The sequence below is a fragment of the Cornus florida genome, unplaced genomic scaffold (genome assembly GCF_030987335.1).
Source record: "Cornus florida cultivar Cherokee Brave unplaced genomic scaffold, ASM3098733v1 CherokeeBrave_3.0.0_Hap2_Chr04, whole genome shotgun sequence".
Taxonomy (NCBI): domain Eukaryota; kingdom Viridiplantae; phylum Streptophyta; class Magnoliopsida; order Cornales; family Cornaceae; genus Cornus; species Cornus florida.
Window position 1 is genome coordinate 82,896,778 of NW_026775574.1, and position 72,089 is coordinate 82,968,866.

Below are 72,089 nucleotides of genomic sequence, written 5' to 3' on the forward strand. Positions count from 1 at the left end.
ATAAAGGAAAGGCCTCTGTCAGTGGTGAGAGTTTCTGGAATTCCAAACCTATGTATAATATGCTTTTTGATAAAATCAATCACTGTTGACTGCTCACAGGTCTTTAATGGAATAGCCTCTACCCACTTTGTAAAGTAATCCATCACCACCACAATGTGAGTATGGTTATCTGAAGATGGTGGCCTTAACTTTCCAACAAAATCCAAAGCCTACCCTCTGAATGGCCATATTTTCACTATCGGCTACATATTGATAGCTGGAACTTTTTGGACTGGGCCATGTTCTTGACATGCAATACAAGTCTTTACAAACTCTATACAGTCTTTTAATATACCTTTCCAATAATAACCGTACCTTCTAAGTAGCCACCTCATCTTGATTCCAGCTTGATGTGCTTTGCATATTCCAAGGTGTGATTCTGCCATCACTCTCATGGACTTGTCCCTGCCAAGGCACTTTAACAAGAGTCCGTCTTCTTTATTCTTTTTGTAGAGATCTCCATCAATCAAAATATAATGAGGTGCCAAAAGCTGAACTCTCTTGTCTACATTGGCACTAGGCTCCTGCAAGAAATGGATAATTGGTGTTCTCCAATCTTTTAAGTCTAATCCATTTATATAAACATTGAAAATCTCCCATGCCTTCTAGGTAGGTTTGATTCTTTCTGGCCTGTTAGCTTGGAAATGATCTGCCATCTCATGCCGTAACTCTACAGAAGGGAGAGTCCTTCTTCTGATTGTGATCAAGGTCTCTTCTACACGTAGTGGGACTTTCATTCGAGAGGCTAGTTATGCTAGATCATCAGCCTCCATGTTTAAATGCCTTGGCCAATATTTGAGTTGGAAATCATCAAGCTGACATAGTAATTCCAGGGCCACAGAATGGAAATGCCTCAAATGCCAGTTGAGACATTTATATTATTCCGAAAGTTGGCTAAGTATCAAGTTAGAATCACCAATAATATAGAACTTATTCACCTTTAGCTCTAGTAGGATTTCCAGCCGAATAATTAGTGCCTCATACTCAGCTTGGTTATTTGTACACTTGAAATACAAGAAAAAAAAAATGTGGTTTTTCTTCCCTTTGGTGAAATGACGACTGTTCCAGCTCCACCTCCATCATGAGTGCTTGATCCATCAAACATAAGAGTCCAAGGTGTATAGTCGAGATAAAGATTATCCACCTCATCACATACTTCTGAATTAATCTTAGTGGAAGGATGATCTACCAGAAATTCTGCCACTGCCTTTCCTTTGACTGCCTTTTGTGGAATATATTTTAAAGAAAACTCCATTAAGGCGAATGACCACTTTCCAATACGTCCAGTGATTAAAGGCCTCAAAAGCATATACTTAATCAAATCTATTTGTGAAATTATACACACGGCTACTGGCAACATATAGGTTCTCAACATCATAGCTGCATAATATAAGGAAAAACACAACTTTTTAATGGAAGTGTACCTACATTCCATTGGGGTGAGCACCCTACTTAGATAATAGATGGCTTGCTCCTTTCCCCATTCATTAGTCTGGGCTAGAAGGGTTCCAATTGATTCATCAGCGATCGATAAGTATAATCTTAAAGGCCATTTCTTAATTAGAGGCATCATCATTGGAGGATTGGTCAGGTAACTTTTCAAACCTTCAAAAGCTTGCTGGTGCTGTTCTATCCACTTAAATTCTTTAGGACCTTTCAACTTCGGCAATGGGGAGAAAGCATGACTCTTTCAATGAACCTCCTTAAATATCCAACCTGGCCAAGAAATCTTTGTAGTTCTTTTTTAGTGGCCGGTGGCTTCGCTTCAATAATTGCCTTTGCTTTATTTTAGTTTACCTCAATACCTCTTTGATGGACCAGGAAACCTAAGAAGTTTCTAGCTGAAACCCCAAAAGCACACTTCAAAGGATTCATCTTCAACTTATGCTGCCTCATCTTTTTAAAAGCCATCTTCAAATTCTGGAGATGTTGAACCTTATCTGAGGACTTGACGACTACCTCATCAATGCATACTTCCATGAAATGGCCAATAATGTCATGAAAAATGGCATTCATGGCCCTTTGATATGTTACTCTGGCATTTTTCAACCCAAATGGCATGACAACCCATTTAAAGGTTCCAATGGACCCTAGACATTTAAAGGTTGTCTTAGCAATATCTTCCTCTGTAATGTAAATCTGATTGTACCCAAAATATCCATCCATGAATGAAAGAATTTCATTCTTGGCAGCAGAATCTACCAACTGGTCAGCAATAGGCATAGGGTATTCATCTTTTGGAGTTACAAGATTGATATTCCAGAAATCTACACCTACCCTTAGCTTGCCATTCTTCTTAATAACTGGAACTATGTTAGAAATCCAGTCAACATACCTAGTGGTTCTTATAAAACCAGCCTTGTGTAGCCTTTCTATTCTTCTTTGACCTTTAGAATAACTTCTTGGGACATCCTTTTTGGAGGATGCTTGAAAGGCTTGAAACTTTCCTTGATTGGCAGTTTATGCTCTACCAGTTCTTTGAAAAGTCCTAGCATTTCCTCATATGTCCATGCAAAGCAACCTTTGTACTCATGAAGTAAGCAAATCAATTCTTCTCTAAAGGTTGGTTCCAGAAGCTTACTGATGTAGGTAGGCCGAGAGTCTTACTCAGTTCCAAGATTAACTTCCAAAAGTGGATCTTGCACTTCGGCCTTGAGATCATCTAACTTCATTGGCGCTTCCTTTAAGTCTGTTAGTTAGATAACATCAAAATTATCTTCAGTATCTTCCATAATCTCTAAAACATTGGTTGAAAATGAGGTACTGGCAGTTGCAGTCCTTTCCAGCAGTAGTTCGGCTAGATATGTTTTCAACCTGACAAGGCCGCAATTAACCGCCTGGCTAAGTATTCTATCTTCTTTAGGTTTCTCTTCCATAAAAACTTTTGTTTGAGATGTATTGCTGAGCACCAGCCTTGGGTAGAATTATTGGTCTTGGTGTTTCTTGGAAAAGCTCTCTTACGTCCTCTTCGGTGAGAGTTCTCTTCATGGTGGCTTTCCTTGGATGGCCCTTGTTATCATTTCTAATAAATCTGATTGGAACAAACTCTTCACTATAAAGCTCGGCATCTATATGGTAAACCCTTGCCATAAATGGCCGGTTATCAGCCTCCACCAGTTTTACCTCATCTCCATCCCAAAATATTAGCATTTAATGGAGTGAAGATGGAATGCAAAAGTTTGGGTAAATCCATTCACGGCCTAAAAGCAAGTTATAGGCCGCTGTAGACTCAATGACAAAGAAGGCTGTGATGGAAGTCCTATCTCCCACCGTTAATTCCAAAGGTAAAATGCCTTGTGTCTTCACTATTCCTCCCGTGAATCCACTTATGGATACATCAATTAGAATGATGTTTTCAGGTGACTTTCCAAGCATGTGCATGACATTGACTAAACAATGTTCAATATTGAACCGTTATCAACAAGAACTCATGCCAAGGGCCTTCCTTCCACCAGTACCTTGATATATAAAGGTTTGAGCTGCTGAGTCATGCCATATGGTAGCTTTTTCAACACAATTTTCTTTGGTTTTGTGGGGCTGTTTTCTTTAATTATAACCCCTTTTGACTTCTGGAGATGCTCAGCTTCTTCCTCAAAGATTTCTTCTATCTGGATATTATTATCAGGTTCTATTATAAATAGCCTAGAACTAGAATGTCCAGGACTTTCTAGAGGAGGACTTGTATCTATCACATCTCCTTCCATCGAAGTTGGCTGATTTGGCTGTGGCTCAAAAAATAAAGGGAAAACCATTACCATATTGCAAGTATATTCCCTGGAAGGCTCCCAAAACAAATCTTTTTGCTACTGCTAGAACTGTTGGAGATTTTTAAGTCTGTTCCATTTTTTGTTGGAGGACCATTTGCCAATAAGGAATTTCCAACTTTTGAATCAAAATCTAGCAAATCATCAGGATCTCTAACTCCCCCTTTAGATAGAAGTTATAATAAGTTTGATGGCTTAGCTATCTTCTTTAGCCAGTTGGACCAACCATGGTCTTTCTCCCATAGTTTCTTTCTATCTGCCCTCTTCTTTTGCTGCCTTCACTTTTATGTACGGGTCAAATAAGAATCATTATGGACTGGAAACTTGGGATGATTAAGCCTCTTTCACCTGTCACTTTAAGAGGTGGGAGACTTAACCATTCTAGGATGGAGATGCTCATTCCCCTTTCTGACCCATACTTCCGAGGCCATTTTTGGCATAGAATATCTATCACCTTCAAAGGTTTTGCCATGCTAACTGCTACTTTTAAACTTTCTGCTAAGACGGGAACTTGCCTTATAAGGAACTCTACTCCTTTCTATACTCTTTAGAAGGAATTCTGGTTTCCTTGCTATTGACTTTCTTTCTATATGGACCTGGCCTTCCTTCTCTGGAATGGTCATAGTAACTAAGTTTTCCACTTTTTGGAAAGTTAGCCGGTTTTGGACCTTTCATTTCTGACTTCGATCACTATTGGAAAGCCTTTCCTTCTGCGCCTCTTTTGGAAAGTGCCCATAGCATTCTTCACTCTGAATTTTACATTTAGGACAAGAACCTTACTAGATTAAGGCTATCTGAGCTTTTCGGAGCTGCCTTTCTAACTTGGCCACTATTTTCACCATAGATGTTGCAACTTCAGGAATTTCCACTTTTCCACTGGCCCTTGGATCTGCCAAGTCCACATTTTTCTTAGGGTTTTCTGAGCCAAGAGAAGTAATATTTGTGGCAACCACCTTAGGGAAAGGATTTCCATCAACACCGATAACTTTTGTCTTTTCTGGAAACTTCAACCTGTTATCTTCAATTGCCTTCTGCACAATATTGCGGAAAATTACACAATTATTAGTGGAATACCTCCATAAATTGTGGAATTTACAATAATCCTTTTCGGCTATTTCAAAGGACGTTGTCATCTTGTGCCCTATTGTGAAAATTAGTTGCTTATCAGCCATAAGCAAATAAAAGATTTGCTCAGTTTTAGAAATGTTAAAGGAGTAACTTTTGGAAGGGTCTACCGCTTTCCACTTGGAACCAGAGGAAGCCTGCAAGTTGGCCGTGGCTGATTTTGGTTTTGCCAAAGCCTCACAAGTATAGGCCTTCTTTATGTTGAGCTCAGCCACATTCACCTCAAACTCTTCTTCAACTTCAGTGGTGTACACCTTATAATTAGGATCGAGATAGTAGGTGCCCTTGGAGGAGCTCTTCCGGTCTTGCTCTTCGTGAAGGAGCTCTTCATACTTAGCCATTCTGCCGGCTAAGTTAAACAAGTTATGAAATTGTACTCCTTCAAACTTCTTACGAAGTTTAAATTCTAGGCTGCTCACAGCCATCTTCAGATATTCTTCCGGCGGTAAAGACAAATTATATTTGTACTTGGCCAGCCTAAATCCGAAAATGAAGCTCATCACTGATTCTTTAGGTAATTGATGAAGTTTGGAAAGGTCTGCTATGGACACTTCAGGCTCAGCTCTATAGAACTGAGTATGGAATGAATCCTCAAACTACTACCAATTTTGGATAGAGTTGGTTGGCAAGTTGGAATACCACCTGAAAGCATAGCCCGTCAGTGTGTTTAGAAACAAGCGCTCCTTCAGCCATGGATTGGCTGCTGCTTCTCCACACTGGACAATGAAACTGCTGATATATTCCAATGTGGACTGTTTGCCCTCTCTATTGAATGTTGCAAACTCTGGAATTCTAAAATTCCTTAGAAATTCAAATTCATCAATGAACTCTGGATAGGGTTTTCTGTAAGTTGGCCTTCTACCTTTTCAAGTTAGGCCAAATTCTTATTGAAAGAATTCTGCAAATTGGCCTCTATCAAGTGCTATAGGCTGTGGAGGGTTGTTGTCTGGCCAACCTTGAGGTTGATTAGCCACTTGATGCCTTCCACCTGCCATTAGCAATGGGTTGGCATTTACATAGTTGTTCCTGCCACGATTCCTTCCTCTTTGGTTAGGAAGTGGCTCCCTTGGAAAAGGTTGCCCCCCAACCGCCATTAGAATGACCATGGGTAGCCTTGGAGGAGCAGGTGCGGCTGGCTGAATGTTCACAGGTGGAACGTTCTATTATGCTTGAGGGATATGGTATGGCCATGGTTGGCTGGGCTGATCATGCTAAGTCTGTTGTGGAAATGTCACAGGTGGAGGATTCTGAACTTACTGAATGACTGGCATGGGCACCGCTTATGGAATAGTCATCTGTGCCACTGGAGCAGTCACACGTGCAGCTGGGATGTAAGTTTGTACCATTGGAAAGGACTGCATCTACTGCTGAGTTGGAGGGAACGGCCCTACATGTTGTTGAGAGGAACTACCTTCAACAAATATGGCTGGCCTACTGGCTTGGAAGGCCGACTGTTGAGACCCTTCAGAGTTGTTTGGCTGAGGAGCCAAACCTTGGTTTATGTTTCCAAGGGTTCGTTCTAACATAGACTCGAACCTTTGAGAGATTTGGTCTACCATTTCTTCTAACTTCTGCTCGTTAGCAAGAGCGGCTTTTGCATGGTCTTAACTAGCCTTAGATTGGTCTTGCGCAACTCTGGCTAAGTCTTGGGCGACTTTTACTTGGTCTTTCACAAACCTATCTTATTGCATATCCATCATACGGATGTTGTCCATGATTTGTCCATTTGCCATTGTTTGAGCAAATTTTTCCACCATATCATTTTCATCAGGTGCAAATCATGAACTTTCCACTGGAAGTTCACTGGCTTACATCTCTTCTAGTTCGGCAGGGTCTTGGATAGACTTGCCTTGCCTTCTTCCACCGACCATTGAACAATCTATTAAGATATCTTACTGGGCGTGCCAAGAATGTTCAGCTCCTGAAAACCGTAGTTCCACTTTCCAGGTGAATGGAAAGTAGGAGTGGATGTTGGGCGTGCTAGGAACAATTATCCAGTAGGAGATTGCAGGGATTAGAAAATTGTATGAAGGATTGGAATTACCACCTTTGAGGGTTCTTTTTGCCTTAAAAAAAGGACTTCTGAACTATTCTATGGCTAGTGAAAAGGAAAGCAGTATTGAAAGTGCAGAACTTTACAGTAAGGTGCTGGAAAGTAAAAAAGATAAGTGCAGGACTTGAATTAAACATATTGAAGGTGCATTACATGAATGTAAAGATATATGAATGTAAAGATATTGAAGTGCTATTTTACTATGTGATTTGAACAGGATTTGCAAACTAGCTCTAAGTGTTCTATTTATAAAGCTCCTCCACACATGTAAACTGATGTGTGGCAGCCTTAGCAGCTCCCGCTTGGCCAGACTTCGGACTGCCATGTGTCCCATGATCTTCTAGCCTTCTCTTGATGTTGACAAGTGTAAAATCATATTCTCGCACGATTTATAACTGATAAATAATGGTCTTGGTGGTTGAATGCATGCTTGCAAGCCTTTACCCACGTTTTAAAACTGGTCAGATGGAAAGGCGACGGTTTCTAGCAGTAGTTACAGCAACAGTTAAGAACTTCTACCTGAAAGGTCCGAATCTTGCTATGTGTCCCATGTATTCCTTAGTCTTCTCTCTCATGCATGGTCTTCCCTTTTATTTCAGACTATAATTATACTAATTTGGCCCTGTCATCCATTATCTTCAAACACTCCCTTAGTTAGTGGAAGTTACTCTATGAAGTACCACCACTTTCAACTGAAGTGTTTATATTTGGCCAAGTGTCCCACGTTCTCCCTCCTTATTTGATGGCGTTATGGTCCCATCCATTTCCCGTGTCCATAACTGGTTGGACGTTCTGAAAGAAAGGTTCAGGTATTCTGAACCAAAGGGTTCATCACTCTGAAGGAAAGCTCAGGCGTTCTAAAGGAAAACTCAGGGCTTTTTAAAGGAAAGCTCGGGTGCTTTGAAGGAATGGCTCGGGCGTTCTGAACCAAAGGGTTCGGCGCTCTGAAGGAAAGCTCGAGCGTTCTAAACCAAAGAGTTCAGCGCTCTGAACCAAAGCTTGGGCATTATAAAGGAATGGCCTGGGCATTTTGAACCAAAAGGTTGAATGCTCTGAGGGTGTTTCAGATGTTCTGAAGGAAAGCTTAGGCATTCTGAAGGAATGGCTTGGGCATTCTGAAGGAATGGCTCGGGCGTTCTGAACCAAAGGGTTGAATGCTGTGAAGGAAGTTTTGGGTGTTTTGAAGGAAAACTCTGGCATTTTGAAGGAATGGCTCAGGCGCTCTGAACCAAATGGTTCGGCGCTCTAAACCAAAGCTTGGGTGTTCTGAAGGAATGGCTCGGGCGTTCTGAACCAAAGGTTCAGCCGTTTGTAAGGAAGGTCGGGCATTCTAAAGGAAACTCGGGCATTCTAAACAAAAAAGGTTTAGCCGTTCTAAAGGGCTTGGGCATTCTGAAGGAAACTAGGGCTTTCTGAACCAAAGGTTCAGCCTTTCTGAAGGAAGCTCGGGCGTTCTGAAGGAAACTCAGCATTCTAAACCAAAGGTTCAGCTGTTCTGAAGGAAGCTCGGGTGTTCTGAAGGAATGGCTCAGGCATTCTGAACCAAAGGGTTTAGCACTCTGAAGGAAAGCTTCAGCCATTCTTAAGGAAAGGTTCAGCCGTTCTGACGTTCTGAACCAAACGCTCGACCCTTCTGAATAAAAGGTTTAGCCGTTATGCACTAAAGGCTCAGCCCTTCTGAAGGAAGGTGTTCAGCCATTCTGAACCAAAATATTCGGCACTCTGAACCAAAGGGTTTGGTGCTCTGAAGGAAAGGTTCAGCCATTCGGAAGGAAAGGTTCAACCATTCTGTCATTTTGAACTAAAGGCTTGACCCTTTTGAAGGAATGGTTCAGCTGTTCTGCACTAAAGCTTGGGCGTTTTGAAGGAATGGCTAGGGCGTTCTGAACCAAAGGATTCAGCGTTCTGAAGGAAAGCTCAGGTGTTCTGAATCAAAGGTTTAGCCGTTTTGAAGGAAAGGCATTAAGCCATTAACAAAAATCATCCCACACCCTTTTCTTCCATGGACCACGCCTCTTTCATTTTAGGCTGACCTTCACTATGTCGTGGTTAGCTTCCATTCCCTTATTGATTTGATATCGTGGGTCGTGGTTGAAGTACACTTCCTTAATTTTAGCAATTTCTCTTCAGCCTTGCATCATTTGGATTTTAGGATTTATGGTGTCATGGATTCCTTCTTCAAAGTGGTAACTTCATCATGGGTTAAGGCTAATAAATGTATATATTTGCATATATATATTTATATAAACTAATTAAATTCCCACGTCTCCTTCCTTTCAGTAATATTGTCTGACTTGGCTAAACTGTCGTTGAATTCTCCTAAAAATAAGAAAAAAATCAACCCCATGTTCTCCTTCATCTGGCTGAATTAACCTTAATCTTACTAAACTTGGTAAGTTTCCATTTTATTGAAACCACAATAATCAATCTTAAAAAGAATTGATATACCATGGTCAGAACTATGGTAAGCTTAGTGGAACTCGTCAGGTGTTGTAATATCCATTCCAAATAGGAATTTGTAAGCCATCACTTTAAAGATGGCAAGTCCTAATAGGACTCACCTCTTTTCTTTTAGGATAGAAAACTCTATATGGTAGGATTGTACTGGCCCACTTGTCTTTGATTGTTATGTAAAATTAAATAGCTTTAATACTCCAATAATAACTTATTAGAGTTATAATCCAGCGTGGTAAGTGCCATTGGAACTTGCCATATGTTGCCTTCCCATTGGACAAAAAATAATGGAGTAAACAATAGGTAACCCAATGTGATATAACCATGAAAAAATTCATATAAAATAATAGTTTTATAAAAATCATCAAAAAAACTAGTAGACCTCTAAACAATACAAAATCAAAGAATCAAACCAAATTTTCACTAGTTAAAGTAAATTTATCTAGATAGGAAACACAAACCCTCACTAGTACAACATGTTTTTATTTTTGAAACCCTAATTTTAGAATGCTCTACAAGATATTAAAGAAAGAAAGAGAAAAGTGTCCTCTCTTCCCATAGTTTGCAAAATATAAATGGGATACCGTTGGAATTTTATTAATTTTTTCACTCACCTAAATTTAGGATAGGAAAGGAATTACAAAAGTATTATTAAAGGGAAATTGATTTCCCTTGTTTTCTAGGAAGAAGGAAACTAGTCCCCTCCAGCTTCCTATAAATAAAGGCTCTTCCAGAAGGCCAAAGCTCTTTGTCATTTTATTTTTTTTTGGTTAAAGGGTAAGCTTGTATAAAAGAGAGAAAGAATGTGCATGGAGCCCTAAGATGGGGAAATACTGAGGTGAACAATCAACCAAAGGCAGCCTAAAGTAACCTCGAACCAAAACAAACCACTGTAACCTAATGCAGCCTACTTAACAACAACTACAACCTAGTACAACCAATGAACAATAAACCAGAATAGTAGCTACAATACTGAATATACAAAACAATCCAATATTGCCACTGATATCCTCCAAATAGAACCTTATGAGACTAGCCAAGAGTGCGCATAGGATGTTGAACAGGCCTGCACAAACAAACTATGAAGATCTTGCTCAGATGTGATTAGCCTAAGATCAGCACTCCTCCTTAACTTGATTGTTGCAAGATTTGCTCTGGTATAAGTCTTGATTTGGGAAATAATGTGATGAGGAGGTGTAGAAACATTCTTGAAAGCCCTTCCATTTCTCTCTTGCCAGAGGAAATAAATTGCTGCAGGCAGTAACAATTTATGTGTCAAGAAATCATAAGAAGTCCAATGAGTTGAACACTACTGTATCAAAACCATCCAATAGTTGGGGAGTATATAAAACCCTACAATCTCCTAAATAAACCTTTAAATCTGTGAAATATAGCTACACTTGAAGAACAGGCGGTCCATAGATTCATTCTCAGCAAGACATAGGTAACATCTACTGACATAGTGCTTATAAAGCATTGGCTTAGAGTTTAAAGTGTAGAGCCTACCTCTTACTACTAACCAAGCAATGCTGTTGTGCTTAGGTAAATGATGCTTGAACTAAATTAGTTTATGCCAGACAAAGGTTGGGGATAGTGGGATAAAGTAAGCGGTGGTATAGGAGAATGAGTAGGTACTAGAAGGACTAGGCAACCACACAATGCTATCTTGCTATTAAGAGGGAGGAGGTAAGGAATACAGCTGGGAGAGAAAGTTCAGAGATTGAAAGAACTATGGGAAACTCAGTAATAAAGGAACCATCCAATAATTGCTGCAAATTAGGCCATCAACTGTGGCTAAAGTGTCCAGTTGAAGAATTTCTAAATCATTCAATCCAAGTTGTTTTACAATTGGGCCATTAGGAAGCCAATAATCAATCCACAGCTTTGTGTCCTTCCCATACCCTACCTTATACTTAATGATGCCTCTTTCCATTTCCCATAGCCTTAATAAATTCCTCAAAAAACTAGAATTAAGTGCAGAGGGTCTGATAGTCCAAAAACATCCTTAATAAGGTAATAGCAAGTCCAGGCCACCCAAAGACTCTCATTCCTCAAACAAAACTTTTGAATATGCTTTAGGTTTACAATTATACTTGATAGCTCAAGATCAGGAAACCCCAAGCCAACATACATCTTTGGTGTACAAATAGCAAGCCAAGCAACCTTTGCCCCCCTTTTCTTAAGGTCAACCCCTGACTAATAGAAGCTTCTTAGAATCTTGTTAATTTCATCAAAAACCTTCTTAGGTACATAGAACAAATTCCTGGGACCAATAAGACTGAAGGGAACACATCACTGATTTAGTAAGAATTGCTCTCCCAGCATAGGATAAGAATCTAATAAGAACTGCTCTCCCAGCATAGGATAAGAATCTGGAGGTCCAATTTGTAACTCTTCTAAAACTCTTTGTCTTGAGTAATCCAAATACTCTAAATTTTGGCTTTCGGGGTTTAGAGAGCCAAAAACAGTTTTTAAAGCCAATCCTAACAGGTCTTAATCGTTTAATCTGAATGAGCTTATCAAACAAAACACAACATTCATGTGAAAGTCAACCCATTTAAATAAAGAAATCCTATCAACACCTCCAACCAATCTTAACTATTTTGAAAAAGGTAAAAGTAAAATTTTCCTTTGGGCTATATTAAATAACACAATTTTTGTACCAAATCAACAAAAATAGTTTTACCAACTCAGTTTTGTTTTGGGGTCAGGTTGTCTCTCTAACAATAAAACGCAAATTCTCCCCCGATCAAACTCGCAATCCAATCTCCCAAAAGATGGATCAAGCTAATTAAAGGATATAGATCAAGCTAACTACAATTTATATTTTTTACTCCTTCAAGTATTACAGTATTACATCTCTTAATAGACTTCTATATTATTACTACGTCGAATAATTTCTATTTGATTCCTTTCCTATGATATTGTTGGAAATTAAACTTAATTATATGCTTTTAGGGTTTTTGTAAAGGTTATAAGTCCTTTAATATGGTGTGTTAATTGTGTATTAGTGGGAGTTTGTATTTGTGTAAGTGGAAGAAATGAGAGTTAAGTCTATTAAATACTATGTTAGTGGGATTAGTGGAAGTAATTGGTCATTAAAATGTAATTAGTTACATATGTCTTAGAGTCTATATAAACTCATGTACTATACCTATTTTATATGTGGGTAGAGAATAAGATGAGATAGTATGAGTAGAATATAATATATTTCTAAATGTTCCTTTCCTCAATTCATCTTCCATATTATTGCGTTGTGTGTGTCTCTAGCTAGCCTGTCCACTATTTTCAATAAAGTGGTATCAGAGCTAGATTCCATATCAAAGCCAAATTTCATGTTCAGAGCCTAGACAATCCTGAAGGTCTGACGAAGTTGATCCTAAAAAGTTCAACGTTTTGAGAAAAACATGTTTCTCCTTGATGATGTTGAAGATGAGAAAATGCATTTTCTTAGTGAGAAAATGATGTTCTCTAATTACAAGAGAATGAGAATTATCATGAAATCATACCTCAACGCATGTGATTTGTGGGATGTAGTTGGAGAAGAGCTAAAGAATGGCATGTCCAATAAATTTCTTGAAAAGAAAGAAAAAAAGGCATTGGTAGTGTTGCAAAAAGGCAATACATCAAAAAATTTGGGAGTATTTTGGAGAGTCCAAAACTACAAGTTGTGTTTGGAAGATGCTCGAGGCCATCGTTTCCAATCATAGAGGTGAATCACTACTAATGGAGTATTGGGTACAATGCTTTGAGGATGATGAGTTTACGAAGGCTAATTATGAAAGTATAGAGGACAAATTTGTGGAATGAAGAGGCATACAACACAAATGAAGTTGAACATTTTGAAGATTCAAAACTAGAAGAACTTTAAATGGTGAATGAGGAAGTGGTGAGCAAATGTGTTAAAGAAGAAATTAAAAAAGTTAAGAAAAATGAAGTGGAGAAAGAAATTAAAGAAGAAAAAAGTACTAAAGAAGAGGAAAAAGTTTTTCAAATTGGTGCATTAACATCTTCAGGTATGGTTACAAATTCCACCTTGAAAGAAGTTAGATTCGACTTATTTGATAAAATTATGATTTCTTCATATTCACCTCAATTAAAAAATGAAATCAAATATTATGATAATTGTGTTCATGTTGTGGAAAATGATGAACTTTTTTTTAAAGAAATTTACTCCAAAGAAGTATGAGACTGAAACTCAAGATGATAAGAAATTCTCAAATTACTTTTTTAAAAAATAGTTTGGAGAATTTTGTAATTGACACAGGTTGGATGAATATGGATTTATTTTTTGACTCTAAAGAAGAAGTACGTGTGAAGTGGAAGAGTCATAAAAAATTCAAGAAGAAAAAAGATAGATGGTGTATTTGTATAAAGGGGATGATATATGATTGTGTGAAGACATCAAACAAGCATTTGAAGACTTTTCACAAGCCATACATCAATGGAAATAGGTGGAATTGAATTGTTGAAGTTTCCAAGATCAATAAGAAGTTTATTTGAAAGTTACAAAATCAAGTTTAAAGGGGGTGTTGGAAATTAAACTTGATTATGTGCTTTTTAGGATTTTTGTGAAGGTTACAAGTCCTTTAATATGGTGTGTTAATTGTGTGTTAGTGGGAGTTTGTATTTGTGTTAGTGGAAGACATGAGATTTAAGTCTACTAAATACAATGTTAGTGGGATTAGTGGAAGTAATTAGACATTGAAATGTAATTAGTTACATATGTTTTAGAGCTTATATAAACTCATGTATTATACTTATTTTATTGGTGGGTAGAGAATATGATGAAATAGTATGAATAGAATATAAGAGCATCTCTAATGCTAAAATGCCAAATTCGGATGCCAAATCTATATTTTGACAGTGCTACAGTGTTAAAATGCTACATTTTAGCAATTCTGCTCCAATGATGACAATGCTATTTTTTAACATAACCACTATTCTTTTTCAACTACCATTCCCACCATTCGTATTTGCATCAGTAATGTTAATATTAGGCACATTCCAAGTCAAGTTGTAGACATTAGAAGGAAACTAAAATTAAACTTAATTAAAAAGAATCAAAAATCTAAAATATCTGGTCAAAAAAGGACCCAAATATACACATATATATATATATATATATATATATATATATATAAATTTCCAAAAAAGATATAGATTTATATATATATATATATATATATATATAATCAAATATATAGATTTATATATATGTATATTATATATATTTGATTATATTAATATTAGAAATATATATATATTTAGGGCAAATCATTTTAGCCTCCTAAATATATATAGTTTTAGGGCAAATCATTTCAGCCTCACAAATCGCCTCCATCTCTATTCACTCGTTCACAACTCTGAAATTGCCCCTCTTTCTTTCTCTACCACCGCAAACTTCAAAATCTACAAGAATTAGATGTTCAAAACCCATATATTTAACTTTATCTTATTGTCTTCAAGAATAAAAAATCCAAAACCTATTAGCTATATCAAAACCCATATCGGCCATATCATTCCAGATTGTTCAAAAAATCAAAACCCATATCTTTCAGTTTCCATATCCTGCTGTTCCAGTTCGGGTTCGCGTTCGCAAGCTTCAGCCGCTGTCTCAAGCTTGCTCCCCTCTCTTTCTCTGTAACTGCTAACTTATATGTATGGGTTTTGTTTTAATTTTTTTTTTTTTATATAATTCTATTTTATGATCAAGGTCTGTAACTCTTTTTTTTTTTTTTTTTTTTTTTTTTCTGTAATCAAAGTCTGTAATTCTTGTTTTGCAAACTAAATCCTATTTGGTGAAATTTTTTACGATCTTATATATATATATATATACACACACACACACACACATAATATATATATATATATATATATATATATATATATGAAACCCCCTCTCTCTCACTCTCTCTCTCTCTCTCTAAAATAGCTACGGCTATTTCTTGTGCTACAATTGGCATAAGAAATAGCAAAGTTAAAAAATAAGCATTGCATTTGAAAGTAGTCAAATCTAAAGTTTGTTTTTTATTCATGCTTTGGGAAGTATCAATGTCAAAATATCGACATGTTTAAATACATTTAAACCATTATAAACGCAAGAGAATAAAGGCAAATGGCTTAAAGTGCTTCATAATATCATTACTGCATAATATTGAGATAAATGAAACATAAAGCTAACCCAACACTCGATGTTGCTCTTCTAATTCTTGAGGTCTCTATCATTCAAGCGAAGCTAGGTATAAATAATCAGTGAGAAAACTATTTTAAGTAAGGGCAACTTTAAACGACAGCAAAATAATAATAATAATAATAATAATAAATATTCAAACTACCAAAATAGATGAGTTTTACCAAAAATTCAATTTAGGTATGTATTTAATATAAATATAAAAAATTAGTGGGGGCGGATGACCTTGCTAGACTCGTGTAGCCCCGTACATACTTGCCAGTATCTCGAGTTGTTATCCTTGTTTGGACATGATAGGAAAAGTAAAAATAAGCTTAAGAAAATAATAATAATAAAATAAAATACTAAAGGAGCTAGGGGGAAGGAAAAAAGAGACCACACAAGGAATTTAAAATAAAATTCAAAAGTGTCTCCCACATGAGAATGAGAAGTAATTTCTAGCGTCCATATAGCTATCCAAGCTTGTCATAACTTTACTAATATAACTTGTAAGTTACGAAAATATTAAATGGCAAATAACATTGTCAAATAGAAGGTCAATCACTATCAGCATGGGATATAAACTTTTTTTTTTTTTTTTTCGGTAATTAATGGGATATGAACTTTGTAAAGATTTATGCACTTAGTTAGAAATTTATAATATAAATACAAACAACCATACGTGTATATGCACACACGCATATATAGTTCAGTCTTGTTTCTATTTACCATTGCATTTCTTCATTATCTTCACTAATCCCTAAATTTAACTACAATGCTTTAGGCATGACTCAAGGTAATTGAATCTACTATTGAAAAGAATTATATATATTTCTTTTGACAACTAATATCGATCACAACAATAAAAAAACATAATTAACTTAGAAATTGAACAGAAGCTAGAAAAATAGAGATTTTTTTTTTTTTTTTTTATTTACCTCCTTATAATCCCCTTTTCCTCTTTATTTTTACTGGAGTTGTACAAATGGGCAAAACTAAAGTATCCATATATAAATTTGGATAGGCCGATGCTTGTTTTGATAAGAGTCAAACTAAATTTGTCTCCTTCATTTATACAATTTGGTTGTGGCATCTCCTTGAACTTCTCATCCACAGTATCAAAGCAAACAATCAAATATGTTTGAGTGGGATCTTGCTTATATAGGTGTGTATTGTAACAAAAACACATCTAGAAAAATGGGTATGGTTGAGCGGGAGGCCTTACGTTGGCAACTTTCCTAGGTTTAAGAGCAACCAAGTGCAACACTCCATTTGCAAGGACCATCTCACCGTGAAAATCCAAATAAGGGAATTTCTTAGGCTCTGTCCAAGATTGACCTTTGAAACTAAAAACAATAAAATTATTTTCTGGCTCCTTAGAGAAAAATATGACCTTGTAATCATCCATGGAAGAATCATAGTAAAGTCCATGTGGCATATAGTTGCGAGATATATGAGATGGACATGAGAACCTTTTGTAATCTCTGATGGATGGATTCCAAAGTACACATTGTCACTCTTGTGAGCACGCAACAATTCTAAAACATTACAACAACACAACACTATATGAAGGCACAATGGAAGCATTTAAAATTTTTCAGGATCTAATCCATGTGATTTTTCAACAAATCAATAAATACTGTAAAGGAATCTCATACCTTTGGACGATTGAATAATCGTCTTATTCGAAAACAATATTCTTCTTTAGCCTTGAAAACTAGTGAGTCTTCATCTCCATGACCCCAATGGTAGGTTTGTGGAACCCTTACCTTCTCTCTCACTCTCTGTATTTTGTATTGTGTAACAGAATAATATTTTTATTGCAGCGTTCCCAAATATATGACTTGAGAGAGTCGGTTAAAAGTCTGGGGCTAGGGATGAGGATCCAAGAGGGCTTCCTTATCCTAGCTCCAATTGGCATAACTCTATCCTATCCAATTAATTACAATAAACACCACAATAGAATTGTAATTGCACTCTAGGACTTAGAAATTATGACAAGGCCATGTCTACCAAATAATTACATATAAGCCCCTCCACTACCGAATATCCATAAGTAGCCCCAGTAAAATATATACCGTCCCACCTAAGGTTTACTTATATTTTATATTCCCTGAGTAACCAATTTTATCCTTATGATCACTGAATTAAATTTTTTTATAAAAGGATTTTCAAAATAAATATTTTTCTAAATAAATAATAGAAAAATAATTTAGTAAACATTTTACTAAAATGCCCTAGCCAGGTTCCGGTGATCAAACTTATTAAATTGCATCAAGGGGATATTCTAACTCTTATAAAGAGTGTGGATTCCATGTTGAGCATTTGTGTTCCCAGAGCTCCAACATTAGCCACCCAAGATACCGTGGTATTAATCTTAAAAAGATCTCACACATTGGTAAGTCAAAGTGACTAATACTGAAACTTGAGTTCACTAAATCCCTCAGAATTTAAAGCTTATAAATTTAGTCCATAAGAAACACACCAAAATAATGACAGTACATTGTATGGTGTGATTTTATGGTGATCCAGTTCAGTGTACTCCAAGCGCTAACACACTGCCTTAGAGTCAACTACCCCAATGGTCGAGATAAACCATCCTATCTTATAGAGGTTAAGTGTGTTATAGATTTACAGATAAAAGTGCCCAACTTCTATCACTGAGTGCGAACAATGCCAAGGTGCAAGAAACTGGTGATCCCAAATCTCCTGCAAGTAAATCTCATTTACACACTTAAATCACCTATAATGCAACTTGAGGACTATAATGTATCTCATACAAATATATGTAAAACCCAATGCATGAATATCACATTTATTAATAAAATATCGAATTAATAATAATTAATTGGCTTGTAGGGCATATAATCCCAACACTATAGCCCTCCAATACTTTTGAACAGGAAACTTTAGTTCTTCGTCGAAATCGTCCTCACAACCTATAGAGGGGAAACAGGCGGACATGGTGTCCCGGACAAAGATTCTTTGACGGTTAACCAACTTAATTGATTTAGTGAGATGTGATTTCGAGAATTGGGGTTCGGAGATTACATCACGCCATGATTTACAAACGCATCTCAATTGAAACAGAGATTTGACGGGTAGTTTGGAGAGTATGGTGTATATGACATCACATGGAAGACTTTGTGTGTCACCTTCCATTGCTGGCTATCTTTGTTTTCTCTTTGTTTTCTTCCTATTGCAACTTTATCTGGCTCTTCAATGCGGCAGAAGGGTTTATGGAATAGTGTTTCAGAATATGTGTATATATATATATATATATATATATATATATATATGTTGGACACTTTGTGATTGCAATGGGCTAACTCATAGCCTGTACATATGCTTATATTCTTATTTATAAAAATTGAAATTAATGCAGTGCCTCTCATTTTATAATATCATCCCTTTTGACCGTAAACTTTTTCTTTTATCTTAATTATTTATGTTCTTTACTATTTTTTTTTTTATTTTCACAAAATTCCTAATATTTTAATTTTATTGTCGAAAGAGTTAAAAGAATTTATGTACAAGGTAAACATAAATATTTAAATAAATTCTAAATTAGTTCTTAAAAATCACATTTGGAAAAAAAATCAAACTAAATTTAAAAGCATAAAAAAGAAAAGATTTTTTTATTATTTTAAATATTACCATTCACATCACTATTATTACTGTCAAATGAGTTTAATGAGATCAAGAGATAGCTTACAAAATTACTTGTTTTACCCCCAACCACTTCTATTTACTTTAAATTGACCAGAACTCACTTTATATATGAGATTTCATAGAGGCAGTTAAGTACCCAGGGATTTCTCCCTCTCGATCTTATATTTTATATATATTTTATAATAATATATATGTTTTTTAATAAAAATATGGAAAGTGCCATCCTAAATTTTCTCATTCTTCATAAAATTCTATATATGTTTCATATTTTTTTCTCTTAAATTGTATCCTTAATACTTATATTCTATATTTGTAAATTAATTTAATTCCAAAAATATCACTTATCTCTTTCTATATATATACATACTTATATGCATACCGTCACTGTTTTGGGTCTTGTAAGTTGTGTTTAATTCAAAATTGTCAACTTGAGTCTTGTGTGAAGGTTAGGAAGAAGGAAACTAGTCCCCTCCAGCTTCCTATAAATTAAGGCTTGCCAATCCTAACAAGGTCTTAATCATTTAAGCTAAATAAGGTTGTCAAAACATTCGTGTGAAAGTCATCAATTACCCTTTTAAATGAAGAAATCCTAGCAACACCTCCAACCAGTCTCAACTATTTTGAAAAGGGTAGAAGTAAAAGTTTCTTTTGGGGTATGCTAAAATAACACAATTTTTGTACCAAATCAACAAAGTGAAACAATAGAGCTTTCACCATCTTGTAACTGCAAGTTACTAGTAAAATTTTGCCAATTAAGAAAATGATATTTACTGCAAAGAACAAACAAACACATTTGAAAGTAGTCAAATCTAAAGGTTGTCTCTTATTCATGCTTTGGGAAGTATCAATGTCAAAATATCGACATGTTCAAATAAATTTAAACTATTATAAAAGCAAGAGAATATATGCAAACGGCTTAGAGTGCTTCACAATATCATTACTGCATAATATAGAATTAAATGAAACATAAAGCTAACCCAACTCTCACCGTTGCTCTGCTAATTCTTGAGGTCTCTATCATTCAAGCAAAGCTAGGTATAAATAATCAGTGAGAATACTATTTCAAGGGAGGGCAACTTTAAGTTATGTGGACAATTATATTGGGGTGGAGGGATTAATAAATAAATAATTAATTAATTTTATAATGGTTTAAATTTATTTGAACATGAATGAGATTTAGAGACACCCAAAATGTATTTTTTTAAAAATACGTTTCCATTCAATGCGGCAGAAGGTTTATGGAATAGGGTTTGTGGAGTAGGGTTTTCGAATGTGTCTATATATATATATATATATAATTAAATGCATACGAATTTTGAGAAAATTTTTGTGTATGTCAATCTGAGTTAAAAGATACTGTAAAATATGAATTTTTTTTTTTTTTTCATCATCCCGTAATGCATTTATTCGTTTTGGTTGCTCTGTTTAATTAGTTTTGGTTGCTCCGTTTAATTTGTGTTTATATTTTAGGATAACCTAATTGTGTTTTTTTTCATTCACGTTTCTCAAATACACATTCTTAACACAACCTACCGTATTTTGTTTGGTATAGCCCTTCTCTTTCACATCATCAAAATAATATTATTTGTTGTGCAATCTCGAGAAAGGCTGTGACCACTGTTGTTTTACTATCACTCTACTTTTTTTTTTTTTAATCTCTTATTATTGCCAATCCAATGCTTAATCTTTAATCAAAGTAATGAAACACATATATATACTTTGTGGAACACTATAATTTTGAAGAATCATAGATTTTTATTGATGTTTGTAGACATTTATAAATTTTTTGTTTTGTTTTGAGATCTTTTAAATTTTGTTAGTATATTTATTATTATTATTATTATTTTGAAAGTTTGTAAATCACCGCATTCACTAAATGTTTTAGTAGAATATAAAGTTATTTTCACGAATATCGCACCATATACTTATGCATTTATTATAAATATATATGCTATCAAGGAAAAATGAAAAAAGGGGATGTATTTTGGGATCATGTTGAACAAAACTCTAACGCTGCGTTTGGTTTGCAGGAATGGAATAGAATGAAATGCCCATTCCAACCATTTCATTGTTTGGTATGTAATTTAAAGTGGGAATGACCATTCCATTAGAATGAAAATCCATTCCAAACTTATGAAATGGCCATTCCATTCCCAAGTAATTTTTTAAAAAAAATAAATTTCCTAAAAAACCCTCATGTTCCAAGTCCAAAAAATCACCACTGTCTTCCACCACAACCACCTCCACCTTTCACCACAACCACTGCCTTCCACCACCAGCACCGGCACCGACTTTCACCATCGCCCACCGCTTTCCATCACCACCACGTACCGCCACCACCTTTCAACACCGCTACTGCCACCACCTTCCACCACTACCACTACCATTGCCTTTCACTACCGCCACCACTTCCATCACCACCGCTACCGCCTTCCACCGCTGCCATCGCCTTTCACTTTCGTCACCACCACTGCTACCACCATCTTTCACCACCACCACCACCACTTTCCACTACCACTGCCACCGCCTTTCACCACCACTACCACCTTCCACCACCGCCTTTCACCACCACCACTGCCTTCCATTGCCATTACCTTCCATCGCCACCGCCACTGCCACCGCCTTCCATTGCTGCTACCGCCACCATCTTCCATTGCCGCTACCACCACCACTTTCCACCACCACCACCACTACCGCCATCACCTTCCACCACCATTACCGCCATTGCCTTTCACCACTGCCACCTCCTTCCACCATCACCACTACCGCCACCGGCCTTTCACCACCACTACCACCTTCCACCACCGCCTTTCACCAACGCCTTTCACCACCACCACCGTCTTCCACCACCGCCTTCTACCACCACTATCACCGCCTCCATCGCCTTCCACCACCACCACCCCCATCGCTTTCCTCTACTACCACCGCTACTGCCACCGCCTTCCACCACCGCCGCCTCCACCTTCCACCACCACCATCATCACCACTTTCCACCGCCACCACCACCACCTTCCACCACCGCCACCTTCACTACCTTCCACCACCACCGCCTTCAAACATTGGCTTCCACCACCATTACCTACGCCACTATCTCCTTCCATTGCCGCCACCACCACACTACTATCACTGCTTTCCACCGCCACTACCACCTCATTCTACCATTGCCACCACCGCCTTTAAACACCACCACCACTTTCCTCCACTACCACCATCCACCACCGCCACTACCACCATTTATTTTTAAAAAATTATTAGAGGATGTTATTTTGTTAATTTAATTTATTTGTTACTAAGAGCGATATTTTGGAGAATTCAATTTAAAATTTATTCCATTCTAAATTTTAAATTGGTCCAACCAAACACTAGAATGGTTATTATCATTCCATTCTTACACATTTCATATTTACAACCAAACAATAGAATGAGAATAACCATTCCATTACATTCCCATTCTCATTCCATTCCCACTTCCATTCCATTCCATTCCTGCACACCAAATGTAGCATAACTGTAATGGAGGTTTTTCAACAGTCAAATCACATTTATCCGGGTAAAAGGTAGAGATATTGAAATTTGTTCAAAAGTACCCTAAGAGGTTCAAGCAGCTGCATTTTATTTTTAATTTAGGCAACATAATTGATTAATTAAATTAGAAATTTTTTTCATTAATTTTGTGATAAATTGATCATGGACCTATGGTTATTGATTAATTATATTCAGATAGTTTATTTATGTTATGATTATTGTGATAGTACTGTTAATTGTAAATTTATAATATATTTATTTTTTTATTTGTTACCTATTATTCATTGTCATTACAAATATATGACATATAAGAAAATAATAAGATGTGTATAGCCGAATTTTTTGTCCTAATTTTTTAGTGTATATAATGTATTATATACGTACGCATCCGTATTCATATTTTTACTTTTTTTTAAATGTATTTTTAAAAAATATCGAATTATACTCGTATATTTCCGTACCCGTGTTTTTTTCGTACCGTATTTTACTAACTATGATGACTAAAAGGTCCTTAAACTCATTAATGCAACTTCTCTCATTTTATAATATCATCCCTTTTCACGGTAAACTTTTTCTTTTATCTTATTTATTTTCTATACTATTTTTTTTCTTTCTTTTGTCGAATATTTTAATTTTATTCTCAAAAGAGTTAAAAGAATTTATTTATCAACAAGTACAAGATAAATATAAATATTCAAATAAATTCTAAATTAGTTCTTAAAAATCACATTTGGGAAAAAATCAAACTAAACTCAAAGCATAAAATATAAAAGATTTTTTTTTATTTATTTTAAATATTATCATTCCCATCACCATCCAAATTAATTTTTGAAAATCACATCAGAAAAAAAAAAAGAAAAAAAAAAAAAAATTCCAAACGGTAAACTCAAAGCATAAAATAGAAAAGAAAAGTAAAAGAAACAAATTACTATTCACATCACTATTATTTCTAAGGGTGGCAAATTACGACACAACCCGTTAACACGACTCGAACACAACATGAAATAAGTGGATTTGGGTTGACCTTAAATAGGTTTGGGTCATAAAGTGTTGACACGATTAACCCGTTTACTTAACCGTGTTGGGTTAGAGTTGAGGGAATTCAACACATGTAACCCGTTTATACACGTTTAACTTAACATGTCACAATCATGAATATGACATATGCAATATGTTACCTGTTAAAACTTAATTACTATGGACAGTTAAATCGTTTTAACATAAACCTTGACTACGCCTTATGATTTTTCTTCTTATTTTGAATATTTGGGTTAATTGTGACAAAATTTTTCTAGTAATTATTATTTGATTGAATATCAAATGTCTCATTTTGATAAATAGGTCATTAACCCATTTAATAAACAGGTCGGATTAGTGTTGAGGGTTCCTGACACGATTATTAAATGGGTTGGGCTTGAGTTTACCTATTTAGTAGAATACCTTTACATCGACACGACATGATTACGACCCATGAACACGAATTGACACCCCTAATATTATTACCATCAAAGGAGTTTAATGGTTTATGAAATTTTAATAATTATTCAATATATATACTTTTTTATGGTAACAAAATTAATTACTTAACTATGTTAAGATCAATATCAAACCCTAATGAGAGAAGGATACAAAATAGACAAAAAGTTTAGAAAGGTAGAAAGCAAAACAAAAGGGGGGATTAACAAAAATATAGCACGATACCAATAACGTTGATTGGGAAAGAGGGAAGATACCAAAAACGTTGATTGGAAAAGAGGGGGAGACGGCAAAGCCATAAAGATCTTACCATAACTGAAAAGGATAATTGTGGTATTTAAGAAAAATAATTATTAATTTTTAAAATATGGAATAGAGGTATCATTTCTTTTAAAATTGTAATGCTTTAAATTTTCTATTTCCATTCATAGTAGGAAACAACAAATTTTTTTACTATCAGTCACATTACAAATTTTTGTTCCGTTTTTCACTCACACCCCAACCATTACTTGCACAATTATGAAACAATATAAAATGACTTAAATACCCTTTGACTTTTTTAAAATAACTCTTTAACAGAAAGAATCAGATAAAAAGACTAAAATATCCCTAAAACTATATATACACATGTATCTTTGAACATATACATATATATCTATGCATCGGGACTGACAGACTATTCTACACTTAATGGCTCTGTTAGACTAGCATAGAAGGTTGGGAAATGAAAGAAAGTGTCTGCTTTAGTGAGAAATTTCTCAAGGGTCATCGAGGCGGTTCAAACACATACCCATCTATCCATTTTGATCGGTTAGCTTCTCCAACGTTGCTGGATCAATTTCTGAACAAAAAATTGTCCTTTTTTATAGGCTTGGGAGCCAAGTGAAGAGGTCGATCTAGAGCTCCTTTCAATGTTTAAACTGAATATAGACCACCATGTGATAGTAAAATCAGGTCGTCTACAAAAATGATACTTGGGATAGACATTTTCTTGCATCTCTAGTGAAATTTGAACAAAGGTCCATTCAGAGTGAGGGACTTAGCTATGGATCGTAGAGAAGATTTTGAATACCCAAAACAAAACATAAAATGGAACAATGAGTCCCCCCGTCTAAGGTCATTAACTCTTTTAAGAAACCTTGGAGTTTTCCATATAAAGGTATGGTGCATTAATCTGGGATTAGGAGATAAAAATGGGAAGGAAGCCCGAGAGAGAGAGAGAGAGAGAGGCAATCATGCAAAAAGAGCCATCTTATAGAATCAATATCCTTTCTCAAGTCGAATTTCAAAGCACATCTAAGAGGACATTTGTGGCTATAGTATCTATTGAATAGTTCCTAAGTTAAGATTATGCTGTCGAGATTTGCTTATGGTTGGCAAACTGACATCGGTGGGGAAGGGGAAGGTTGGCTCTAGCTTTTCCATATAAAGGTAAATTTTTATTATTAAAAATGTATTATAAAAAATAAATTAAATATATTTTAAGGTTAATTTCACTTACACCCCCTCAAGTTTGGCCAAATATCACCCTTAAACATCTTTCGAAAATAACTATCACTCAAATTACAAATTTTTTGTTATGTTTTTCACTCACACCCCAATAGTTACTTGCATGGTAATGACACAATGTAAAATAACATAAATACCCTTTGACTTTTTCAAATTAACTCGTTAGCCTAAAGAATTTGATAGAAAACTAAAATATCCCTAAAACTATATATATATACACACATACACACATACCTTTGAACATATACATATATATCCACCACGTCGCCCTGCACCGTAAACAGCTCCACCACCACTTCCAAAAACCTCCACTAACGTCATGCACCGCCGCATGAACAGGATGTACCATTTTTATACCCAGTTTAAGCTGACGTTCATGGAGTTTGATTCAGCTCAGAACGAACCCACTTTGAAACTCTGTTATAGTTCTCACCAGCAAACCCAGTTTCAAGCTATTACTGGTGTTCATGGAGAAAATAAGGCCGGCGTACCCGATTCGAAACTCATTTTCTAACTGCATGTTGCTTCCATCAATTCCAGTGACCCATTTTAGTTCGGCGATGTTAGACAAACCAAAAACGGCAAGCTAGGTTGGTTAAGCTTAGATAGACCAAAAAACGACTGAGATAGACCAAAAAGTCGCCAATTGGTCTGCGTTTGTTAATGCCCTTTAACTCATTTTCTTCTTTATTTGAGTTTCTTTAGAAGTAAATTATCCTTTATATTTTCCTGGTTAATTATTTGACATCTCAGCTTCCCCTCTTTTCTATTTTGTTAAAATACACATGTGACATGAGATTAATTTTCTGTATCGATCTTTCGTTCATTTTAATTTAATGCCTTAACATGTTTTTTTCTTTTCTTTTATTCTAGATAGTGTTTGTAAGGAACCATTTTCAGTTTATCTTCCATATCAGTTCCTACCTTGTCACATGGGAAACAGGGCAAAATTTTCCATTTATGCTCTTGTAGAGAAAACAGTTGAAAAAAAAAATCAAATAACCTGGCTAAGTTGTGTATGGTACTTCATTTAACTATATAATGGCTCTTAGTTTTTTACACAATGCCATTGTTCCATTTTGGGTGCCATTAGCAATGGTAAAATCAAAGGCTAATAAGCATGACGATGTGACACAATTGAAGAAAAAATATACAGAAAGCAGGTTTGACATATATATATATATATATATATATATATATATGTTCTTCTTGTCATTATTGTGGTGGTATATATGGAAGACAAACCCAGGTTGAGTCCATCGAAGACAAACGCAGACCGGTTGCGGGTTTGACATATACTATATATTCTTTTCATCTGTTCTTTTGTCATTATTGGAGAATTCAACGATAGTGACAAACGAAGACTGGAGATAGCGAATGAGGGTCCTACTACTGCTAATGTAACTAGGAAGCTTGATAGGGTAATGAGTAATGAGAAATGGATATCCTCTTTCCCTATGTCCGGATGTGAGTTCCTGCCTTATGGGATCTCTGATCATTCTCCCATGATTGTTAAGTGTGGAGATATAAACACAAAGAAGAAAATTCCCTTCAGATTCTTTAACTTTCTTGCTGACCATAAAGACTTTTTCGACGCAGTGGCTTCTGTATGGTCCCATCCGGTTCAAAGAACAACTATGTTTTAGGTGGTGATGAAGCTGAAAATGTTGAAGTCCAAATTGAAGCAACTCAACACTAAAGACTTCAGTGAGATCTCTCATATAATGGTGGCTGCTAGGGAGGACCTCCACAAATGTCAGGTTAGGTTGGATGCTGATCCATCTAATGATGTTGTTAGAAGCTCTGAGAAGGTCTCTCTTCATAAGTACATTGAGCCGTCAAAAGCTGAGGAACAGTTCTTCCATTAAAAGTCTGGAGTTAATTGGATTAAAGATAGCGACCAGAATACAGCTTTTTTTATGAAAACCTTCAGTAATAAGTGCAACAGGAAAAAGATTACTAGCCTTACCTTGGCTAATGGTGAGTCCACTGATTCCATCTAAACCATCAAGGATGAAGCTCTCAGGTTTTTCAAAGATTTGTTTGGTGACACTATTGGTAATTACACTGGATCTCAATCCCTTAACACAGTCTTCTGTAAGTCCATTCCTGCTTCTCTCTATGAAGATTTGGTAAGCATTCCCACTATGAAGGATATCAAAAATTGTTTCTTTTCTCTCAAGAACTCTAAGGCTCCTGGTCCGGATGGATACAATGCCTACTTCTTCAAAAGAGCCTAGTCTATTATGGGTTATGACATCTCTTGTGCTGTCAGAAATTTTTTCATCAATGGGCATATCTTGAAAGAGATCAACTCCACATACATCTCCTTGGTGCCCAAAGTCCCAAACCCAACTACCTTTAATGATTTTAGACCCATATCCTGCTGCAATACCATTTATAAAGTCATTTCCAAATTGTTGTCTAGGAAGCTATAACCTATTCTCCCTACCTTTATCGACAAATGTCAGACTACATTCATCAAGGGTAGAAGGTTTAGTGACAATTTTTTCATTGTCTAGGAGGTTCCAAAGGTTTAAGGCAAGGGAACCCTTTATCCCCTTTCCTTTTTATAATTATAATGGATGTTCCCTCCTCCTACATTAACCATGCTATATAGAACTCTAATGAGTTTTCCTTCCACTGGAGATACAAGAAGAATAGGCTTTCTCATTTATGTTTTGCAGATGATTTGATGATGTTTTGCCATGCGGATCCTCAATCATTCTCCATCCTGCACAAGGCGCTTAATAACTTCAGTGCTTCCTCGGGTCTTCACCCTAACCCAAGTAAATGCATGATATTTGCTTCCAACCTACTTAATGATATGTAGGGATCTATTGTGAGAGCTTGTGGTTTTTAGCTAGGGCATTTTCCCTTTAGATACCTGGGTCTTCCGCTTTCCTTTAGCAAGCTGTCTACAACTGACTGCAAGTGCTTGGTGGAGAAAATTATAGCAAGGATGGCTTGTTGGACATCTAAATTTCTTTCATATGCAGGTAGAGTCCAGCTCATCAAGTCCATTCTCATAAGCATGCATACATTTTGGAGTAGCCATCTTATACTTCCATATCAAGTTCTACAGCAAATCAATGGAGTTCTTAGAAATTTCCTTTGGACTGGTGTTGAGCTCAAACATAGTAAGGCTATGATCAAATGGAAGAAGGTTTGTAAACTAAATGACTACGGGATATTGGAATCCCAAAGCTTTTTTCCCTCAATAGGATCTCTGTGCTGAAGCATATTTGGTTTTTATTCAAGGATGAGGGACAATCCCTTTGGTTTGACTGGGCTCATTCTAACCTCATGAAGGATTAAAGTTTCTGGACAATCAAACCTAGCCAATTGAGTTTTTTGAATTGGAGAATGCTGCTTAAATTACAAGAACTGGCTAGGCCTTTCATTAAGCATTCGGTTGGTGATGGTAAAAACATCTCTCTGTGGTATGACTTTTGGCTGCCATTAGGCTCTCTTCATGGTAGAGTTAGTGATGAGTTGATTACTAATTCCTACTGGGGTAATAGGGCTAAGGTTAACACTCTTATTAGACAATCCTAATGGAGAATCAACAAGACTTTTCAAGCTATTGCTCCCATTATTGGGACTTCTAAGGTGCTGCCCACCATCAGCTCCGACTCTCCAGATAGAGTTATTTGGACCATTTCTCCCAATGGTTCCTTCCATCTTAAGAGTACTTATACTACTTTCCTTCTTCTTAGCTAAAGGGTTAATTGGACACACGTTATTTGGTTCAAAAACCATATTCCAAGACATGCGTTTATTGCGTGGGTTGCTATAAATCAGAGATTGAAGACTAGGGACAAGTCAAGATTTTCTAGAAGAACTTTTGATAAAAGATGCTCTCTTTATTCTACAAAGGATGAGAATCATGACCATATCTTCTTTAATTGCCCCTACTCCAACCAAGTGTGGCAATTCTTCCAGAATAAATGTGGAATTTACATAGGTGAGCATGGTACTCAGGCAATTGCTATCTGGATGGCGAACCTGTGGGATCCAAATTCAACATCTCCCAAAGCTATGGAATACAAGCTGTGTTTTGCTGGATCAATTTATTACCTTTGGCAAGAGAGGAACAACAGAACTTTTCTGGGAAACGGTTGAGAGCGAGTGAGCTCTGTAAGATGATTAATGACTATGTGAGGTGCAAGCTCGCCACACTTAATTATAGGGATTATGCAGCCTCAAGGTCTGTCGTTGCTGACTGGAGCTCTCCGAGCTCAGTGATCAATGTCATACCTCTTTAGGATGCTTTGTAATCTTTTGATCTTTTCTATCCCCCTGTTCAAGTTTGCTACGTTTGATCTGTAGTGGCTTGACTGGGTGGTTGTTTCATTTGGTTGGGTGTGTTTTTCCCTTTGTCTTGCACTTGGGCTCTTGTTTGGTTGGGCTTCGGGATCTTTGTACAGTTCTTTGTTTCTCTAATAAATTTTGCTTAACGGAAAAAAAAAGTTTTGAGAGAGAGAAAGGAGAGAGGGCAAAAGCAGTTGGAAACCAAATAATAGTTTTATAAAAATCATAAAAAAAAAAACTAGTAGACCTCCAAATAATACAAAAACAAAGAATCAAACCAAATTTTCACTAGTTGAAGTAAATTTATCTAGATAGGAAACACAAACCCTCACCTGTACAATAGGTTTTCTTTTCAAAACCCTAATTTTAGAATGCTCTACAAAATGTTAAAGAAAGAAAGGAAAAAGTGTCCACTCTCTTCCCATAGTTTGCAAAATATAAATGGGGTACAGTTGGAATTTTATTAATTTTTTCACTCACATAAATTAAGGACAGGAAAAGGAATTACAAAAGTATTATTAAAAGGAAATTGATTTCCCTTGTTTTCTAGGAAAAAGGAAACTAGTCCCCTCCAGCTTCCTATAAATAAAGGCTCTTCTAGAAGGCCAAAGCTCTTTGTCTTTTTTTTTTGGTTAAAGGGGAAGCTTGTATAAAAGAGAGAAAGAATGTACATGGAGCCCTAAGATGGGGAAATACTGAGATGAACAATCAACCAGAGGCAGCCTAAAGCAACCTAAACCAAAAAAAACTAATGCAACCTACTTGACAACAATTGTAACCTAGTACAACTAATGAACAATAAACCAGAACATTAGCTACAATACTTAATATGCAAAACAATCCAATATTACCACTAATATCCTCAAAATAGAACCTTATGAGACCAGCCAAGAGTGCACACAGGATGCTGAACAGGCCTACATAAACAAACTATGAAGATCTTTCTCAGATGTGATAAGCCTAAGATTAGCACTCCTCCTTAACTTGATTGTTGCAGGCTTTGCTCTGGTACAAGTTTTGATTTGGGAAATTATGTGATGAGGAGGTGTAGAAACATTCTTGAAAGCACTTCCATTTCTCTCTTGCCAGAGGAAATAAATTGCTACCGGCAGTAGGAATTTGTGTGTTAAGAAATCAGAAGAAGTCAATGAGTTAAACACCATTGTATCAAATCCATCCAACATTTGGGGAGTGTATAAAAACCTGCAATCTCCTGAATAAACCTCCAAATCAGTGAACTGTAGCTACACTTGAAGAACAAGTGGTCCGTAGATTCATTCTCAGCAAGACATGGGTAACATCTATTGATATAGTGCTTATGAAGCATTGGCTTGGAGCCCAAAGTGTAGAGCCTACCTCTTACTGTTAACCAAGCAATGCTACTATGCTTAGGTAGACGATGCTTAAACCAAATTAGTTTATACCAGACAAAGGTTGGGGATGGTGGGGTAAAGTAAGCAGTGGTATAGGATAAAAAGTAGGTACCAAAAGGATTAGGCAACTACACAATGCTATCTTGCTATTCAGAGGGAAGAGGTAAGGAATACAGCTGGGAGAGAAAGTCTAGAGATTAACAAAACTATGGGAAACTTAGTACTGAAAGAACCATCCAATGATTGCTGGAAATTAGGCTATCAACTGTGGATAAAGTGTCCAGTTGAAGAATTTATAAATCATTCAGTCCTAGTTGTTTTACAATTGGGCTATTAGGAAGCCAATAATCAATTCGCAGCTTTGTGTCCTTCCCATACCCCACCCTATGCTTAATGATACCTTTTGCCATTTCCTATGGCCTTAATAAATTCTTCCAAAAACTAGAACTAAGTGCAGAGGGCCTAATAGTCCCAAAACATCTGTCCTTAATAAGGTAACAACAAGTCCAAGCCACCCAAAGACTCTCCTTTCTCAAACACAACATTCAAATATTCTTAAGGCTTCCAATTCTATTTGACAGCTCAAGATCAAGAAACCCCAAGCCACTATACATCTTTGGTCTACAAACAGCAATCCAAGTAACCTTTGCCCACCTTTTCTTAAGCTCAACGTCTGACCAATAAAAACTTCTTAAAATCTTGTTGATTTCATCAAAAACCTTCTTAGGTACATAGAACAAATGCCTAGGACCAATAAAACTGAATGGAACATATCACTGACTTAATAAGAACTGCTCTCCCAGCATAGGATAAGAATCTGGAGGTCCAATTCCCAACTCTTCTAAAGCTCTTTGTCTTGAGCAATGCAAATACTCTAAATTTTGGCTTTCAGGGTTTAGAGAGCAAAAAATAGTTTTTAAAGCCAATACTAATAGGTCTTAATCGTTTAAGCTGAATGAGGTTATCAAACAAAACATAACATTCATGTGAAAGTCAATTACCCTTTTAAATAAAGTAAACCTAGCAACACCTCTAACCAATCTCAACTATTTTGAAAAAGGTAGAAATAAAAGTTTCCTTTGGGCTATGCTAAATAACACGATTTTTGTACCAAATCAATAAAAATAGTCTTACTAACTTAGTTTTGTTTTGGGGTTGGGTTGGCTCTCTAGCAATAAAGCGCAAATTCTCCCCCGATCAAACTTACAATCCAATCTCCCAAAAGATGGATCAAGCTAATTAAAGGATATAGATCAAGCTGACTGCAATTTATATTTTTTACTCCTTCAAGTTTTACAATACTACATCTCTTAATAGACTTCTATATTATTACTATGTCGAACAATTTCTGTTTGATTCCCTTCCTATGATATTGTTAGAAATTAAACTTGATTATGTGCTTTTTAGGGTTTTTGTAAAGGTTACAAGTCCTTTAATATGGTGTGTTAATTCTGTATTAGTGGGAGTTTATATTTGTGTTAGTGTTAGAAATGAGAATTAAGTTTACTAAATACTATATTAGTGGGATTAGTGGGAGTAATTGGGCATTAAAATGTAATTAGTTACACATGTCTTAGAGTCTATATAAACTTATGTACTATACCTATTTTATATGTGGGTAGAGAATAAGATGAAATAGTATGAGTAGAATATAATATATTTCTAAATGTTCCTTTCCTCAATTCCACTTCCATATTATTGTGTTATGTGTGTCTCTAGCCCGTCCACTATTTTCAACAAAGTGATATTAGAACAAAACCTAACAAAGTGGTATCAGAGTTAGATTCCATGTCAGAGCCAAATTTCATGTTTAGAGCCTAGACGATCCTGAAGGTTTGACGAAATTGATCCTAAAAGGTTCAACATTTAGAGAAAATTATGTTTCTCCTTGATGATGATGAATGTGAGAAAATGTATTTTTTTAGTGAGAAAATGCTGTTCTCTAATTACAAGAGAATGAGAACCATCATGACATCATACCTCAAAGCATGTGATTTGTGGGATATAGTAAGAGAAGAGCCAAAGAATGGCATGTCCAACAAGTTTCTTGAAAAGAAAGAAGAAAAGGCATTGGTAGTGTTGTAAAAGGCAATACATCAAGATATTTGGGACTATTTTGGAAAGTCCAAAACTCTAAGTTGTATTTGGAAGATGGTCGAGGCTATCGTTTCTAATCATAGAGGTGAATCACTACTAATGGAGTATTGGGTACAATGCTTTTAAGGATGATGAGTTTACGAAGGTTGATTATGAACGTATAGAGGATAAATTTATGGAGAATGAAGAGGCATACAACATAAATGAAGTTGAACATTTTTGAAGATTCAAAAGTAGAAGGAGAACTTGAAATGGTGAATGAGGAAGTGGTGAGCAAAGGTGTTGAAGAAGAAATTAAAAAAGTGGAGGAAAATGAAGTGGAAAGAGAAATTAAAGAAGAAAAAAGTATTAAAGAAGACGAAAAAGTTTTTGAAATTGGTGCATTAACATCTTCAGGTATGGTTATAAATTCCACCTTGGAAGAAGTTAGATTCGACTTATTTGATAAAATTATAATTTCTTCATATTCATCTCAATTGAAAAATGAAATCAACTATTATGATAATTGTGTTCATGTTGCAGAAAATGATGAACTTTTTTTTGAAGAAAATTACTCCAAAGAAGTATGAGATTGAAACTCAAGATGATAAGAAATTCTCAAATTTTTTTTTCTAAAAATAGTTTGGAGAATTTTGTAATTGACACAGGTTGGGTGAATATGGATTTATTTTTTGACTCTAAAGAAGAAGCACGTGCAAAGTGGAAGAGTCATAAAAAATTCAAGAAAAAAAAAATAGATAGTGTATTTTTATAAAGAGGATGATATATGATTGTGTGAAGACATCAAACAAGCATTTGAAGGCTTTTCACAAGCCATATACATCAATAGAAACGGCCAAGATGGTTGTTGCAGTTGAAGAGGTGGAATTGAAGATCAACCAACAAACTTTTGTTCAAGTACCCAAGATTAATAAGAAGTTTATTTGAAAGTTACAAAATCAAGTTTAAAGGGAGGTGGTGGAAATTAAACTTGATTATGTGCTTTTTAGGGTTTTTGTGAAGGTTACAAGTCCTTTAATATGGTGTGTTAATTGTGTGTTAGTAGGAGTTTGTATTTGTGTTAGTGGAAGACATGAGTGTTAAGTCGACTAAATACTATGTTCGTGGGATTAGTGGGAGTAATTGGACATTGAAATGTAATTAGTTACATATGTTTTAGAGCCTATATAAACTCATGTACTATACCTATTTTATAGGTGGGTAGAGAATATGATGAAATAGTATGAATAGAATATAATATATTTCTAAGTGTTCCTTTCCTCAATTTCTTTTTCATATTATTGTATTGTGTGTGTCTCTAACCCGTTCACTATTTCTAACAAAGTGGCATCAGAACAAAAACCAACATATATATGGAACTTACTGCCAAGTCCTTCCCTCAGCGTGAAACAATATAGCTTTCACCATTTGTAACTGCAACTTACTAGTAAAATTTTGCCAATTAAGAAAATGATATATTTACTGCAATTAAAGAACAAACAAACGCATTTGAAATAGTCAAATCTAAAGCTTATTTTTTATTCATGCTTTGGGAAGTATCAATGTCAAAATATCGACATGTTCAAATACATTTAAACCATTATAAAAGCAAGAGAATAAAGGCGAACGGCTTAGAGTGCTTCACAATATCATTACTGCATAATATAGAGATAAATGAAACATAAAGCTAACCCAACACTCAACGTTGCTCTGCTAATTCTTGAGGTCTCTATCATTCAAGCGAAGCTAGGTATAAATAATCAGTGAGAAAACTATTTTGAGGGAGTTCAACTTTAAACGGCAGTAAAATAATAATAATAAAAATATATATATCTATTCCAACTACCAAAATAGATGAGTTTTACCAAAAATTCAATTGGGGTATGTATTTAATATAAATAAAAAAATTAGTGGGGGAGGATGACCCTACTGAGACTCGTATAGCTCCATGCATACTTGCCAGTATCTTGAGTTGTTATCCCTGTTTGGACATGATTGGAAAAGTAAAAATAACCTTCACAAAAAAAAATAATAATAATAAATAAATAATAAAGGAGCGACGGAGAAGGAAAAAAGAGACCACACAAGGAATTTAAAATTAAATTTAAAAGTGTCTTTACGTGGGAAGAGAATGAGAAGTAATTTATAGCGTCCATATGGCTATAACTTGTTAGTTATGAAAATATTAAATGGCAAATAACATTGTCAAATAGAAGGTCAATCATCATATGAACTTTGTCAAGATGTATGCACTTAGTTAGAAATTTATAATATAAATACATACAACCATACGTATACATGCACACATGCATATATAATTCAGTCCTGTTTCTATTTACCATTGCATTTCTTCATTATGTTCACTAATCCCTAAATTTAACTACAATGCTTTAGCTACGTAAACATGTAATCGAAAATGCAGGCATGACTCAAGGTAATTGAATCTACTATTGAAAAAATTATATATATTTCTTTTGATAACTAATGTCGATGACAACAATAAAAAACATAATTAACTTAGAAATTGAAGAGAAGCTAGAAAAATAGAGAATTTTTTTTATTTTTTATTTACCTCCTTATAATCCCTCTTTCCTCTTTCTTTTTACTGGAGTTGTACAAATGGGCAAAACTAAAGTATCCACATATAAATTTGGATAACTTAGATTTGATCCCCAAAAAGGCCGATGCTTGTTTTCTCCCCAAAAAGGCCGATGCTTGTTTTCTTTATCATTATAGATGAGTATATTTCCTCTTTCAGTCATCACCACAACTTCACCTTTCTTCGTAGCACACAACGGTGTCAAGGTATAAAAAAAGCTCGTTTCTAGCTGATTTGGGATGACAATGAACTTAGTCCAAGAATTGTTGTCACCATATTGCTTCATAAGCCACACCACCACACGTTGCTGACGAATAGTATCACAATATAAACTTAGACATCCTCTCATAAGCGTCAAACTAAATTTGTCTCCTTCATTTATACAATTTGGTTGTGGCATCTCCTTGAACTTCTCATCCACCGTATCAAAGCAAACAATCAGATATGTTCGAGTGGGATCATACTTATATAGGTGTGTATTGCCATCCTCGCTATCATTATAGAAAAGTAGGTATGGTGGAGGGGGAGGTCTCACGTTGGCAACTTTCCTAGGCTTAAGAGCAACCAAGTGCAACACTCCATTTGCAAGGACCATCTCACCGTGAAAATCCAAATAAGGGAATTTCTTAGGCTCTGTCCAAGATTGACCTTTGAAACTTAAAACAATAAAATTATTTTTCGGCTCCTTAGAGAAAAATATGACCTTGTAATCATCCATGGAAGAATCGTAATAGAGTCCATGGGGCATATAGTTGCGAGATATATGAGATGGACATGAGAACCTTTTGTAATCTCTGATGGATGGATTCCAAATTACACACATATTGTCACTCTTGTGAGCCCGCAACAGTACTAAACCATTACAAGAACACAACACTTTAGCCCTCCGATACTTCTGAATAGGAAACTTTAGTTCTTCGTCTAAACCGTCCTCACAACCTATGGAGCGGAAACAGGCGGACATGGTGTCCCGGACAAAGATTCTTTGACGGTCGACCAACTTAATTGATTCAGTGAGATGTGATTTCGAGAATTGGGGTTGGGAGATTACATCACGCCATGATTTACAAACGCATCTCAATTGAAACAGAGATTTGACGGGTAGTTTGGAGAGTATGGTGTATACGACATCACATGGAAGACTTTGTGTGTCGCCTTCCATTGCTGGCTTTCTTTGTTTTCTCTTCGTTTCCTTTCTATTGCAACTTTATCTGGCTCTTCAATGCGGCAGAAGGGTTTATGGAATAGGGTTTGTGGAATAGGTTTTCCGAATGTGTGCGTGCGTACATGTATGTTGAACACTTTGTGATTGCATTGGGTTAACTCATGGGCTTATATTCTTATTTATAAAAATTGAAATTTACCATTTAAAAAAAAAAAATTAAAAAAACATGGACTTTAATAATATTAATTGTTTCTAAGGTCCGAAATGTCCTCACACTTCTTAAAATTATCTAATTTCAAATATTAAAATAAATAATTAAAATTAGTTTAACTAGCAAATAAAAATTCTCCATCTTTTTTCTTCGTCGTCCATCGCCATTGGGTTGCCCTTTGGAATTGATGTCATCTCATCAGAGAGGTAAGAATTGAAGAGGTAAGCTCTACAAGCTTACTATGGCAGTTATGGTATAGAAAATTTTCAATTGTTACCTAAAAGAAGCTATTATTATTGTTAATATATTAGAAGATGTCAAAACTATAATGGGATTTATTAAAGATTTCAAATCCTAGCAGTAGGGTATTGAAGTATTGAAATATCTACCTGCCTTTCTTTTATGTTGTCTAGAGGTCTCTAGTTGTTGTTCCTTCTTTAATCAATTATAAAAAATCGCAATAAATTTTGAGATGCCAAATTGATAACCCTCTACAAGAACCCTAAATTCATAAGATATAACATACTTTTAAAGCTTACAGAGTCCTAGATCTGAAACTCCTGAACAAAAATATAACATATTTATATTTATGTGTGTGAAGAAAGGGAGGGGGACCTAGAAGACTTGCGAGGTGGGTGATGCTTTGGACGTTGGTGGCTAATTGACGACGAAGGTTAGTGATAAAGAATTAATATTCGCTAGTCAAACTAATTTTTAATTATTTATTTTATTATATTGAAATTATATAATTTTAATGAGGATATTTTGGGATTTTGAAATAAGTGTGTGAGGATATTTTGGGCTTGAGCAGTAAATATTAATGTATTTGTAATTATTTTGCTTAAATATTCAATCAAAATAGAAAATTAACTTTTAAAACTGATCGATTTGTTATTTATGGCTCCTAACTTTATTTATGTGTAATTTCCCTTTCTAATATTGTAAACTTTTTCTTTTACCTTATTTATTTCCTCTACTATATTTTTTTTTTCACAAAATCCCTAATATTTTAATTTTATTGTCAAAAGAGTTAAAAGACTTTATTTATCAACAAGTATAAAGTAAACATAAGTATTCAAATAAATTCTAAATTAGTTCTTAAAATCACATTAGGGAAAAAAAATCAAACTAAACTCAAAGCATAAAATAGGTAAGATTTTTTTTGTATTATTTTAAATATTACCATTCCCATCACCATCCAAATTAATTTTTAAAAATCACATCAGAAAAAAAAAAAAAAAAAAAAAAAATCCAAACGGTAAACTTAATGCATAAAATTAAAAATAAAAAATAAAAATAAAAATAAAATAAACAAATTACCATTCCCATCACTATTATTACCATCAAAGAAGTTTAATGATTTAAGAAGTTTTAATAGTTATTCAATATATATATATATATTTTTTTTTATGGTACCATGATTAATTACATTGATCGTTAACTTTGTTAAGATCAATATCAAACCCTAATGAGAGAAGGATACAAATTAAACAAAAGGTTTAGAAAGGCAGAAAGCAAAACAAAAACAGGGATTAACAAAAATACACCAAAAACGTTGATTGGGAAAGAGGCAGGATACCAAAAACGTTGATTGGAACAGAGGCAGGATACGGCGGAGACAGAAAGATCTTACCATAACTGAAAGGGTAGTTGTGATATTTGAAAAAAATAATTACTAATTTTAAAAATGTGGAATAGAGGTATCATTTCTTTTAAGATTGGAGTGCTCTAAAAATTTCTATTTCCATTCATGGTAGGAAACAATAATTTTTTTTTTTTTTTTTTTCAAGGCAAAAAGTGTTAAAAGTTAGATTAGTAGATGGATAGAGTCGATCCAAAATTTACGGGAGGTACTAATCCAGTGACCTATCGAGACATCTAGAAAAAGAAAGCACAGGCCTATTGGCAACTTAGACTACACTAAAGTTGTGTTTTGAACACTGTCCCAAGAGACAATCATAAATTTGCTGCCCCTAGCAATACTTTATACCTTCTCTAGCTAGTTGTATTTCATTGGGCAGCTGCAAATTTTTAAAAGCAATTATATAATTTATCCTCTACTATTTTAATATGTGGAGAGGAAGTTTGGATTACAAAAATCTCTTGAAAGAAGTTTAATACAACAAGTAGATTTAGTTGATCATAAAGTTTGTCAATCAGTTTATTTGAACGGTGGATGTCAACTTTGATTCATTAATTAAATTCTTTTTTTTATTATTAAAAAAAAAAAACACCTAATCCATGTATACTTGTTGAGGCTAACCTCCACATGGTTTACATTTGTCTTGTAGTCATTACTATTTTCAAGGCTGCAATAATGCAATCCTTCTAATTGAGTGGGATTGCAATGAGTCATTCAACCACAACACTTTCAAATCAGTGCTGGTATGTGTTGTGCGGAAGCGTGGCCTAACAAATAACTAATGGTGGTTGTTGATGAGCGCTGAAAAGTACACATTTAAACCCCTTAAGCTTGACTATTCTAGGACCTTCATCTATCTTATTTTCTCGCTTTAGACTAATTTTGTGTTATTTCCCTTTTTAGGTCAATAAAGCTAAAACAAGCTAAAAATGGTTTTTTAAGGCCTTTTTGGAGCCAAACTAAGTCGTGGTGATGATTTGGAGCAAAAAGAAGCTGATTTGGAGCAAAAAGCGGCTGATGCTGAAAAGCTACTAAACGAGATCGATTGAACTTTTTTGAGATCAATCAAAGTTGGATCGATCCAAGAAAAAAGTCTGATTAATCGAACATGTGCTGGCAGCGAGCTGTCTTATTCCTGTGCCCGCCCGAACTCCCACCTACCACATAGTACGGGATTAGATATTTTTGGGGCTATATTTCTGACTTAATGGCTAAGAAAAGGACCTTCTATATAAATGGAAGTGACCTATTTTGTAAAAAAGCTTTTATCATTTTATTTTTTACATTGTAATTTATATTTCTCTCTCTAGTAAAGTTAGAGATTATGGTTAGAAAAAAAAGAGGGAAGAGTAGGCACATCTCAAGACCCATCTCTAGATCCACTCTCTCTCCATCTCTAGAGCTTCAAAGAAGAAGAAAAAGAAGAGGAAGAATAACCTGTTGATGAGATGGTCATTTTGCCCTCATTCGCAGTTGCAAGTAACCTGTTGATGAGATGGCATGTGTATGTCACAGCCTCAGCCCAAAACGCTTTGCGAATCCAACATTGGACAACATACATATAACCTTTTCTAACAAGGTTTGATTCATGCATTTTGCCACCCCATTCAGTTGTGGCGTGTCTCTAACTGTAAAGTGTCGAACAATACCCTCTTCTTGGCATACTTGCAAGAATGGGTCCAATGTGTTTTCACCGCCATTATCGGATCCGAGTCTTTTGATTTTTCTAACAGTCTGGGTCTCTATCATCTTATTCCACTTTAAGAACACTTTTAAGACTTCATCTTTATGTTTCATGGTGTACACCCATACTCGTCTAGAGAAGTCATCAACAAATGAGATAAACCAATGCTTACCTCCCAAATATCCAACTCTGGTAGGTCCCCAAACATCTGTGTGAACATAGTCAAGTACTCCCTTCGTACGGTGTACTGCTGTGCCAAACTTAACTCTTATTTGCTTGCCTAGAACACAATGTTCATAAAATCCAAGCCTGCAAGTCTTGGCACCTTTCAATAGACCCTACTTCACTAGTCCCTGCAAAGCCTTCTCATATGCAAGTCCTAAGCGTACATGCCATAATCTAGTAGCATCTTATACAACTACGTCTGAACTATCTGCAACAGCTGCTGTGCCTGTAACTGTATTTCCAAGGAAAAAATACAAGTTACACTTCCTCGTACCCTTTATCACAACTAGAGCTCCGTAGGTCACCTTTAGACCATCGCATTTCAGCATGATCTTATAGCCTTTTGCTACTAATGATCCAAGTGAGATGAGATTTTTCTTCAAATCTAGTACATACCTGACATCTTCGAGAACTCTGACTGTTTCACTGTGCAACTTCAAATGGATCTTTCCTATCCCCCTTGTTTGACAGGTATGATCATTACTCATGAAAACAGCTCCACCGTCCAGCTCCTGAAAACGGTCTCTAGTTGTTGTTCCTTCTTCAATTAATTATAAAAAATCACAATAAATTTTGAGATGCCAAATTGATAACCTTCTGCAAGAACCCAAAATTCATAAGATATAATATACTTCTACAGCTTACAAAGTCCTAGATCTGAAACTTCTAATGGGATTTATTAAAGATTTCAAATCCTAGCAGTAGGGTATTGAAGTATTGAAATATCTACCTGCCTTTCTTTTATGTTGTCTAGAGGTCTCTAGTTGTTGTTCCTTCTTTAATCAATTATAAAAAATCGCAATAAATTTTGAGATGCCAAATTGATAACCCTCTACAAGAACCCTAAATTCATAAGATATAACATACTTCTAAAGCTTACAGAGTCCTAGATCTGAAACTCCTGAACAAAATATAACATATTTATATTTATGTGTGTGAAGAAAGGGAGGGGGACCTAGAAGACTTGCGAGGTGGGTGATGCTTTGGACGTTGGTGGCTAATTGACGACGAAGGTTAGTGATAAAGAATTAATATTCGCTAGTCAAACTAATTTTTAATTATTTATTTTATTATATTGAAATTATATAATTTTAATGAGGATATTTTGGGATTTTGAAATAAGTGTGTGAGGATATTTTGGGCTTGAGCAGTAAATATTAATGTATTTGTAATTATTTTGCTTAAATATTCAATCAAAATAGAAAATTAACTTTTAAAACTGATCGATTTGTTATTTATGGCTCCTAACTTTATTTATGTGTAATTTCCCTTTCTAATATTGTAAACTTTTTCTTTTACCTTATTTATTTCCTCTACTATATTTTTTTTTTCACAAAATCCCTAATATTTTAATTTTATTGTCAAAAGAGTTAAAAGACTTTATTTATCAACAAGTATAAAGTAAACATAAGTATTCAAATAAATTCTAAATTAGTTCTTAAAATCACATTAGGGGAAAAAAATCAAACTAAACTCAAAGCATAAAATAGGTAAGATTTTTTTTGTATTATTTTAAATATTACCATTCCCATCACCATCCAAATTAATTTTTAAAAATCACATCAGAAAAAAAAAAAAAAAAAAAATCCAAACGGTAAACTTACTGCATAAAATTAAAAATAAAAAATAAAAATAAAAATAAAATAAACAAATTACCATTCCCATCACTATTATTACCATCAAAGAAGTTTAATGATTTAAGAAGTTTTAATAGTTATTCAATATATATATATATTTTTTTATGGTACCATGATTAATTACATTGATCGTTAACTTTGTTAAGATCGATATCAAACCCTAATGAGAGAAGGATACAAATTAAACAAAAGGTTTAGAAAGGCAGAAAGCAAAACAAAAACAGGGATTAACAAAAATACACCAAAAACGTTGATCGGGAAAGAGGCAGGATACCAAAAACGTTGATTGGAACAGAGGCAGGCTACGGCGGAGACAGAAAGATCTTACCATAACTGAAAGGGTAGTTGTGATATTTGAAAAAAATAATTATTAATTTTAAAAATGTGGAATAGAGGTATCATTTCTTTTAAGATTGGAGTGCTCTAAAAATTTCTATTTCCATTCATGGTAGGAAACAATAATTTTTTTTTTTTCAAGGCAAAAAGTGTTAAAAGTTAGATTAGTAGATGGATAGAGTCGATCCAAAATTTACGGGAGGTACTAATCCAGTGACCTATCGAGACATCTAGAAAAAGAAAGCACAGGCCTATTGGCAACTTAGACTACACTAAAGTTGTGTTTTGAACACTGTCCCAAGAGACAATCATAAATTTGCTGCCCCTAGTAGTACTTTATACCTTCTCTAGCTAGTTGTATTACATTGGGCAGCTACAAATTTTTAAAAGCAATTATATAATATATCCTCTACTATTTTAATATGTGGAGAGGAAGTTTGGATTACAAAAATCTCTTGAAAGAAGTTTAATACAACAAGTAGATTTAGTTGATCATAAAGTTTGTCAATCAATATATTTGAACGGTGGATGTCAACTTTGATTCATTAATTAAATTCTTTTTTTATTATTAAAAAAAAAAAAAAAACACCTAATCCATGTATACTTGTTGAGGTTAACCTCCACATGGTTTACATTTGTCTTGTAGTCATTATTATTTTCAAGGCTGCAATAATGCAATCCTTCTAATTGAGTGGGATTGCAATGAGTCATTCAACCACAGCACTTTCAAATAAGTGCTGGTATGTGTTGTGCGGAAGCGTGGCCAAACAAATAACTAATGGTGGTTGTTGAACAGCGCTGAAAAGTACACATTTAAACCCCTTAAGCTTGACTATTATTGGACCTTTATCTATCTTATTTTCCCGCTTTAGACTAATTTTGTGTTATTTCCCTTTTTAGGTCAATAAAGCTAAAACAAGCTAAAAATGGTTTTTTAAGCCTTTTTGGAGCCAAACTAAGTCGTCGTGATGATTTGGAGCAAAAAGAAGCTGATTTGGAGCAAAAAGCGGCTGATGCTGAAAAGCTGCTAAGCGAGATCGATTGAACTTTTTTGAGATTGATCAAAGTTGGATCGATCCAAGAAAAAAGTCTGATTAATCGAACATGTGCTGGCAGCGAGCTGTCTTATTCCTGTGCCCGCTCGAACTCCCACCTACCACATAGTACGGGATTAGATATTTTTGGGACTATATTTCTGACTTAATGGCTAAGAAAAGGACCTTCTATATAAAGGGAAGTGACCCATTTTGTAAAAAAGCTTTTATCATTTTATTTTTTACATTGTAATTTATATTTCTCTCTCTAGTAAAGTTAGAGATTATGGTTAGAAGAAAAGAGGGAAGCGCAGGCACATCTCAAGACCCATCTCTAGATCCACTCTCTCTCCATCTCTAGAGCTTCAAAGAAGAAGAAGAAGAATAGGAAGAATAACCTGTTGATGAGATGGTCATTTTGCCCTCATTCGCAGTTGCAAGTAACCTGTTGATGAGATGGCATGTGTATGTCACAGCCTCAGCCCAAAACGCTTTGCCAATCCAACATTGGACAATACATATAACCTTTTCTAACAAGGTTTGATTCATGCATTTTGCCACCCCATTCTGTTATGACGTGTCTCTAACTGTAAAGTGTCGAACAATACCCTCGTCTTGGCGTACTTGCAAGAATGGGTCCGATGTGTATTCACCGCCATTATCGGATCTGAGTCTTTTGATTTTTCTAACAGTCTGGGTCTCTATCATCTTATTCCACTTTAAGAACACTTTTAAGACTTCATCTTTATGTTTCATGGTGTACACCCATACTCGTCTAGAGAAGTCATCAACAAATGAGATAAACCAATGCTTACCTCCCAAATATCCAACTCTGGTAGGTCCCCAAACATCTGTGTGAACATAGTCAAGTATTCCCTTCGTACGGTGTACTGCTGTGCCAAACTTAACTCTTATTTGCTTGCCTAGAACACAATGTTCATAAAATCCAAGCCTGCAAGTCTTGGCACCTTTCAATAGACCCTACTTCACTAGTCCCTGCAAAGCCTTCTCATATGCAAGTCCTAAGCGTACATGCCATAATCTGGTAACATCTTATACAACTACGTCTGAACTGTCTGCAACAGCTGTTGTGCCTGTAACTGTATTTCCAAGGAAAAAATACAAGTTACACTTCCTCGTACCCTTTATCACAACTAGAGCTCCGTAGGTCACCTTTAGACCATCGCCTTTCAGCATGATCTTATAGCCTTTTGCTACTAATGATCCAAGTGAGATGAGATTTTTCTTCAAATCTAGTACATACCTGACATCTTCGAGAACTCTGACTGTTTCATTGTGCAACTTCAAATGGATCTTTCCTATCCCCCTTGTTTAACAGGTATGATCATTACTCATGAAAACAGCTCCACCGTCCAGCTCCTGAAAACGGTCTCTAGTTGTTGTTCCTTCTTCAATTAATTATAAAAAATCACAATAAATTTTGAGATGCCAAATTGATAACCTTCTGCAAGAACCCAAAATTCATAAGATATAATATACTTCTAAAGCTTACAAAGTCCTAGATCTGAAACTTCTGAACAAAAATATAACATATTTATAGTTATATGTGTGTGTGAAGAAAAAGGGAGGGGGACCTAGAAGACTTGCGAGGTGGGTGATGCTCTGGACGTTGGTGGCTGGTTGACAACGAAAGTAAGTGATAGAGAATTATTATTCCCTAGTCAAACTAATTTTTAAAATTTTATTTTATTATATTGAAATTATATAATTTTAAGGAGAATATTTTGGGATCTTGAAATAAGTGTGTGAGGATATTTTGGACCTGAGCAGTAAATATTGATGTATTTGTAATTATTTTGCTTAAATATTCAATCAAAATAGAAAATTAACTTTTAAAATTGATTGATTTTTTATTTATGGCTCCTAACTTTATTTATGTGTAGTTTTCTCTTTAGAATATTGTAAACTTTTTCTTCTACCTTATTTATTTTCTTTACTATATTTTTTCTTTCACAAAATCCCTAATATATTAATTTTATTGTCGAAAGAGTTAAAAGACTTTATTTATCAACAAGTATAAAGTAGACATAAATATTCAAATAAATTCTAAATTAGTTCTTAAAATCACATTAGGGAAAAAAATCAAACTAAACTCAAAGCATAAAATAGATAAGATATTTTTATTATTTTAAATATTACCATTCCCATCACCATCCAAATTAATTTTTAAAAATCACACCAAAAAAAAAAAAAAAAAATCCAAACGATAAACTCAATGGATAAAATAAAAAATAAAAGAAACAAATTACCATGCCCATCACTATTATTACCATCAAAGAAGTTTAATGATTTAAGAAGTTTTAATAGTTATTCAAAAAATTTTTTTTCTTTTATGGTACCAAGATTAATTACATTTCCTCAGCGTGAAACAATATAGCTTTCACCATTTGTATCTGCAACTTACTAGTAAAATTTTGCCAATTAAGAAAATGATATATTTACTGCAATTAAAGAACAAACAAATGCATTTGAAATAATCAAATCTAAAGCTTATTTTTTATTCATGCTTTGGGAAGTATCAATGTCAAAATATCGACATGTTCAAATACATTTAAACCATTATAAAAGCAAGAGAATAAAGGCGAACGGCTTAGAGTGCTTCACAATATCATTACTGCATAATATAGAGATAAATGAAACAAAAAGCTAACCCAACACTCAACGTTGCTCTGCTAATTCTTGAGGTCTCTATCATTCAAGCGAAGCTAGGTATAAATAATCAGTGAGAAAACTATTTTGAGGGAGTTCAACTTTAAACGGCAGTAAAATAATAATAATAAAAATATATATATATCTATTCAAACTACCACAATAGATGACTTTTACCAAAAATTCAATTGGGGTATGTATTTAATATAAATAAAAAAATTAGTGGGGGAGGATGACCCTACTGAGACTCGTGTAGCTCCATGCAAACTTGCCAGTATCTTGAGTTGTTATCCCTGTTTGGACATGATTGGAAAAGTAAAAATAACCTTCACAAAAAAAAAAAATAATAATAAATAAATAATAAAGGAGCCACGGGGAAGGAAAAAAGACCACACAGGGAATTTAAAATTAAATTTAAAAGTGTCTTTATGTGGGAAGAGAATGAGAAGTAATTTATAGCGTCCATATGGCTATAACTTGTTAGTTATGAAAATATTAAATGGCAAATAACATTGTCAAATAGAAGGCCAATCATCATATGAACTTTGTCTAGATGTATGCACTTAGTTAGAAATTTATAATATAAATACATACAACCATACGTATACATGCACACGTGCATATATAATTCAGTCCTGTTTCTATTTACCATTGCATTTCTTCATTATGTTCACTAATCCCTAAATTTAACTACAATGCTTTAGCTACGTAAACATGTAATCGAAAATGCAGGCATGACTCAAGGTAATTGAATCTACTATTGAAAAAATTATATATATTTCTTTTGATAACTAATGTCGATGACAACAATAAAAAAACATAATTAACTTAGAAATTGAAGAGAAGCTAGAAAAATAGAGAATTTTTTTTATTCTTTATTTACCTCCTTATAATCCCTCTTTCCTCTTTCTTTTTACTGGAGTTGTACAAATGGGCAAAACTAAAGTATCCACATATAAATTTGGATAACTTAGATTTGATCCCCAAAAAGGCCGACGCTTGTTTTCTCCCCAAAAAGGCCGATGCTTGTTTTCTTTATCATTATAGATGAGTATATTTCCTCTTTCAGTCATCACCACAACTTCACCTTTCTTCGTAGCACACAACGGTGTCAAGGTATAAAAAAAGCTCGTTTCTAGCTGATTTGGGATGACAATGAACTTAGTCCAAGAATTGTTGTCACCATATTGCTTCATAGTCCACACCACCACACGTTGCTGACGAATAGTATCACAATATAAACTTAGACATCCTCTCATAAGCGTCAAACTAAATTTGTCTCCTTCATTTATACAATTTGGTTGTGGCATCTCCTTGAACTTCTCATCCACCGTATCAAAGCAAACAATCAGGTATGTTCGAGTGGGATCATACTTATATAGGTGTGTATTGCCATCCTCGCTATCATTATAGAAAAGTAGGTATGGTGGAGGGGGAGGTCTCACGTTGGCAACTTTCCTAGGTTTAAGAGCAACCAAGTGCAACACTCCATTTGCAAGGACCATCTCACCGTGAAAATCCAAATAAGGGAATTTCTTAGGCTCTGTCCAAGATTGACCTTTGAAACTTAAAACACTCCTTAGAGAAAAATATGACCTTGTAATCATCCATGGAAGAATCGTAATAGAGTCCATGGGGCATATAGTTGCGAGATATATGAGATGGACATGAGAACCTTTTGTAATCTCTGATGGATGGATTCCAAATTACACACATATTGTCACTCTTGTGAGCCCGCAACAGTACTAAACCATTACAAGAACACAACACTTTAGCCCTCCGATACTTCTGAATAGGAAACTTTAGTTCTTCGTCTAAACCGTCCTCACAACCTATGGAGCGGAAACAGGCGGACATGGTGTCCCGGACAAAGATTCTTTGACGGTCGACCAACTTAATTCGAGAATTGGGGTTGGGAGATTACATCACGCCATGATTTACAAACGCATCTCAATTGAAACAGAGATTTGACGGGTAGTTTGGAGAGTATGGTGTATACAACATCACATGGAAGACTTTGTGTGTCGCCTTCCATTGCTGGGTTTCTTTGTTTTCTCTTTGTTTCCTTTCTATTGCAACTTTATCTGGCTCTTCAATGCGGCAGAAGGGTTTATGGAATAGGGTTTGTGGAATAGGTTTTCCGAATGTGTGCGTGCGTACATGTATGTTGGACACTTTGTGATTGCATTGGGCTAACTCATGGGCTTATATTCTTATTTATAAAAATTGAAATTTACCTTTTAAAAAAAAAAATTAAAAAAACATGGACTTTAATAATATTAATTGTTTCTAAGGTCCGAAATGTCCTCACACTTCTTAAAATTATCTAATTTTAAATATTAAAATAAATAATTAAAATTAGTTTAACTAGCAAATAAAAATTCTCCATCTTTTTTCTTCGTCGTCCATCGCCATTGGGTTACCCTTTGGAATTGATGTCATCTCATCAGAGAGGTAAGAATTGAAGAGGTAAGCTCTACAAGCTTACTATGGCAGTAATGGTATAGAAAATTTTCAATTGTTACCTAAAAGAAGCTATTATTATTGTTAATATATTAGAAGATGTCAAAACTATAATGGGATTTATTAAAGATTTCAAATCCTAGCAGTAGGGTATTGAAGTATTGAAATATCTACCTGCCTTTCTTTTATGTTGTCTAGAGGTCTCTAGTTGTTGTTCCTTCTTTAATCAATTATAAAAAATCGCAATAAATTTTGAGATGCCAAATTGATAACCCTCTACAAGAACCCTAAATTCATAAGATATAACATACTTCTAAAGCTTACAGAGTCCTAGATCTGAAACTCCTGAACAAAAATATAACATATTTATATTTATGTGTGTGAAGAAAGGGAGGGGGACCTAGAAGACTTGCGAGGTGGGTGATGCTTTGGACGTTGGTGGCTAATTGACGACGAAGGTTAGTGATAAAGAATTAATATTCGCTAGTCAAACTAATTTTTAATTATTTATTTTATTATATTGAAATTATATAATTTTAATGAGGATATTTGGGATTTGAAATAAGTGTGTGAGGATATTTTGGGCTTGAGCAGTAAATATTACTGTATTTGTAATTATTTTGCTTAAATATTCAATCAAAATAGAAAATTAACTTTTAAAACTGATCGATTTGTTATTTATGGCTCCTAACTTTATTTATGTGTAATTTCCCTTTCTAATATTGTAAACTTTTTCTTTTACCTTATTTATTTCCTCTACTATATTTTTTTTTTCACAAAATCCCTAATATTTTAATTTTATTGTCAAAAGAGTTAAAAGACTTTATTTATCAACAAGTATAAAGTAAACATAAGTATTCAAATAAATTCTAAATTAGTTCTTAAAATCACATTAGGGGAAAAAAATCAAACTAAACTCAAAGCATAAAATAGGTAAGATTTTTTTTGTATTATTTTAAATATTACCATTCCCATCACCATCCAAATTAATTTTTAAAAATCACATCAGAAAAAAAAAAAAAAAAAAAATCCAAACGGTAAACTTAATGCATAAAATTAAAAATAAAAAATAAAAATAAAAATAAAATAAACAAATTACCATTCCCATCACTATTATTACCATCAAAGAAGTTTAATGATTTAAGAAGTTTTAATAGTTATTCAATATATATATATATTTTTTTATGGTACCATGATTAATTACATTGATCGTTAACTTTGTTAAGATCGATATCAAACCCTAATGAGAGAAGGATACAAATTAAACAAAAGGTTTAGAAAGGCAGAAAGCAAAACAAAAACAGGGATTAACAAAAATACACCAAAAACGTTGATTGGGAAAGAGGCAGGATACCAAAAACGTTGATTGGAACAGAGGCAGGATACGGCGGAGACAGAAAGATCTTACCACAACTGAAAGGGTAGTTGTGATATTTGAAAAAAATAATTATTAATTTTAAAAATGTGGAATAGAGGTATCATTTCTTTTAAGATTGGAGTGCTCTAAAAATTTCTATTTCCATTCATGGTAGGAAACAATAATTTTTTTTTTTTCAAGGCAAAAAGTGTTAAAAGTTAGATTAGTAGATGGATAGAGTCGATCCAAAATTTACGGGAGGTACTAATCCAGTGACCTATCGAGACATCTAGAAAAAGAAAGCACAGGCCAATTGGCAACTTAGACTACACTAAAGTTGTGTTTTGAACACTGTCCCAAGAGACAATCATAAATTTGCTGCCCCTAGCAGTACTTTATACCTTTTCTAGCTAGTTGTATTACATTGGGCAGCTGCAAATTTTTAAAAGCAATTATATAATATATCCTCTACTATTTTAATATGTGGAGAGGAAGTTTGGATTACAAAAATCTCTTGAAAGAAGTTTAATACAACAAGTAGATTTAGTTGATCATAAAGGTTGTCAATCAATTTATTTGAACGGTGGATGTCAACTTTGATTCATTAATTAAATTCTTTTTTTTATTATTAAAAAAAAAAAAACACCTAATCCATGTATACTTGTTGAGGTTAACCTCCACATGGTTTACATTTGTCTTGTAGTCATTATTATTTTCAAGGCTGCAATAATGCAATCCTTCTAATTGAGTGGGATTGCAATGAGTCATTCAACCACAGCACTTTCAAATAAGTGCTGGTATGTGTTGTGCGGAAGCGTGGCCTAACAAATAACTAATGGTGGTTGTTGATGAGCGCTGAAAAGTACACATTTAAACCCCTTAAGCTTGACTATTATTGGACCTTTATCTATCTTATTTTCTCGCTTTAGACTAATTTTGTGTTATTTCCCTTTTTAGGTCAATAAAGCTAAAACAAGCTAAAAATGGTTTTTTAAGCCTTTTTGGAGCCAAGAAAAAAGTCTGATTAATCGAACATGTGCTGGCAGCGAGCTGTCTTATTCCTGTGCCCGCTCGAACTCCCACCTACCACATAGTACGGGATTAGATATTTTTGGGACTATATTTCTGACTTAATGGTTAAGAAAAGGACCTTCTATATAAAGGGAAGTGACCCATTTTGTAAAAAAGCTTTTATCATTTTATTTTTTACATTGTAATTTATATTTCTCTCTCTAGTAAAGTTAGAGATTATGGTTAGAAGAAAAGAGGGAAGCGCAGGCACATCTCAAGACCCATCTCTAGATCCACTCTCTCTCCATCTCTAGAGCTTCAAAGAAGAAGAAGAAGAATAGGAAGAATAACCTGTTGATGAGATGGTCATTTTGCCCTCATTCGCAGTTGCAAGTAACCTGTTGATGAGATGGCATGTGTATGTCACAGCCTCAGCCCAAAACGCTTTGCCAATCCAACATTGGACAACATACATATAACCTTTTCCAACAAGGTTTGATTCATGCATTTTGCCACCCCATTCTGTTATGACGTGTCTCTAACTGTAAAGTGTCGAACAATACCCTCGTCTTGGCATACTTGCAAGAATGGGTCCGATGTGTATTCACCGCCATTATCGGATCTGAGTCTTTTGATTTTTCTAACAGTCTGGGTCTCTATCATCTTATTCCACTTTAAGAACACTTTTAAGACTTCATCTTTATGTTTCATGGTGTACACCCATACTCGTCTAGAGAAGTCATCAACAAATGAGATAAACCAATGCTTACCTCCCAAATATCCAACTCTGGTAGGTCCCCAAACATCTGTGTGAACATAGTCAAGTATTCCCTTCGTACGGTGTACTGCTATGCCAAACTTAACTCTTATTTGCTTGCCTAGAACACAATGTTCATAAAATCCAAGCCTGGAAGTCTTGGCACCTTTCAATAGACCCTACTTCACTAGTCCCTGCAAAGCCTTCTCATATGCAAGTCCTAAGCGTACATGCCATAATCTGGTAGCATCTTATACAACTACGTCTGAACTGTCTGCAACAGCTGCTGTGCCTGTAACTGTATTTCCAAAGAAAAATACAAGTTACACTTCCTCGTACCCTTTATCACAACTAGAGCTCCGTAGGTCACCTTTAGACCATCGCCTTTCAGCATGATCTTATAGCCTTTTGCTACTAATGATCCAAGTGAGATGAGATTTTTCTTCAAATCTAGTACATACCTGACATCTTCGAGAACTCTGACTGTTTCATTGTGCAACTTCAAATGGATCTTTCCTATCCCCCTTGTTTGACAGGTATGATCATTACTCATGAAAACAGCTCCACCGTCTAGCTCCTGAAAACGGTCTCTAGTTGTTGTTCCTTCTTCAATTAATTATAAAAAATCACAATAAGTTTTGAGATGCCAAATTGATAACCTTCTGCAAGAACCCTAAATTCATAAGATATAATATACTTCTAAAGTTTACAAAGTCCTAGATCTGAAACTTCTGAACAAAAATATAACATATTTATAGTTATATGTGTGTGTGAAGAAAAAGGGAGGGGGACCTAGAAGACTTGCGAGGTGGGTGATGCTCTGGACGTTGGTGGCTGGTTGACAACAAAAGTAAGTGATAGAGAATTATTATTCCCTAGTCAAACTAATTTTTAAAATTTTATTTTATTATATTGAAATTATATAATTTTAAGGAGAATATTTTGGGATCTTGAAATAAGTGTGTGAGGATATTTTGGACCTGAGCAGTAAATATTAATGTATTTGTAATTATTTTGCTTAAATATTCAATCAAAATAGAAAATTAACTTTTAAAATTGATTGATTTTTTATTTATGGCTCCTAACTTTATTTATGTGTAGTTTTCTCTTTAGAATATTGTAAACTTTTTCTTCTACCTTATTTATTTTCTTTACTATATTTTTTTTTTCACAAAATCCCTAATATATTAATTTTATTGTCGAAAGAGTTAAAAGACTTTATTTATCAACAAGTATAAAGTAGACATAAATATTCAAATAAATTCTAAATTAGTTCTTAAAATCACATTAGGGAAAAAAATCAAACTAAACTCAAAGCATAAAATAGATAAGATATTTTTATTATTTTAAATATTACCATTCCCATCACCATCCAAATTAATTTTTAAAAATCACACCAAAAAAAAAAAAAAAAAATCCAAACGATAAACTCAATGGATAAAATAAAAAATAAAAGAAACAAATTACCATGCCCATCACTATTATTACCATCAAAGAAGTTTAATGATTTAAGAAGTTTTAATAGTTATTCAAATTTTTTTTTTATGGTACCAAGATTAATTACATTTCCTCAGCGTGAAACAATATAGCTTTCACCATTTGTAACTGCAACTTACTAGTAAAATTTTGCCAATTAAGAAAATGATATATTTACTGCAATTAAAGAACAAACAAACGCATTTGAAATAGTCAAATCTAAAGCTTATTTTTTATTCATGCTTTGGGAAGTATCAATGTCAAAATATCGACATGTTCAAATACATTTAAACCATTATAAAAGCAAGAGAATAAAGGCGAACGGCTTAGAGTGCTTCACAATATCATTACTGCATAATATAGAAATAAATGAAACAAAAAGCTAACCCAACACTCAACGTTGCTCTGCTAATTCTTGAGGTCTCTATCATTCAAGCGAAGCTAGGTATAAATAATCAGTGAGAAAACTATTTTGAGGGAGTTCAACTTTAAACGGCAGTAAAATAATAATAATAAAAATATATATATATCTATTCAAACTACCAAAATAGATGAGTTTTACCAAAAATTCAATTGGGGTATGTATTTAATATAAATAAAAAAATTAGTGGGGGAGGATGACCTACTGAGACTCGTGTAGCTCCATGCAAACTTGCCAGTATCTTGAGTTGTTATCCCTGTTTGGACATGATTGGAAAAGTAAAAATAACCTTCACAAAAAAATAATAATAATAATAAATAAATAATAAAGGAGCCACGGGGAAGGAAAAAAGACCACACAGGGAATTTAAAATTAAATTTAAAAGTGTCTTTATGTGGGAAGAGAATGAGAAGTAATTTATAGCGTCCATATGGCTATAACTTGTTAGTTATGAAAATATTAAATGGCAAATAACATTGTCAAATAGAAGGTCAATCATCATATGAACTTTGTCAAGATGTATGCATTTAGTTAGAAATTTATAATATAAATACATACAACCATACGTATACATGCACACATGCATATATAATTCAGTCCTGTTTCTATTTACCATTGCATTTCTTCATTATGTTCACTAATCCCTAAATTTAACTACAATGCTTTAGCTACGTAAACATGTAATCGAAAATGCAGGCATGACTCAAGGTAATTGAATCTACTATTTAAAAAATTATATATATTTCTTTTGATAACTAATGTCGATGACAACAATAAAAAAACATAATTAACTTAGAAATTGAAGAGAAGCTAGAAAAATAGAGAATTTTTTTTATTTTTTATTTACCTCCTTATAATCCCTCTTTCCTCTTTCTTTTTACTGGAGTTGTACAAATGGGTAAAACTAAAGTATCCACATATAAATTTGGATAACTTAGATTTGATCCCCAAAAAGGCCGACGCTTGTTTTCTCCCCAAAAAGGCCGATGCTTGTTTTCTTTATCATTATAGATGAGTATATTTCCTCTTTCAGTCATCACCACAACTTCACCTTTCTTCGTAGCACACAACGGTGTCAAGGTATAAAAAAAGCTCGTTTCTAGCTGATTTGGGATGACAATGAACTTAGTCCAAGAATTGTTGTCACCATATTGCTTCATAGTCCACACCACCACACGTTGCTGACGAATAGTATCACAATATAAACTTAGACATCCTCTCATAAGCGTCAAACTAAATTTGTCTCCTTCATTTATACAATTTGGTTGTGGCATTTCCTTGAACTTCGCATCCACCGTATCAAAGCAAACAATCAGATATGTTCGAGTGGGATCATACTTATATAGGTGTGTATTGCCATCCTCGCTATCATTATAGAAAAGTAGGTATGGTGGAGGTGGAGGTCTCACGTTGGCAAATTTCCTAGGTTTAAGAGCAACCAAGTGCAACACTCCATTTGCAAGGACCATCTCACCGTGAAAATCCAAATAAGGGAATTTCTTAGGCTCTGTCCAAGATTGACCTTTGAAACTTAAAACAATAAAATTATTTTCCGGCTCCTTAGAGAAAAATATGACCTTGTAATCATCCATGGAAGAATCGTAATAGAGTCCATGGGGCATATAGTTGCGAGATATATGAGATGGACATGAGAACCTTTTGTAATCTCTGATGGATGGATTCCAAATTACACACATATTGTCACTCTTGTGAGCCCGCAACAGTACTAAACCATTACAAGAACACAACACTTTAGCCCTCCGATACTTCTGAATAGGAAACTTTAGTTCTTCGTCTAAACCGTCCTCACAACCTATGGAGCGGAAACAGGCGGACATGGTGTCCCGGACAAAGATTCTTTGACGGTCGACCAACTTAATTGATTCAGTGAGATGTGATTTCGAGAATTGGGGTTGGGAGATTACATCACGCCATGATTTACAAACGCATCTCAATTGAAACAGAGATTTGACGGGTAGTTTGGAGAGTATGGTGTATACGACATCACATGGAAGACTTTGTGTGTCGCCTTCCATTGCTGGCTTTCTTTGTTTTCTCTTCATTTCCTTTCTATTGCAACTTTATCTGGCTCTTCAATGCGGCAGAAGGGTTTATGGAATAGGGTTTGTGGAATAGGTTTTCCGAATGTGTGCGTGCGTACATGTATGTTGGACACTTTGTGATTGCATTGGGCTAACTCATAGGCTTATATTCTTATTTATAAAAATTGAAATTTACCATTTTAAAAAAAAAAAAATTAAAAAAACATGGACTTTAATAATATTAATTGTTTCTAAGGTCCGAAATGTCCTCACACTTCTTAAAATTATCTAATTTCAAATATTAAAATAAATAATTAAAATTAGTTTAACTAGCAAATAAAAATTCTCCATCTTTTTTCTTCGTCGTCCATCGCCATTGGGTTGCCCTTTGGAATTGATGTCATCTCATCAGAGAGGTAAGAATTGAAGAGGTAAGTTCCACAAGCTTACTATGGCAGTAATGGTATAGAAAATTTTCAATTGTTACCTAAAAGAAGCTATTATTATTGTTAATATATTAGAAGATGTCAAAACTATAATGGAATTTATTAAAGATTTCAAATCCTAGCAGTAGGGTATTGAAGTATTGAAATATCTACCTGCCTTTCTTTTATGTTGTCTAGAGATCTCTAGTTGTTGTTCCTTCTTTAATCAATTATAAAAAATCGCAATAAATTTTGAGATGCCAAATTGATAACCCTCTACAAGAACCCTAAATTCATAAGATATAACATACTTCTAAAGCTTACAGAGTCCTAGATCTGAAACTCCTGAACAAAAATATAACATATTTATATTTATGTGTGTGAAGAAAGGGAGGGGGACCTAGAAGACTTGCGAGGTGGGTGATGCTTTGGACGTTGGTGGCTAATTGACGACGAAGGTTAGTGATAAAGAATTAATATTCGCTAGTCAAACTAATTTTTAATTATTTATTTTATTATATTGAAATTATATAATTTTAATGAGGATATTTTGGGATTTTGAAATAAGTGTGTGAGGATATTTTGGGCTTGAGCAGTAAATATTAATGTATTTGTAATTATTTTGCTTAAATATTCAATCAAAATAGAAAATTAACTTTTAAAACTGATCGATTTGTTATTTATGGCTCCTAACTTTATTTATGTGTAATTTCCCTTTCTAATATTGTAAACTTTTTCTTTTACCTTATTTATTTCCTCTACTATATTTTTTTTTTCACAAAATCCCTAATATTTTAATTTTATTGTCAAAAGAGTTAAAAGACTTTATTTATCAACAAGTATAAAGTAAACATAAGTATTCAAATAAATTCTAAATTAGTTCTTAAAATCACATTAGGGAAAAAAAATCAAACTAAACTCAAAGCATAAAATAGGTAAGATTTTTTTTGTATTATTTTAAATATTACCATTCCCATCACCATCCAAATTAATTTTTAAAAATCACATCAGGAAAAAAAAAAAAAAAAAAAAAAAAAAAAAAAAAAAAAACACTCCAAAAAAAAAAAAAACTCCAAACGGTAAACTTAATGCATAAAATTAAAAATAAAAATAAAAATAAAAATAAAATAAACAAATTACCATTCCCGTCACTATTATTACCATCAAAAAAGTTTAATGATTTAAGAAGTTTTAATAGTTATTCAATATATATATATATATTTTTTTATGGTACCATGATTAATTACATTGATCGTTAACTTTGTTAAGATCAATATCAAACCCTAATGAGAGAAGGATACAAATTAAACAAAAGGTTTAGAAAGGCAGAAAGCAAAACAAAAACAGGGATTAACAAAAATACACCAAAAACGTTGATTGGGAAAGAGGCAGGATACCAAAAACGTTGATTGGAACAGAGGCAGGATACGGCGGAGACAGAAAGATCTTACCATAACTGAAAGGGTAGTTGTGATATTTGAAAAAAATAATTATTAATTTTAAAAATGTGGAATAGAGGTATCATTTCTTTTAAGATTGGAGTGCTCTAAAAATTTCTATTTCCATTCATGGTAGGAAACAATAATTTTTTTTTTTCAAGGCAAAAAGTGTTAAAAGTTAGATTAGTAGATGGATAGAGTCAATCCAAAATTTACGGGAGGTACTAATCCAGTGACCTATCGAGACATCTAGAAAAAGAAAGCACAGGCCTATTGGCAACTTAGACTACACTAAAGTTGTGTTTTGAATACTGTCCCAAGAGACAATCATAAATTTGCTGCCCCTAGTAGTACTTTATACCTTCTCTAGCTAGTTGTATTACATTGGGCAGCTGCAAATTTTTAAAAGCAATTATATAATATATCCTCTACTATTTTAATATGTGGAGAGGAAGTTTGGATTACAAAAATCTCTTGAAAGAAGTTTAATACAACAAGTAGATTTAGTTGATCATAAAGTTTGTCAATCAATTTATTTGAACGGTGGATGTCAACTTTGATTCATTAATTAAATTCTTTTTTTTATTATTAAAAAAAAAAAAACACCTAATCCATGTATACTTGTTGAGGTTAACCTCCACATGGTTTACATTTGTCTTGTAGTCATTATTATTTTCAAGGTTGCAATAATGCAATTCTTCTAATTGAGTGGGATTGCAATGAGTCATTCAACCACAGCACTTTCAAATAAGTGCTGGTATGTGTTGTGCGGAAGCGTGGCCTAACAAATAACTAATGGTGGTTGTTGATGAGCGCTGAAAAGTACACATTTAAACCCCTTAAGCTTGACTATTATTGGACCTTTATCTATCTTATTTTCCCGCTTTAGACTAATTTTGTGTTATTTCCCTTTTTAGGTCAATAAAGCTAAAACAAGCTAAAAATGGTTTTTTAAGCCTTTTTGGAGCCAAACTAAGTCGTGGTGATGATTTGGAGCAAAAAGAAGCTGATTTGGAGCAAAAAGCGGCTGATGCTGAAAAGCTGCTAAGCGAGATCGATTGAACTTTTTTGAGATCGATCAAAGTTGGATCGATCCAAGAAAAAAGTCTAATTAATCGAACATGTGCTGGCAGCGAGCTGTCTTATTCTTGTGCCCGCTCGAACTCCCACCTACCACATAGTACGGGATTAGATATTTTTGGGGCTATATTTCTGACTTAATGGCTAAGAAAAGGACCTTCTATATAAAGGGAAGTGACCCATTTTGTAAAAAAGCTTTTATCATTTTATTTTTTACATTGTAATTTATATTTCTCTCTCTAGTAAAGTTAGAGATTATGGTTAGAAGAAAAGAGGGAAGCGCAGGCACATCTCAAGACCCATCTCTAGATCCACTCTCTCTCCATCTCTAGAGCTTCAAAGAAGAAGAAGAATAATAGGAAGAATAACCTGTTGATGAGATGGTCATTTTGCCCTCATTCGCAGTTGCAAGTAACCTGTTGATGAGATGGCATGTGTATGTCACAGCCTCAGCCCAAAACGCTTTGCCAATCCAACATTGGACAATACATATAACATTTTCTAACAAGGTTTGATTCATGCATTTTGCCACCCCATTCTGTTATGACGTGTCTCTAACTGTAAAGTGTCGAACAATACCCTCGTCTTGGCATACTTGCAAGAATGGGTCCGATGTGTATTCACCGCCATTATCGGATCTGAGTCTTTTGATTTTTCTAACAGTCTGGGTCTCTATCATCTTATTCCACTTTAAGAACACTTTTAAGACTTCATCTTTATGTTTCATGGTGTACACCCATACTCGTCTAGAGAAGTCATCAACAAATGAGATAAACCAATGCTTACCTCCCAAATATCCAACTCTGGTAGGTCCCCAAACATCTGTGTGAACATAGTCAAGTATTCCCTTCGTACGGTGTACTGCTGTGCCAAACTTAACTCTTATTTGCTTGCCTAGAACACAATGTTCATAAAATCCAAGCCTGCAAGTCTTGGCACCTTTCAATAGACCCTACTTCACTAGTCCCTGCAAAGCCTTCTCATATGCAAGTCCTAAGCGTACATGCCATAATCTGGTAACATCTTATACAACTACGTCTGAACTGTCTGCAACAGCTGTTGTGCCTGTAACTGTATTTCCAAGGAAAAAATACAAGTTACACTTCCTCGTACCCTTTATCACAACTAGAGCTCCGTAGGTCACCTTTAGACCATCGCCTTTCAGCATGATCTTATAGCCTTTTGCTACTAATGATCCAAGTGAGATGAGATTTTTCTTCAAATCTAGTACATACCTGACATCTTCGAGAACTCTGACTGTTTCATTGTGCAACTTCAAATGGATCTTTCCTATCCCCCTTGTTTAACAGGTATGATCATTACTCATGAAAACAGCTCCACCGTCCAGCTCCTGAAAACGGTCTCTAGTTGTTGTTCCTTCTTCAATTAATTATAAAAAATCACAATAAATTTTGAGATGCCAAATTGATAACCTTCTGCAAGAACCCAAAATTCATAAGATATAATATACTTCTAAAGCTTACAAAGTCCTAGATCTGAAACTTCTGAACAAAAATATAACATATTTATAGTTATATGTGTGTGTGAAGAAAAAGGGAGGGGGACCTAGAAGACTTGCGAGGTGGGTGATGCTCTGGACGTTGGTGGCTGGTTGACAACGAAAGTAACTGATAGAGAATTATTATTCCCAAGTCAAACTAATTTTTAAAATTTTATTTTATTATATTAAAATTATATAATTTTAAGGAGAATATTTTGGGATCTTGAAATAAGTGTGTGAGGATATTTTGGACCTGAGCAGTAAATATTGATGTATTTGTAATTATTTTGCTTAAATATTCAATCAAAATAGAAAATTAACTTTTAAAATTGATTGATTTTTTATTTATGGCTCCTAACTTTATTTATGTGTAGTTTTCTCTTTAGAATATTGTAAACTTTTTCTTCTACCTTATTTATTTTCTTTACTATATTTTTTTTTTCACAAAATCCCTAATATATTAATTTTATTGTCGAAAGAGTTAAAAGACTTTATTTATCAACAAGTATAAAGTAGACATAAATATTCAAATAAATTCTAAATTAGTTCTTAAAATCACATTAGGGAAAAAAATCAAACTAAACTCAAAGCATAAAATAGATAAGATATTTTTATTATTTTAAATATTACCATTCCCATCACCATCCAAATTAATTTTTAAAAATCACACCAAAAAAAAAAAAAAAAAAATCCAAACGATAAACTCAATGGATAAAATAAAAAATAAAAGAAACAACTTACCATGCCCATCACTATTATTACCATCAAAGAAGTTTAATGATTTAAGAAGTTCTAATAGTTATTCAAATTTTTTTTTTTTTTTTTATGGTACCAAGATTAATTACATTTCCTCAGCGTGAAACAATATAGCTTTCACCATTTGTAACTGCAACTTACTAGTAAAATTTTGCCAATTAAGAAAATGATATATTTACTGCAATTAAAGAACAAACAAACGCATTTGAAATAATCAAATCTAAAGCTTATTTTTTATTCATGCTTTGGGAAGTATCAATGTCAAAATATCGACATGTTCAAATACATTTAAACCATTATAAAAGCAAGAGAATAAAGGCGAACGGCTTAGAGTGCTTCACAATATCATTACTGCATAATATAGAGATAAATGAAACAAAAAGCTAACCCAACACTCAACGTTGCTCTGCTAATTCTTGAGGTCTCTATCATTCAAGCGAAGCTAGGTATAAATAATCAGTGAGAAAACTATTTTGAGGGAGTTCAACTTTAAACGGCAGTAAAATAATAATAATAAAAATATATATATATCTATTCAAACTACCAAAATAGATGAGTTTTACCAAAAATTCAATTGGGGTATGTATTTAATATAAATAAAAAAATTAGTGGGGGAGGATGACCCTACTGAGACTCGTGTAGCTCCATGGAAACTTGCCAGTATCTTGAGTTCTTATCCCTGTTTGGACATGATTGGAAAAGTAAAAATAACCTTCACAAAAAAAAATAATAATAATAAATAAATAATAAAGGAGCCACGGGGAAGGAAAAAAGACCACACAGGGAATTTAAAATTAAATTTAAAAGTGTCTTTATGTGGGAAGAGAATGAGAAGTAATTTATAGCGTCCATATGGCTATAACTTGTTAGTTATGAAAATATTAAATGGCAAATAACATTGTCAAATAGAAGGTCAATCATCATATGAACTTTGTCTAGATGTATGCACTTAGTTAGAAATTTATAATATAAATACATACAACCATACGTATACATGCACACGTGCATATATAATTTAGTCCTGTTTCTATTTACCATTGCATTTCTTCATTATGTTCACTAATCCCTAAATTTAACTACAATGCTTTAGCTACGTAAACATGTAATCGAAAATGCAGGCATGACTCAAGGTAATTGAATCTACTATTGAAAAAATTATATATATTTCTTTTGATAACTAATGTCGATGACAACAATAAAAAAACATAATTAACTTAGAAATTGAAGAGAAGCTAGAAAAATAGAGAATTTTTTTTTATTTTTTATTTACCTCCTTATAATCCCTCTTTCCTCTTTCTTTTTACTGGAGTTGTACAAATGGGCAAAACTAAAGTATCCACATATAAATTTGGATAACTTAGATTTGATCCCCAAAAAGGCCGATGCTTGTTTTCTCCCCAAAAAGGCCGATGCTTGTTTTCTTTATCATTATAGATGAGTATATTTCCTCTTTCAGTCATCACCACAACTTGACCTTTCTTCGTAGCACACAACGGTGTCAAGGTATAAAAAAAGCTCGTTTCTAGCTGATTTGGGATGACAATGAACTTAGTCCAAGAATTGTTGTCACCATATTGCTTCATAGTCCACACCACCACACGTTGCTGATGAATAGTTTCACAATATAAACTTAGACATCCTCTCATAAGCGTCAAACTAAATTTGTCTCCTTCATTTAGACAATTTGGTTGTGGCATCTCCTTGAACTTCTCATCCACCGTATCAAAGCAAACAATCAGGTATGTTCGAGTGGGATCATACTTATATAGGTGTGTATTGCCATCCTCGCTATCATTATAGAAAAGTAGGTATGGTGGAGGGGGAGGTCTCACGTTGGCAACTTTCCTAGGTTTAAGAGCAACCAAGTGCAACACTCCATTTGCAAGGACCATCTCACCGTGAAAATCCAAATAAGGGAATTTCTTAGGCTCTGTCCAAGATTGACCTTTGAAACTTAAAACACTCCTTAGAGAAAAATATGACCTTGTAATCATCCATGTAAGAATCGTAATAGAGTCCATGGGGCATATAGTTGCGAGATATATGAGATGGACATGAGAACCTTTTGTAATCTCTGATGGATGGATTCCAAATTACACACATATTGTCACTCTTGTGAGCCCGCAACAGTACTAAACCATTACAAAAACACAACACTTTAGCCCTCCGATACTTCTGAATAGGAAACTTTAGTTCTTCGTCTAAACCGTCCTCACAACCTATGGAGCGGAAACAGGCGGACATGGTGTCCCGGACAAAGATTCTTTGACGGTCGACCAACTTAATTGATTCAGTGAGATGTGATTTCGAGAATTGGGGTTGGGAGATTACATCACGCCATGATTTACAAACGCATCTCAATTGAAACAGAGATTTGACGGGTAGTTTGGAGAGTATGGTGTATACGACATCACATGGAAGACTTTGTGTGTCGCCTTCCATTGCTGGGTTTCTTTGTTTTCTCTTCGTTTCCTTTCTATTGCAACTTTATCTGGCTCTTCAATGCGGCAGAAGGGTTTATGGAATAGGGTTTGTGGAATAGGTTTTCCGAATGTGTGCGTGCGTACATGTATGTTGGACACTTTGTGATTGCATTGGGCTAACTCATGGGCTTATATTCTTATTTATAAAAATTGAAATTTACCATTTAAAAAAAAAAAAATTAAAAAAACATGGACTTTAATAATATTAATTGTTTCTAAGGTCCGAAATGTCCTCACACTTCTTAAAATTATCTAATTTCAAATATTAAAATAAATAATTAAAATTAGTTTAACTAGCAAATAAAAATTCTCCATCTTTTTTCTTCGTCGTCCATCGCCATTGGGTTGCCCTTTGGAATTGATGTCATCTCATCAGAGAGGTAAGAATTGAAGAGGTAAGCTCTACAAGCTTACTATGGCAGTAATGGTATAGAAAATTTTCAATTGTTACCTAAAAGAAGCTATTATTATTGTTAATATATTAGAAGATGTCAAAACTATAATGGGATTTATTAAAGATTTCAAATCCTAGCAGTAGGGTATTGAAGTATTGAAATATCTACCTGCCTTTCTTTTATGTTGTCTAGAGGTCTCTAGTTGTTGTTCCTTCTTTAATCAATTATAAAAAATCGCAATAAATTTTGAGATGCCAAATTGATAACCCTCTACAAGAACCCTAAATTCATAAGATATAACATACTTCTAAAGCTTACAGAGTCCTAGATCTGAAACTCCTGAACAAAAATATAACATATTTATATTTATGTGTGTGAAGAAAGGGAGGGGGACCTAGAAGACTTGCGAGGTGGGTGATGCTTTGGACGTTGGTGGCTAATTGACGACGAAGGTTAGTGATAAAGAATTAATATTCGCTAGTCAAACTAATTTTTAATTATTTATTTTATTATATTGAAATTATATAATTTTAATGAGGATATTTTGGGATTTTGAAATAAGTGTGTGAGGATATTTTGGGCTTGAGCAGTAAATATTAATGTATTTGTAATTATTTTGCTTAAATATTCAATCAAAATAGAAAATTAACTTTTAAAACTGATCGATTTGTTATTTATGGCTCCTAACTTTATTTATGTGTAATTTCCCTTTCTAATATTGTAAACTTTTTCTTTTACCTTATTTATTTCCTCTACTATATTTTTTTTTCACAAAATCCCTAATATTTTAATTTTATCGTCAAAAGAGTTAAAAGACTTTATTTATCAACAAGTATAGAGTAAACATAAGTATTCAAATAAATTCTAAATTAGTTCTTAAAATCACATTAGGGAAAAAAAATCAAACTAAACTCAAAGCATAAAATAGGTAAGATTTTTTTTGTATTATTTTAAATATTACCATTCCCATCACCATCCAAATTAATTTTTTTAAAAAAAAAAAAAAAAAAGAACTCCAAACGGTAAACTTAATGCATAAAATTAAAAATAAAAAATAAAAATAAAAATAAAATAAACAAATTACCATTCCCATCACTATTATTACCATCAAAGAAGTTTAATGATTTAAGAAGTTTTAATAGTTATTCAATATATATATATTTTTTTTTATGGTACCATGATTAATTACATTGATCGTTAACTTTGTTAAGATCAATATCAAACCCTAATGAGAGAAGGATACAAATTAAACAAAAGGTTTAGAAAGGCAGAAAGCAAAACAAAAACAGGGATTAACAAAAATACACCAAAAACGTTGATTGGGAAAGAGGCAGGATACCAAAAACGTTGATTGGAACAGAGGCAGGATACGGCGGAGACAGAAAGATCTTACCGTAACTGAAAGGGTAGTTGTGATATTTGAAAAAAATAATTATTAATTTTAAAAATGTGGAATAGAGGTATCATTTCTTTTAAGATTGGAGTGCTCTAAAAATTTCTATTTCCATTCATGGTAGGAAACAATAATTTTTTTTTTTTCAAGGCAAAAAGTGTTAAAAGTTAGATTAGTAGATGGATAGAGTCGATCCAAAATTTACGGGAGGTACTAATCCAGTGACCTATCGAGACATCTAGAAAAAGAAAGCACAGGCCTATTGGCAACTTAGACTACACTAAAGTTGTGTTTTGAACACTGTCCCAAGAGACAATCATAAATTTGCTGCCCCTAGCAGTACTTTATACCTTCTCTAGCTAGTTGTATTACATTGGGCAGCTGCAAATTTTTAAAAGCAATTATATAATATATCCTCTACTATTTTAATATGTGGAGAGGAAGTTTGGATTACAAAAATCTCTTGAAAGAAGTTTAATACAACAAGTAGATTTAGTTGATCATAAAGTTTGTCAATCAATTTATTTGAACGGTGGATGTCAACTTTGATTCATTAATTAAATTCTTTTTTTTATTATTAAAAAAAAAAAAAAACACCTAATCCATGTATACTTGTTGAGGTTAACCTCCACATGGTTTACATTTGTCTTGTAGTCATTATTATTTTCAAGGCTGCAATAATGCAATCCTTCTAATTGAGTGGGATTGCAATGAGTCATTCAACCACAGCACTTTCAAATAAGTGCTGGTATGTGTTGTGCGGAAGCGTGGCCTAACAAATAACTAATGGTGGTTGTTGATGAGCGCTGAAAAGTACACATTTAAACCCCTTAAGCTTGACTATTATTGGACCTTTATCTATCTTATTTTCCCGCTTTAGACTAATTTTGTGTTATTTCCCTTTTTAGGTCAATAAAGCTAAAACAAGCTAAAAATGGTTTTTTAAGCCTTTTTGGAGCCAAACAAAGTCGTGGTGATGATTTGGAGCAAAAAGAAGCTGATTTGGAGCAAAAAGCGGCTGATGCTGAAAAGCTGCTAAGCGAGATCGATTGAACTTTTTTGAGATCGATCAAAGTTGGATCGATCCAAGAAAAAAGTCTGATTAATCGAACATGTGCTGGCAGCGAGCTGTCTTATTCCTGTGCCCGCTCGAACTCCCACCTACCACATAGTACGGGATTAGATATTTTTGGGGCTATATTTCTGACTTAATGGCTAAGAAAAGGACCTTCTATATAAAGGGAAGTGACCCATTTTGTAAAAAAGCTTTTATCATTTTATTTTTTACATTGTAATTTATATTTCTCTCTCTAGTAAAGTTAGAGATTATGGTTAGAAGAAAAGAGGGAAGCGCAGGCACATCTCAAGACCCATCTCTAGATCCACTCTCTCTCCATCTCTAGAGCTTCAAAGAAGAAGAAGAAGAATAGGAAGAATAACCTGTTGATGAGATGGTCATTTTGCCCTCATTCGCAGTTGCAAGTAACCTGTTGATGAGATGGCATGTGTATGTCACAGCCTCAGCCCAAAAGGCTTTGCCAATCCAACATTGGACAACATACATATAACCTTTTCTAACAAGGTTTGATTCATGCATTTTGCCACCCCATTCTGTTATGACGTGTCTCTAACTGTAAGGTGTCGAACAATACCCTCGTCTTGGCATACTTGCAAGAATGGGTCCGATGTGTATTCACCGCCTTTATCGGATCTGAGTCTTTTGATTTTTCTAACAGTCTGGGTCTCTATCATCTTATTCCACTTTAAGAACACTTTTAAGACTTCATCTTTATGTTTCCTGGTGTACACCCATACTCGTCTAGAGAAGTCATCAACAAATGAGATAAACCAATGCTTACCTCCCAAATATCCAACTCTGGTAAGTCCCCAAACATCTGTGTGAACATAGTCAAGTATTCCCTTCGTACGGTGTACTGCTGTGCCAAACTTAACTCTTATTTGCTTGCCTAGAACACAATGTTCATAAAATCCAAGCCTGGAAGTCTTGGCACCTTTCAATAGACCCTACTTCACTAGTCCCTGCAAAGCCTTTTCATATGCAAGTCCTAAGCGTACATGCCATAATCTGGTAGCATCTTATACAACTACGTCTGAACTGTCTGCAACAGCTGCTGTGCCTGTAACTGTATTTCCAAGGAAAAAATACAAGTTACACTTCCTCGTACCCTTTATCACAACTAGAGCTCCGTAGGTCACCTTTAGACCATCGCCTTTCAGCATGATCTTATAGCCTTTTGCTACTAATGATCCAAGTGAGATGAGATTTTTCTTCAAATCTAGTACATACCTGACATCTTCGAGAACTCTGACCGTTTCATTGTGCAACTTCAAATGGATCTTTCCTATCCCCCTTGTTTGACAGGTATGATCATTACTCATGAAAACAGCTCCACCGTCCAGCTCCTGAAAACGGTCTCTAGTTGTTGTTCCTTCTTCAATTAATTATAAAAAATCACAACAAAATTTTGAGATGCCAAATTGATAACCTTCTGCAAGAACCCTAAATTCATAAGATATAATATACTTCTAAAGCTTACAAAGTCCTAGATCTGAAACTTCTGAACAAAAATATAACATATTTATAGTTATATGTGTGTGTGAAGAAAAAGGGAGGGGGACCTAGAAGACTTGCGAGGTGGGTGATGCTCTAGACGTTGGTGGCTGGTTGACAACGAAAGTAAGTGATAGAGAATTATTATTCCCTAGTCAAACTAATTTTTAAAATTTTATTTTATTATATTGAAATTATATAATTTTAAGGAGAATATTTTGGGATCTTGAAATAAGTGTGTGAGGATATTTTGGACCTGAGCAGTAAATATTGATGTATTTGTAATTATTTTGCTTAAATATTCAATCAAAATAGAAAATTAACTTTTAAAATTGATTGATTTTTTATTTATGGCTCCTAACTTTATTTATGTGTAGTTTTCTCTTTAGAATATTGTAAACTTTTTCTTCTACCTTATTTATTTTCTTTACTATATTTTTTTTTTCACAAAATCCCTAATATATTAATTTTATTGTCGAAAGAGTTAAAAGACTTTATTTATCAACAAGTATAAAGTAGACATAAATATTCAAATAAATTCTAAATTAGTTCTTAAAATCACATTAGGGAAAAAAATCAAACTAAACTCAAAGCATAAAATAGATAAGATATTTTTATTATTTTAAATATTACCATTCCCATCACCATCCAAATTAATTTTTAAAAATCACACCAAAAAAAAAAAAAAAAAAAAATCCAAACGATAAACTCAATGGATAAAATAAAAAATAAAAGAAACAAATTACCATGCCCATCACTATTATTACCATCAAAGAAGTTTAATGATTTAAGAAGTTTTAGTAGTTATTCAAAATTTTTTTTTTTTTTTTTTTTTATGGTACCAAGATTAATTACATTTCCTCAGCGTGAAACAATATAGCTTTCACCATTTGTAACTGCAACTTACTAGTAAAATTTTGCCAATTAAGAAAATGATATATTTACTGCAATTAAAGAACAAACAAACGCATTTGAAATAGTCAAATCTAAAGCTTATTTTTTATTCATGCTTTGGGAAGTATCAATGTCAAAATATCGACATGTTCAAATACATTTAAACCATTATAAAAGCAAGATAATAAAGGCGAACGGCTTAGAGTGCTTCACAATATCATTACTGCATAATATAGAGATAAATGAAACAAAAAGCTAACCCAACACTCAACGTTGCTCTGCTAATTCTTGAGGTCTCTATCATTCAAGCGAAGCTAGGTATAAATAATCAGTGAGAAAACTATTTTGAGGGAGTTCAACTTTAAACGGCAGTAAAATAATAATAATAAAAATATATATATATCTATTCAAACTACCAAAATAGATGAGTTTTACCAAAAATTCAATTGGGGTATGTATTTAATATAAATAAAAAAATTAGTGGGGGAGGATGACCCTACTGAGACTCGTGTAGCTCCATGCAAACTTGCCAGTATCTTGAGTTGTTATCCCTGTTTGGACATGATTGGAAAAGTAAAAATAACCTTCACAAAAAAAAATAATAATAATAAATAAATAATAAAGGAGCCACGGGGAAGGAAAAAAGACCACACAGGGAATTTAAAATTAAATTTAAAAGTGTCTTTATGTGGGAAGAGAATGAGAAGTAATTTATAGCGTCCATATGGCTATAACTTGTTAGTTATGAAAATATTAAATGGCAAATAACATTGTCAAATAGAAGGTCAATCATCATATGAACTTTGTCAAGATGTATGCACTTAGTTAGAAATTTATAATATAAATACATACAACCATACGTATACATGCACACATGCATATATAATTCAGTCCTGTTTCTATTTACCATTGCATTTCTTCATTATGTTCACTAATCCCTAAATTTAACTACAATGCTTTAGCTACGTAAACATGTAATCGAAAATGCAGGCATGACTCAAGGTAATTGAATCTACTATTGAAAAAATTATATATATTTCTTTTGATAACTAATGTCGATGACAACAATAAAAAAACATAATTAACTTAGAAATTGAAGAGAAGCTAGAAAAATAGAGAATTTTTTTTATTTTTTATTTACCTCCTTATAATCCCTCTTTCCTCTTTCTTTTTACTGGAGTTGTACAAATGGGCAAAACTAAAGTATCCACATATAAATTTGGATAACTTAGATTTGAACCCCAAAAAGGCCGATGCTTGTTTTCTCCCCAAAAAGGCCGATGCTTGTTTTCTTTATCATTATAGATGAGTATATTTCCTCTTTCAGTCATCACCACAACTTCACCTTTCTTCGTAGCACACAACGGTGTCAAGGTATAAAAAAAGCTCGTTTCTAGCTGATTTGGGATGACAATGAACTTAGTCCAAGAATTGTTGTCACCATATTGCTTCATAGTCCACACCACCACACGTTGCTGACGAATAGTATCACAATATAAACTTAGACATCCTCTCATGAGCGTCAAACTAAATTTGTCTCCTTCATTTATACAATTTGGTTGTGGCATCTCCTTGAACTTCTCATCCACCGTATCAAAGCAAACAATCAGATATGTTCGAGTGGGATCATACTTATATAGGTGTGTATTGCCATCCTCGCTATCATTATAGAAAAGTAGGTATGGTGGAGGGGGAGGTCTCACGTTGGCAACTTTCCTAGGTTTAAGAGCAACCAAGTGCAACACTCCATTTGCAAGGACCATCTCACCGTGAAAATCCAAATAAGGGAATTTCTTAGGCTCTGTCCAAGATTGACCTTTGAAACTTAAAACAATAAAATTATTTTCCGGCTCCTTAGAGAAAAATATAACCTTGTAATCATCCATGGAAGAATCGTAATAGAGTCCATGGGGCATATAGTTGCGAGATATATGAGATGGACATGAGAACCTTTTGTAATCTCTGATGGATGGATTCCAAATTACACACATATTGTCACTCTTGTGAGCCCGCAACAATACTAAACCATTACAAGAACACAACACTTTAGCCCTCCGATACTTCTGAATAGGAAACTTTAGTTCTTCGTCTAAACCGTCCTCACAACCTATGGAGCGGAAACAGGCGGACATGGTGTCCCGGACAAAGATTCTTTGACGGTCGACCAACTTAATTGATTCAGTGAGATGTGATTTCGAGAATTGGGGTTGGGAGATTACATCACGCCATGATTTACAAACGCATCTCAATTGAAACAGAGATTTGACGGGTAGTTTGGAGAGTATGGTGTATACGACATCACATGGAAGACTTTGTGTGTCGCCTTCCATTGCTGGGTTTCTTTGTTTTCTCTTCGTTTCCTTTCTATTGCAACTTTATCTGGCTCTTCAATGCGGCAGAAGGGTTTATGGAATAGGGTTTGTGGAATAGGTTTTCCGAATGTGTGCGTGCGTACATGTATGTTGGACACTTTGTGATTGCATTGGGCTAACTCATGGGCTTATATTCTTATTTATAAAAATTGAAATTTACCATTTAAAAAAAAAAAAATTAAAAAAACATGGACTTTAATAATATTAATTGTTTCTAAGGTCCGAAATGTCCTCACACTTCTTAAAATTATCTAATTCCAAATATTAAAATAAATAATTAAAATTAGTTTAACTAGCAAATAAAAATTCTCCATCTTTTTTCTTCGTCGTCCATCGCCATTGGGTTGCCCTTTGGAATTGATGTCATCTCATCAGAGAGGTAAGAATTGAAGAGGTAAGCTCTACAAGCTTACTATGGCAGTAATGGTATAGAAAATTTTCAATTGTTACCTAAAAGAAGCTATTATTATTGTTAATATATTAGAAGATGTCAAAAC

General features: G+C 34.1%; 1 protein-coding gene across 1 annotated transcript; it reads right to left on the reverse strand.

Annotated features, from left to right (window-relative positions):
- Positions 1-36,128: 36,128 nt before the first annotated feature.
- Positions 36,129-37,313, reverse strand: LOC132305231 (F-box/kelch-repeat protein At3g23880-like). The gene has a single exon (XM_059802906.1). The coding sequence runs from the start codon at positions 37,311-37,313 to the stop codon at positions 36,129-36,131; it is 1,185 nt and encodes a 394-aa protein (XP_059658889.1).
- Positions 37,314-72,089: the final 34,776 nt, after the last annotated feature.

What these genes read in the sequence shown, in the direction of transcription:
- LOC132305231 (XM_059802906.1), bottom strand. Translation starts at nt 37,313, where the DNA reads ATGGAAGGCGACACACAAAGTCTTCCATGTGATGTCGTATACACCATA.